We start from the raw sequence: 60,948 nt of genomic DNA on the forward strand, positions 1-60,948 counted from the left end.
ACACAGGTCTAATTCTTGTTGTACTTCCTTCTTTTATGACCGGACGATGAGGTAAATAATGTACATTTTGTGATGATAAAGAGTTATCAACATCTACTTTTTCTATTATTTCTTTCTCCAACCACTCATCAAAAACTAAGTCATATCCAGAATACAAACTCATGTGATGTAACTTACGTGTGGTTGTCTGTAGCCGTTTTTCTGCTGCTTGATGATTCGTTTCTAATGGTGGATGGTCATCTATCCATGGAAGCTTCACAACATAACGCCCATCCATTTCCCTGTTCACTGTTCTTTCGAAATGTTCCAATACTCTTGCATCCTTTTCTTCTTTATCAAGCTGTTGGATGGGGTCAGCGATACCTAATGGTTCAAGGTCCCAAAAGTTTCCTATGTCAGATGTTAAGGTGGATGCAAACATCGTTGAAACGAATGACGATTTTCTATTTGATGTGCCAACAACAGTCCAACCCAGCTGGGTCGTTATTGCTACCAACTGATCGCTTACTTTCAAGAACTCGTTCGTGATGATATTGGTCCAGGCATAAGCTCCAATCAACACATCGATGTTTGTGTGATCTGTATTTGTTGCTGTTGGAATGTCAGTTAAAATGATGTTTTGCTTCTTCAGTGCATCAATAAGATTTTGGTCTGTCAGTTGAGGAACTTGACTACAAATGATAGGCTGCTCCAATACATTAAGACTCATTCTGTAGTCTGAACTCAAGGATTCCAGAGCAAGGGTATAAAATGCATGTTGTCTTGGCTTCATTTTCCTTCCTCCAAGAACTTCTTGTTGGACCAAAACACTTCCTTTAGGTTTGAGACCTAGTTGTCTTGCACATTCTTCAGTTACAAAACTCTTCTGAGATCCTGAATCACACAGTATTCTTACTCTTTTCTTTGTGTTATTCGGACCTAAAATGTTAGCTGAAAGGGTCTGTAAATAAGTAACCTTATTTTCTGTTGTTGTTACAGAATAAGTGCTATTCTGTTCGGGCTCCTTTTTGTTGAATACTTCTGACTTTTCATCATTAGTCTGCACTTTCTTGCATAGGACAGTTAAGTGGTTACCTTTGCAGAAAATACACTTAACTTGTAACCTACATTTACTTGCTAAATGACCTTTTCTTAAACATCTTAGACATGCTCCTTTTTTCTTTACTATCTCAACCCGTTCATCTCTGTTCAAGTCGATCAATGAAAAGCATTCATGTGACAAATGAGATCCTTTTGAACAAAATATACAGTTGTATTTAACAACTAACTCCGGTTTGGAAGATGATACAAGAACAGCAGCAGAAGGTAAGCTTGTCTTTGGCTTAAGAGATTTAGTCGTTTTAGATTCTTGTTTACCAACAGTATCTTGATCAAACTTATTAACCCGCAACTTTATTCTTTCCTCTGCATCAACTTCAACTTTTAAGAAATTCAAAAGCTGAACGAGACAATGTTCTGGTTCTTTAGTTGATGCATTGTGTAGAACACGGTGTCTTTCCCAGACTTTAAACACGGGTTCTGGGATAGCTGATTCTACTAAAGGGAAAAGTATTGCGGCAAATTTGTCTTTGGTTACACCCAATGAATCTAAAGATCTAAGCTGTACCCCCAATTTATCATAAAGATATGTCACAGAAAGATTTTCCTCTCTTTTAAGAACTAGGATTAACAATTCCCTTACATAATATTCAATGAGGAACTCGTCTTTCCCATATCGGGACTTCAAAACATCTACAGCTTTTGCATAGTTTTCTTTGGATGCTGGAAAACCTTCAATGAGTTTTTGAGCAGGAGAATCAGGTTTCATTGATTGGTAAAGATACTCAAATTTGTCTTCATCTTTCAAATTATTGTCATCATGTATTTTAGCAAATTGAGACCAAACCCCAATCCAATTTTTTATTTCTCCATCAAATTTTTTAAGCTCAATTTTTGGGAGTCTTACTTTAGTACAATTTGAAGGGGCCGGTATACTAATATTTGAATGTGAATCAACTGCAACAGCTAGCTGAGTATTTTGAACTAACATAGTTACCTCATGATACTTCTCATTGTATTCAGAAGCTGTTGTCATCTCCTTTTCAATGTCCTCTTCATTAGCATTCTCATTTTCTATCAACTTGTTTAAAACCTTTTCATTTACTTTCTGTAATTTTTCATGAAACTCCATAAATGAATTATATTTTGGTAAAATAATCCTGAAATCAGCATTGTTGTCTACAAGTTCTTCAATAGCCTTGGCCTTTTTGGTAAAAACTGACCTAAGTCCTTTTCTTTCAGTTTCACTCATATTAATTTAAATTATACAATTTTACACTTAAATATCATATAATCCTGGTTCAGGGTCGCCAAATGTAAAAACTTGCCTATCAAATGAGTGATTTTATCAAAAAATAATTGTAATATTAAAACCACTTTTGTAACACAAGCTTTTTATTTTCTTATTTAAATTCAAAACTAACTCTTGTTTGTTTACAAGACTAACAACATTAAAATAACCATATGAATTATAACATGTGACATGATTGAGCCAGTAGAAAAGAAACAACTTTAAACATTTTCTAACAATACTGAAAGAACTCTGAAATGTAATTATTATATGCAGAAACTGGATAGTATTTGCTAGTGGGTTTTTATATGTAAATGACTTCTTGATCAGCATTGTACGTGTTATTAAATTTACGGAAAGTAAATAAAAGATAAGTCTTATAACACTTATAACATATATTTTTGCTTATACTGTTACTCACAAGACGGTAAATACTGTATACAAAAAAGTCGTCATTCGCCTATTGGGTCTGATGATGATTGGAGTGTCCAATCGAAATCGATCACCACTTACCATCTTGTTTGTATATTTTTATCTGTATTATTTAGTTACTTGTGAGTAACAGTATGAGTGTAAATATGTGTTATAAGTGTTAAAGTGTTATAAGACGTTTCTTTTATTTACTTTAATATGTGAGCATACAGGAAACAGTGAGTTTATTGTTTTACAACCAATATTATTGTGGTCGTCACAATAAATTATCACATCGATAGATTTTGTGAAATAACAATAACGCATTTGGTTTCAAACAACTAGTATCTATGTAACTACTTTTGAAGAGTTCATACATTTTTACTTTTTTTCGTTAACGATTTTGGCTTGAAAGTTTTATATCACACATGTCACTGCGTAAAATTAAGCATTTTTGTTTTACAATATTGTTAAACGTGTATGTCTTACTTCTGGGCCTTATGTAAGTTTAAAAGCTGGCTAATTTGTTACATAACCAAAGTAACTTCCTTGAAACAACCTGACTATTTTAGTAATTAATCATTTAGCCAAACACTACCAAAGCCTAGCACTGCAAAGCATTGAATTCACTCATACTACGTTTTATTTTAGCGAATTTCCCATATAGGGAATAAGCTATTACCGTAGGTCTCATGGTAAGACCTAGACCCGGGACCGATTTACTTTTTCGTTTTGAGGTCCCCAGAGGCCAAAAACACCATCCGTTCAAATTCATATATATATATATATATATATATATATATATATATATATATATATATATATTTATATTTATATATGTGTCCGTTAGCACGATAACTCGAGCAAAATTGATCCGATTTTGATGAAATTTGGTACAAACGTGTAAACCTACATTTATTCGAACGAGTTCGCGAACCAGCATAATCGGACCATGGGATCAGGGGTTTATGGGGGGTTTTATGGGGTAAAAATGGGTTTTTCTCATTTTTGACCCTAAAAACTTTAAATTTCTCAATTTCTCTCTAGACCATTTTGAAGAGCTTAAAAAAACAAATAATTTAGTATATTGAAGTTTTTTTGAATGTTCATTGACTACGGAGAAAATTTAAAAAATTGTAAATTTAAAATTCCCATGTTATTCTTATGGAGAATAAATAAACTGTTCTAGTTTGCTTGTTTATGGATATATTTTAATAAAATTTGGCAATTTGGTTTATTTCATACTAAGCTATCAATATTTCAATTGAAAAAACACACCTCAACATCTTCCCCGTAGCAGCAAACCTATCTACTCACTAAAATTAATGTTATTTAAATAGGAAATAAATCTGAAAATTTATAGGGAATATTTTAGTAGAAATCAAGCCGGGTAAATGGAAATTCGCTTAGTATGCAGGTTTGCTGTGACGGGGGTATTTATTATAAACACTTCAATCTAATTAGCGATAAAACATCCTAAGTTCTTAAAACTTGCTATAGACTAATATTTATTGAGTGTAAGCTTTGACTATCCAGTATCCAATAGTCAATGGTATAAGACAATATAAAATGAATTAAAAATACAAGTTAAGTTTCATTAATGTATGCATGTTAAATATATAGACATGAATGGGTTTGTTGGATACCACAGTCTGTGGTGGACCGTTCACACATCAGACATCGCAGCTGCTAAATGTGAAATGATTGAGAATCGACAGCCATTTATATCCATGCGATATCAATTTTGGTTTGGCGAGTCAAATGTAAAATGTATTTCTCTGAAATTTAAATAGTACCCGCTATGGCGATTAGCCTTTTTTCAGTGCAAGCACATTCCGTTTAAATGGTCCCTAAAAAGAATTTGTGAAAATAAATAATGAGTCTATGGAAAAGTGAGTTAATGGTATCCTCCTTACTGTAAGACCAAACTCAGGACGTCATAGCGACTAACCAGCAAGAGAGTTATATGACCTTCAAAATGTTAAATTAGAATATGTCATTGACAATTAATTGGTACTTAAACATATTAATGACGACCATTCAATGTTAGTTATTTTCAAGATGTATTCCATGAAAGAAGTTGTGGATCTCAAACCTGTTTATCGAAAGAGTTAATGGATTTTCTCTGCGGTAGATTACTACAGTTGGTAAAAAATTCAGTAAAGAAAGCAATAAATCCTCTCCCATGCCATCGGCATCGTCTTACCCACCCCCACCTCCCCCACAGACTCTTGGCTCCTCGCCATCTCTAACAACCCCCCCCCCCTTCTTGAACACCTCACTGATTGATATGTGTTGTAGGCCAGACGATATCCAATTATATGTTTTGAAATTGGCGATGATTTCGTATTTTTCAAATTTAATTTCAATCTCATAATAATTCTAGGAAATCAATAAACACGCACTATATAATAAATAATAAGACATTTTGATTTATACACTTAATGTTAATATAAAAATACATGATAATGTATTCAATTATAAATACTGTAATATACTAGTGCTACTGGGCTCAATAATGTAACTACTTGGCCTATCCCATACATTTTTGCGAATTTCCCTATAATGAGGTAGCTATTACCGTAAGTGGCATGGTAAGACCTACGCCCGGGACCGATTTTCTTTTTCATTTTGATGTCCCAGAGGCCAAAAACACCATTCGTTCAAATTTGTATATATATGTGTGTCCGTTAACACGATAACTTGAGTAATCTTTGTCCGATTTTGATGAAATTTTGTTTGAAGGTGTAAGGCAGGAGGCGGGATAAACTTGAATGAGTTCGCGAACCAGCATGATCAGACCATGGGAACGGAGTTTTATGGGGTGAAAATTGGTTTTTCTAATTTTTGACCCTCTAAACACAAATTTTCCCATTAATTTCTCTCCAGGCCTTTTTAAAGAGCTTAAAAAAAAACCAAATAATTCAGTGTATCAAAGTGTTTTTGTACAATTATTGGTTACGGAGAAAATTCACAGTTTAGTAGACTGTAAGAAATAAAATGGTATATGTACACAAACTACAAACATTAAATCACGTAAAAATAAATGTTAAACGTTACAAAAATTTATAATACATTAAAATAGCATAAATAAAACCTTTAAAGTATATGCTCAAACCTATATAAAAAAATTACAAATATTGCCCCTAATTAAAATACAATAAAATACTGAACATCTTTTTTCAAAAGACTGAATATACGAATGCTTCGCAATATAATGTCACCCGATCGTCTTAGTCCATATTTTATATCTAATGATAAAAGGAATTTCTTTTAGATCTATGAGGCGTAGCCCTAACACAGACCTGTAATTGAAATTTACCTTTTTTAGTGTCATAAAATGTTATGATAATCGTATTTAGGCCTAATCCTAATCAAACTGTAAAATTGGTGTAAATCCGTTGGCAAATATATAAATAAGTAAATAAATACACATAGTCTGGTAAAATTATGATTTGACCTGGGCAAAATTGCTTCATAAGCCATTGAAGTGGTATTCAACTCAACAAATGTTACTTTACAACATATCCAAAATCCGACAAAATCCCACCATGGGAAAGTGTCTAAAAATACATTTTAAAATGGTGGCAATTTTTCTTAAGAGCCATTTATTTTAAAACACCAATATTCAGATAAATATGGGATATGGCCTTAATAATGCAAGAAACATTGTATGGTTTTATTTGGTATAGTGTTGGGTGTGCAGGGTGACGTACTAAAAGTTGCCAAAAATCTGTCTACAGGAAACCCCCTGAAATGACGAAAATAAATGGTGGTTATCCCCAACATTGGACACATATAAAAAATATATCACATACATTTTTATGCATATTTTTGAGATATTCAATTGAGATTACCACCGATATTTGTTGTGTGGTTAGTCCTTTATTTTGATAGGGAACGCATTTTGGCCGCCATCTTGGATCTGCCATATTGGATCTGCCATATTGGATCCGCCATATTGGATCCACCATATTGGATCCACCATATTGGATCCACCATATTGGATCCACCATATTGGATATAAATATATTTTTTAAACGTAATAATAGTGTTGTGACACATCATTTTATATTACATTTTCACGCTGATTTCAATGCTAAAATCCGTTTTTAAAAATATTTTTTTCTTTTTGAAGATATATTCAAACGTAAATTCTCCCTCATACATTTCTTATAGACGTTACGTAGTTTGAAGTTTTTTAAAGATAATTTTTCTTATATCTCCAGTTTTTACAAACGGTTGCAGTTTGTTCCAGCCTTGATATATTCTGTGATAAAAGTGTTTTCACTTGAGCTATTGATCATTAAAGTCGGACGTGTTAAAGAAGAGCTACAAACCCTAACACAATATTAAATTTAACTTTTTAGAAATAAGTTTTATTAAAAGATGTATATCTCGGGTTGCAAATATGTCACCAAGTTCTTTCTTGTCTCAAATTACTCAGTGGATGTTTGGCTTTAATTTTTATGTATCACTTAATAAAATCTGACAAATTTAAAATGAGTCATGAATCTTTATTTAACAGTAAATTATTTGTTTTACAAAATTTGTCTTTAGTTTAGGGCATTTATTCCCAATTCTAATAACTCCCAATTAGTAATCCCATAGCTAAAACAAAAGTCAATAATGTTACTATTTATTTAAGACGGTAAAGATTTTTGGAGCTATTTAGAATTGAGGATATATGTCTAAAACTAAAGACAAATTTTGAAAAGCAAATAATCTATTGTTAAATAAAGATTCATGACTCAATTCAAATTAATCTGATTTTATTAAATGATTAATAAAATTAAAGCCAAAGACTCACTGAGTAATTTGAGCCCAGAATGAACTTGGTGACATAATAACAACCCGAGATACAACAGGCTCTGGCTGTTTTTTCTAGATTTTGCCTTATCCTGTGCCTCTATGACGAAATTTCGGGTTGAGAGACAAAATTGAGATTTTATAGTACGTGGTTGTCGTCTCACCTGAAATTCTGTCACACCTTAAATTTGTCCAGATAGCTTAGCCTACAATGAGATAGTCCAGGGCCCTAACGTGTTCGTTAATTAATTATCGTTTCGAGTTTATTGACTCAGAATATTAATTACAACTATAATGCTTACAATGTTAAGCTTACCTTTAGCAAGTGCTCATCATAGCCACTCGAAAAATATGTGAAGCTAAATTTTGAATTTTGAATAAATTATCGTGAAGGCGGATAACCTAAATAATTAGAAACTTAACTAAAACGAGACTCGGTCGTTATACTTGGTAATCACCAAAGTAAACGTGTCGGGAAAATTAGACTCGGTCGATCACCAGAGTCGATACGGGGTTTCTTAAACCAAATTTACGTAGAACGGTCCGGGGTAACGGAATAAGCACTACGGATATCGTTCTGGCAACTTAAATGATTTCCGTAGCTGGTTAGAGACAAAAGGCAGTGTGCTCGTACGTGAAAAAGCGTGCGGGGTGCGCGCGACTGCGGCACAACAAAATAAAAATAATAAACCTTCTCTAAAAATTTGATTAAACGAAAATAAAATCGGTAGCACACTAACCTGATGCCTTAGGATTCTACCAGGAACGGGGGAAATCTTTAATTGACCAGAATTTAGGTTATAGTCTGTTGGATTGTCTCCAAACAGCAAGCGTACTGACGGTTCGGTAGCGGGTGGACGACTGACCGTGAACCGTGAGGTCTGCTCTTCTGGTCCTTCTTCGCCATCGCCCCTGGCGGCGGGGTAGGTAACTAGCGTCATCCCCTCTACGATGACGTAGGACCCTTGCCCCTACGATGCCGCTGACAACGCGGGCGCGGCTTACCCCGAACGTAGAAAATTATAATATTTAAAATGAAACTTTTAAAAATCGGGTTTTTACCCCTTGACGGGTTTTGGGTCGTTACACCTCTAATATATAAATAGGATTTCGGATGGGCACTTGGGGTTTTATCTTAGCTCGAATATTATAGACCTAAAACGGGACATCGCAATTTCAAGATAATCCATGAGTCAGAAGCCGGCTTGGCTACGACGCAGTGCTGGTCCGGAGGGTGGATTTGGTTCCTGGAAGACCTTAATCACAGACAATATAATACTTTAATGTTTATTAAGGTTTATTCCATTGTCTGTGACCTTAATCGTATATACCACGTATGTCAGAAAATGCTTTTGTTCCACTGGACCTTGTTTTCATACTGGGAAATAGTTTGTATCAAACCGTGTATTGCAGCAGCTATCTTTACACAACTAAGTCCGTAATTAACGTACTAGGTATGACCAAAAGAGTCATTTATTCTAACGGAACTTGTTTTATATTGATGAATAGTTTGTATCAAACCGGGTGTTGTAGAACTACTTTTATCTCTGATGACAGTAATATTTTAATGCATGCGGTAAATACACAGTCCGAAAATATTATAGATTCTTAGATTCCTGTGATTTAAATATCATCATTTCCTCGGCATTATAATACATCAGGGATGTAACGACATAACGTTATTTATTTATTTAAACAAATCTGTGGCCAGTTTAAATGAATCGTATTTGGCGCGGTTTGAAAACGTGCTCTGCAGTCCACAATCGACTGTGCTGCCATCGGCCGGGACATCGTCGAACTAGTACTCAGTCAGCAAGCAAGGCTTTTTTGCAAGCTTTTACAAAAAAATACAAAACTGAATGTTAACCATCGAAAAATAAATATCTGTCACACTCAATACACTAATGAATATATGCTCTTCAATATGGCGTTTGAACCAGAATTGTTTATAGTGCCAGTCATTTTATATTTTAGCAGAAAGTATTGCAATTTCTTATGGGAAATGTAAGAAACGATTTATTTTATATCCGGCTTATAATTAAACATTATGATTTTTATATTGTACAGTCTTAATCCTACATACATTTACAACGTTTTGAGTGTGGGAAATAATTTTTGGAACACGGATAGACCAGAAAACGAGGAATTATTATATGCGATCCATGTTAAAGTGACGGCCAGTGTCGGCAGCCGAGAATCTCTGTCCGACCGCCTCTTAACGTAGTTTGATTTATTAAAACAATGTCAGTTGCAATAAGTCGTGTCGTCGTATCACTGTATTGCGGGCCGTCCCCTTGAGGGGGCAACGCATAGCTGAATATTTTTTAAATGTTTTTTTTTATGGCCAGTAAGTTTGATACAAGTTTGGTAGCTCTATTTTTACTTTATTTTTTTTATTTGACTGTGCCGGGACTTTTTCCATCCTGTATCAATCAGTCAGTCAATTAACCATTACCTGAGGTAACATTGTGAAGTTTGCTGTGGATACAGAATATCCGCATTCATATAATTATACATATTATTGTTGCTTCATTAGCCTATATGGTAAATAAGTTATTGCAAGTTACGATAAAAATATAAGTTACGATATATCAAAGCTCAATTCATTTTCTGTGAACGCCACAGATCCCTCACAATTGTCGCGTAATACTATTTACAAAAATTTTCTTATGATGGTTTTACCACCTCATATGAAAAACCATGTTTTTTATCAAACAGCATAGTTTCTACAGAACTGTGATTCATTTTCCGCATTCACCACGTTATTGTTTGGCCTCGCCAGCCACTTCTGGTGATATTGGTTATTGCGCGTAGACACGCGAGTTGTGCAGTTTACTGCAACCATTTGGTATCATTAACTGTATTCAATAACTTAAGTGTTTGCAAAATACAGCATAATCAAAGTTTTGAAGAAATCAGTGACTCTCAACCGTCCTCTTGACTTCCAATGATAACCAGTGATTATCCTGTATGGCTACTTAAACTTAATCATTTGCAATATTTGCGAAACAAAAATGGTTATTTTTAATCATTGGAATTAAAAGATTTATAGGATACCGACTTATTTTACTATGCAATTTTTTTACAATAGTTAACATTTACATATTAATGGATAAGACTTTCTTACTGTTCTACACTGAACCCAACTCAGTTAGTCATAAACACATTGCTGTGTAGTGTATATATCGACTATTTGTTTGTTAGAGTGACATTGTATGTAAGAGTTACAGAAAGTTTTCAAACACAAAACAGACGGAAGTTTATCATGATAAGTTTAACTTGTATAAGTCCAATATTTATTCTATGTATGGTAGCTGTCCCCGGTCCCGCCTTAGTGTGAATCGAATATCATAAAGATGGAGAAATAATTTAAACCTAAATTATTATCAACCAACTGATAAAGCTACAGTAGGTCTATAGACTTAGACTTTACAGCCGATATCTTAACTGTGTCTCAACTAATTAATCTACTGAAAATTTTATAATAATTATTGTGCAATACTCTAATTAAGTGTATAACTTTTATCTTTTAGATGTGAAATAAAATGTTTAAATGTACAGAAAATCTGATCGTATTGTCAAAACTGACAACTTTTGGGTTTTTAGTTGATATTTCAGTGTATATAAATAACGTATGAACCTTTTCATGATGCAGAGACCTAACTGAATCTTTCAACAACATTTCTTAGTATAAAGCTACGATTTGTAAGTTAGCTGTGTTTAAGATTGCATTGTAATGTATCCAATATTTTCAAAGGAATCTTTACTAAAAAAATACCGCTTCGCATTTATACTGGAATTCATAAAAATTTCGATAGAAAATTAAATATGGCTAAAAGCTGTTCACAATATGCCAACTCAGTAATTGTAATTGTTCTACATAGTTGAAATGAAATGCTGCTTTAAAAGCGTTCGTGGAAGGACTGGAGCATTTAAATGGGAACAAAGCTCTCATTAAAGGAATAAAACAACCGTAAGTGGTTATGCTGGTCGAGTGTGGAACTGTGCTCGTTCTGTAATACTGTATGCTCTCTACCTCACGTGTGATTTGCTTTACAATTACACTCAACCGAACTTATCGGTTAGTCACGTCCGATTTCTACAACCTCAGATTCCCAATAAACTTCAGTAAATAATAGTTGTATTTTTTGCAACTTAAAATGTTTCTCAATATTAGTAAATTTTCCTTTTACTTGTAAATGCAAGATTATTCAAAACGTATGAAAAAATTTTGATAAAACATACTTTGTCGCTATTGTAGTTGAAAAATATACCACTACATGTATTTTTACCTGATCTTGGAGCAGTGTAAGCCACTCCTCTGTACAGTAAATGTGTACTCTAGGTACGTCGCTGTCTAAGGAACGATATGAGGACGTTCATGTTTATTACAACACTGGCGACGTGCTCTGGAGGGTATCTATAATTTAGCATAATGTTTCATTTAAATAAAGTACAAAAATATAAAACTGGTACCTTAACCTTAGTAGCCAATGGGAGCCGAGCCAGGGCACTTTTCCTTATATTCCAGGCTATTCACTTGACAGTGTTCCCAGCCATCGATGTATATATTATAACTACGTAGTTAGACCATAGACTAACCAACACAGGTAGACATTTTGAAGCTTGTAGAAAGCTTGCGTTTCTAGTTCATGTCCGGTGACACTGATCGGTAGTGTCAACGACATTTTGATTCTATTATTATAGATTTTTCATTATTTTTTTTTACTGTTTGGTTATATAACTAGGGGACGAGTTATTTTTAGGATTAGATCATATTATTTGGTTAAACGAGGTTTTGACTGAAATAACAAAAAAGCACATTTTAAACAACACACGACCTCTACAGTGCACTGGACAGAACTAATAATAAAATTGGCTTCAGCTGTTCCATAAGGATGAGAAATGTACTAAGGGAGTATGTTTTATCCATGGTTAGACCATATACATCGATGCATACAAGCATAGATAAAACATACTCCCTTAATATATAACTAGACATTCCATTCTAGTATGCATCACGTAATTGAAATTAGTCATTGACAAGTGTGTTTCTGTCAATTATTACTGATTTCTGTTGGGTACTCTTAACTATTTCTTTTTAACCAAGCCAAACAAATAAAATATTAAGAGCAAAAATATAATTTTAACAGTAGATTCCGTGAATGGCTCATGCAACTACGTTCTTAAATATAAACGGCTACAGCTGGTTCATATAGATACAGTATTGAAACGTAAATGATTCCAGATTCCATGCAGTAAGCTACAAAGCAAGCACGTCACACGGTGGGTCTGGCGTCTGGCGCAGTACCTCCGTGCTAGGCTGTTGCGACCAGTTGCGACATCCCCACAGTTATGTGTTGGTATTGGTAACACAATTCGGTCAGCGACCACACCCATCAGCAACAACGTGTTGACCTTCTTTGCTGACCAAAGCCCTGCTTTCTCTACCAGGTAGCGCTGAGGAGGCATTTCAGCTTGTGGTCGAGCCATCTTCAAGTTTACAAATATTGGGGTGAACAATTTCAGCATACAGGATTTATTAACAACTTAAACTGTTATTTGTGTGCTATAAAATAGTATAAATCCTTGTGTAAGACAGTTTGTGGGAACTATAATTTATTTTTGTAAAAAATACAACCGACTTCAAACGCTCTAAAAAGAATGAAATAATTTCAATAAGGTAAACTTTTGTATTAGGCAAGCTCACGTATTTTTAGTCGGCGCGGCTCTATGATGATTTTTTATACAAAATTGAAAGAGGGTGTCCATATTGCAGGTGACTATCTATAACTAAAGTTGTTAATCTGCATGTCTTTTTCATAGTTATGCGTTAAGTGTTATTTTATTACCGTAATCAGAGATCGGCATATTATATTGGTATTAACGAGCATCTTTAAAAAGATTATAACGCATTTAAATGTTTCTAACATGGAAAAGTAACGTTTTAATACCAAACTAGCTTCTTTTCCCTATCATAATATCAAACTAAATTATTTTCCTATTCATATAGAACATTTGTGTGTGTTATTTTCATAATGCATTTATTCTGAAGTAAACATAAAACACAAGAAAATATTTCCTTTAATATATAAACAAAACAGTTCAGTATGTTTTTATATATTTATGTTATTCAGCTACAATTTATTGATTTTCAAAATACACACACAATATTTAATTTCAATCATACTGCAGTTTGAGCCGCGCCGACTTGAAATACGTGAGCTTGCCTAATACAAAAGTTTACCTTATTGAAATTATTTCATTCTTTTTAGAGCGTTTGAAGTCGGTTGTATTTTTTACAAAAATAAATTATTTCATGATTTTTAGTGACTATGATTTTTTTATATATTGATTACTTGAGGTTTTTTGATAAGCAAAACTGTTTGAAACAATCAAAAGTTCCACAGAACAATCATTATTTTAAAACTGCTTGAGTCACCTGTTCAGGTTACATAATCAATGGGTATGAAAATAAACATTTTTAGATATTCCTTAAGAAAGAAAGAGTTGTCCATTACATTAGGCCTAATGAAAAACTAATTGTCTTTTCTTGATACATTGAAATGTCAGACATCATCGTTTCCTGCAATCGGTGTACTTCTACATTATAAAAAGAAATACAGTAACGTCTCAAGCCTTTTGGAACAATATGAAAGTTATTCCTCAGCTACCAGCACTAAAAAATCTCTCAAAAGTGGAAAATTGGTCGATAACACGTATATTACCTTTGGAAAATATTATATGAAAGATTGGTTCAGCTAAAAGTGGTGTAAGTCATGTAGGGGGTTTTGTTTGCTCAAGATATAGCCTAGTCAAAATTGCAAATCATCTTCCTCTAGGACTTTCCGAAGCAGGCATAATAGTATTGATATGTTATAGTAACTGGGTAGAGAATATTAATAAACATTCCACATCTGCAAATGGAATATGTATATGAAAGATTGGTTCAGCTAAAAGTGGTGCAAGCCATGTAGGTGGTTTTGTTTGATCAAGATATAGCCTAGTCGAAATTGCAAATCATCTTCCTCTAGGACTTTCCGAAGCAGGCATAATAGTATTGATTTGTAACTGGGTAGAGAATATCAATAAACATTCCACATCTGCAAATGCATGTTTAGTAATTAAAATATTTAACACTTTTAAGACAATTGACGATTATGCACTGTCACACTTCTTAGGTCGAGTAAGGAATAATTGCATTTAATTTATATTTAGACCTGTTTTACGAATGCTTTGGTTTTCACAATACACCTTTATTTGTCAATATCATACAGCTATTCACTGAAACATATATGTTTTTTTTAAGTCAGAATATTCAATACTAAAAACAGAATTACTGTATACACAAATCAGATCAAACGTTAAAATACATTTTTTATTGTAACAAAAACAAAATGCAGGGCAAGAAATAGTTTATTGATCAATATGAAGCAACTGTTTCATGAAGAATTGTCTCTAGCTTCATTTAAATGGTTTCAACTAACAGCTGTAGAAATGTTATCATTATTTATTGTCTTCTCTGCACAAATGTAAACAATCTGCACAAATGTAAACAAAATAAATGTTGAATATTTAAGGTTTTCAGAATTTTTCACCGAAACAAATATTATACTTAAACATAATATATAAGGTACCAAATAGAAACTCTCCTGGTTATTTTGGTGGTGGAACCACACTGATCGGTAAAAGAATCGCAGAGAAATTGGTGAACATACATAGAAAAAAAAAACATCGCCACAAACAAATTGAGAACCTCCTCCTTTTGTTGGTAGTGGGGAAGTCGGTTAAAAAGGACCCTATCCTGCAATCAAATTACGTCTTGACGTGATTTTGTTAAAACAGCTGGAATTGTTTTATTGACAGTGCGCTGTGCGTGTTCCCATGCGCAATGCGTGTTTCGCACGTCACTCGCCAACCACAAACTCCGAGGTGTTGGTTGTCAAGGAAGTGAGATTAGTGTGTAAGACGTCAATAAATGAACAGCCCTTTGTGTGTGGAGACTGCCGAGCGACAAAGCCCACAACATGTGATCGATCACGTTTTTGCTCTAATTGTTGCCCATTGTCGCCCGATCACTCACGTATCGGCTTATAAATATAGTTCATACGAGGCAACAAATTGGGTACTAATTTTTGTGGCAGGCTTTGGGACATATTCGTGTAATTTGGTAATATTCTTAAACGGTTTTATGATCAAACAAAATTTCTGGAGGCGCCGGGTATCGATCCCGGTACCTCTCACATGCTAAGCGAGCGCTCTACCATCTGAGCTACGCCCCCAGTTGATTCAAGTAAAAGTATAGATTTGTATTAAATATAGCAATGTGAATAAAACGTGATAACTCCCATGCATTACCAGAACTAAATTATATTAAATAGTTTCACTATGGATATTGGATTAGGAAATGTAAAAATATTTAAATTATAAGAAAGAAAAACACTATAGGCTACATAGTGATTGGTACTCAGTGTGACAAAAACTTTTTGGTGTAAGTACAAAGTAAATGCAGTATGATGATGCATATAAAATGTCCCAAGTCTAAAAATTAGCTTCTCAAAGAACTATTTTATGTTTTTCAAAAATAACTATATTTTTAAACTTAATACAGCTATTTCTCAATTACCTGTAAATGGATTTGAGTAGATAATGTCATGTTCGTGTTCTACATTAAATTTTGAATAAGAATAATACAAAATGACAGAGGATCAGTTGTAAAAACTCCATTGTAAATAGATTCAAAGATAAAAATTAAGATGTTTGATAAAAATTAAAAAAAAAACATTGGTCAATTGCATTTGTTCACACCCTGTATACAAGAAAGTGTCGGAATATGTTAAAAACTGCGCCATTTTATAAGCTTTCCAACCATATGCTACCATTGAGCTTTATGTCTGCTTATGTATGCTTTCGTGGTTTGAAGACTACTAAGCATGGTGTCTTTAACATTTAAAACATAGAAAGTCGGCATGTATTAAGAAAAAGATGTATTTTTGTTTCAGCTTGAACAGTAAAACAGTAAAAAAGTTCCCTGTTTTCTGGCATTCAAACCACTAAAACAAACAAAAAAATATGTAAACCTCAATAGTGTAGCATATGGTTGGAAAGCTTATAAAATGGCGCAGTTTTTAACCTATTCCGACACTTTATTGTATACAGGTTGTGAAAAATGCAATAGACCATAGTTTTTTAAATTTGTATCAAACATCCTAATTTTTATCTTTGAATCTATTTCCAATGGAGTTTTTACAACTGATCCTCTGTCATTTTGTATTATTCTTATTCAAAATTTAATGTTGAACACGAAAATGACATTATCTACTCAAATCCATATACAGGTAATTGAGAAATCGGTGTATTAAGTTTAAAAGCATGGTTATTTTTGAAAAACATAAAATAATTTTTTGGGAAGCTAATTTTTAGACATGGAACATGCATCATCACACTTTATTTACTTTGTACTTACACCAAAAAATTTTTGTCACACTGAGTACCAATCACCCTGTATATTGAAAAGTAAACAAATAACATATGATAAATAATTAATTAAATGATGTGAATAAGAAAAAAGTCTTCAACAATGGATTTTTAAATTTCGTAGACAGGTTTAATTGGATTTTTTTTATTTAATTATTATTTAAAATTCTCAGATGTAACCAAGTGTTTTCTCCTTTTCTATAAGAAACAGCAACATGCAATTAGGTGATTCGTCAGGAGTAGTTCTATAAAGTTAATATAGGTAATCAGTTTGTATGCTTTAAACATATCATAGGTTTTTAACATATGTTGTATGAGGTTAGTTTATTTTATCATATTAGTTTATATCGGTCGTTGTGTATCCGACATTTAATTTAATATCCATTCGTGAGGTGTTTCAATGGAAAGGAATAGACTTACTTGTGAGGGGTGGATTTGTTGAGTGGTCCAACCCTCCTTAGCTCAGGTTGAATGGGTCGTTTTCTGTCTCCCCTAGGAGTGCCAAGTAGGGTAGATAAGGGTTAAAATAGTATTACAGTATTTCCCATTCAAAGTTAATCGGAGTAATGGACGTTAGGGAGCGTCCTGGGACATGTGAACGGTTATTAATACAAGGCGGTATAAACCAGTCTATAGGCTAATGGAATAAACTATTTTCTATATATTTATAAATTCATGCAAATAGTTGAGTGAGGGACGATGTTTAGAGGCCTAAATTTGAATTTATTGACCGTGGAAATGACAACAGGTAACTGTGCGAATGCCGGTTTATTATCTGAACTATGCGCGTATGACAGTATGTCACATGTTCGAATAACGAACGTTATTCTTGAATGAATATTCGTCTGAATATAAAGAAAAATTATGCCCACCGTAATCCTACTGTCAAGTCAATAATTATATGTTATGACGATTTTTTAATTTTAGTGTAGGCCGATATGTAATTTCGTGTTTTTGTTTTTAAGGCAAAAACTGAATATATTTTGAAAGATGATAGTAACCCAAAAAACATTTGGATGTAATTTTTCTCAATCCAAGATGGCGTCTGAAATGACCGTTGTTAGGCACTATTTTTAGGGGTTTCCTAAATATCTCGAAAACAATGAACTTTTGCATCCTATACTAAATTAGAAAATTAAGAATATTATATCTCCTACAAGAAAAGGATATTATGTACCTATTTTCGTTCAACCATTTACAAGATGTAATTAAGATCTTATCCAATTAGTCCTTCCATAAGAAATACATGTTAATATGTATCTTAAATAAATGCTAAACATGGCAAAGCCTATTCGCCTAAGGTCAATATAACCGATGTTCTTGAAATCTTGAAAAATTGTCCAGCTGTTTGACATTTTAATCAAAAAAATTGTTCCAAGATTAAGGTGAGAGTGAGCACACAAAACAGTTATAAAGGATATTATGTACCTATTTTCGTTCAACCATTTACAAGATGTAATTAAGATCTTATCCAATTAGTCCTTCCATAAGAAATACATGTTAATATGTATCTTAAATAAATGCTAAACATGGCAAAGCCTATTCGCCTAAGGTCAATATAACCGATGTTCTTGAAATCTTGAAAAATTGTCCAGCTGTTTGACATTTTAATCAAAAAAATTGTTCCAAGATTAAGGTGAGAGTGAGCACACAAAACAGTTATAGGCCTAATTTAAGAAACTGTAACAAATAATGCGGTTTTTGTGACCTTGCCAACGCCTTAATTTTGGAAAATTTTTTGTGATTAGATTTTCCAATTGCTGGAAATTTTGTCAAAATTCAAAAGTTAAGCATTACTGTACATTTTATTTTTCGCTTTCAACAAAATAATTCGACGAATTTTTATTTCGTTACAAACGAGCCTACACAGGTTCACCCTTAATTTAATTTAATTTTGTTTCATGAGTAATTTTTAAATCTTGACAAAATTTCCATATTGTATCTTTAGTTTACATATTCTTGACAATGGCTGTGTGATTCTCCTCAGTATGAAGTGTATAGTAGTTTACATATTCTTGACAATGGCTGTGTGATTCTACTCAGTATGAAGTGTATAGTAGTTTACATATTCTTGACAATGGCTGTGTGATTCTACTCAGTATGAAGTGTATAGTAGTTTACATATTCTTGACAATGGCTGTGTGATTTTACTCAGTATGAAGTGTATAGTAGTTTACATATTCTTGACAATGGCTGTGTGATTCTACTCAGTATGAAGTTTATGCTGTGTGATTCTACTCAGTATGATTTGTATAGTAGTTTACATATTCTTGACAATGGCTGTGTGATTCTACTCAGTATGAAGTTTGTAGTAGTTTGACATGTTCTTGACAGTGGCTGCGTGATTCCACTCAGTATGAAGTGTATAGTAGTTTACATATTCTTGACAATGGCTGTGTGTTTCTACTCAGTATGAAGTGTATAGTAGTGTACATGTTCTTGACAATGGCTGTGTGGTTCTACTCAGTATGAAGTGTATAGTAGTTTTTATTGATAGTTGTTGCTGTGTGATTCTTCTCAGTATGAAGTGTATAATATGTATGAATTGTATAGTAGTTTGCCATATTTTTAACAGTGGCTGTGTGATTCTACTTAGTATTAAGTGTATGATTAATTATTGCCGTTATGTTCCAGGTATGAGGCTAAAGGTTGGAAAGGAGATTTCAGTGAGTGTTTAGTCCTCAGTATACTTATTTCATTGCCAACCGCCGATTATCAATACGAGTAGTAGGCCTACGTTCCAACGACGTCAAATGTTTACATAAAAACGTAGGTGTATTTGTTAAACAATGATTAGTAAGTTATAATAAGCTGATCCCGGTTGTAAGTCGGTATCTGCTGCCCTAGTGTTTATGATTACATTGTGTTGAACATAAGGAATCCAATAAAACGAATTAGGGACTGATTTTAAGTATTTCGTATAATCCCCTATCTAATTACTTCGTCTGCATTGCATTTTCCCACAGAAATACATATACTTGAGCCTTAAACCTTTAAAGGTAGTTGAACCCTTTTCGAGTTTAACCTGTTCATAAAAAGTATTTTGGCTCTACGATAAACACAATAAAGCAAATAATGCTAAAATTACTTTTAACTATTCATTTGTGAAACACTATGCAACTTGACAATACCATGAAATATAAGGTAAAGTTTGATATGGGTTTACACAATTTTGTATTCAGGAACAGATAGTATATTAATTAAATAAACTTTATTTTAAGTTGGAAATACGACAAATTTTCATGATATTGTAAAATTATTAAACACCGTACTTAACATGTATTCATTAAGCAACCTTTCAAGCCAACTGTTAACATATACAAACTAAGGCAAGTACATAAAATTCCAATTCTCAAATTATCTCGTGATTGTGGTTAAAAATCTTTCAATGAGGCCCTGCATAGTCATGTGGCCTACAGCACTGCCATGGGTGATGAAGTCTCCGTCGCCGCGCCCGTGGTCCCATAAGCATGTAATTGGTAATTCTTAGTACGTACAACCTATATGATATTAAAAAGTAAAACAAATAATAGCAAAATATTATTAGTACTACAATTACGTAAAATATCTGGAGGCGCCGGGTATCGATCCCGGTACCTCTCACATGCTAAGCGAGCGCTCTACCATCTGAGCTACGCCCCCAGTTAACGTGTCAGAAGGTATATTGATTTAAAATATTGAAGGACCTTGCTCTACAAGAATGGATAAATATTCGAATAAGTCAATAAGTAATAATTTAACCAGATTCACAATAATACAATAGCTCCGTAAGACACTCATTAAATTTGTTTCGAATCTTACTTTTCTTTAATTATTTACATTGAAAGGACTTCCTCTCTATCAATGTGAGAGAAAAGGATATAAAAAATGCACGTAGGACGGGCCAACAGCTAGTTTAATTGAAAACCAACCTTGATCAAAGATATGTATATACTATGTTTCAATGAACCAAACAAATTAAATTTTATCGGAAGTATAGCTATTACGTAGGCCTCATGGTAAGTCTTGAGCCCGGGACCGATTTACTTTTTCATTTTGATGCCCCCAGAGGCCAAAAACACTATTCGTTAAAATTTATATATATATGTGTGTGTCCGTGAACGTGATAACTTGAGTAATTGTTGTTCGATTTTGATGTAATTTGTTTTGAAGGTATAAACTTAAATGAGTTCCTGAACCAGCATTGATGGGACGATGGGAACGGGGTGTTACGAAGGGGTTTATGATGTAAAAATTTGTTTATCTCATTTTTGACCATCAAAACACAAAATTTCCCAATTTAAGAACTAGGCTATATTGAAGTGCTTATGTGCGGTATTGGTTAAGGAGAAAATTGCAAATTTAAAATTCCCATTTTTTTATGGGGAATATTGTAAAATCCCCCATTTAGATTGCTTGTTTATGGATATATTTTGATCAAATTTATTTATATTTATACTAAGCTATTAATATTTTACTAAAAACACACACATTAGCCTCCCTGTAGCAACAAACTTAGGTACAAATTTAACCTGATGTCACTTAAATAGTTTTAATTGTACATCAATTCAGGCAAATGGAAATTCGCTTAGTTTGCAGGTTTGCTGCGGCGTGGGTATTTACTTTTTAAAATAGATGGCAGCCTGTTCTGGAAGTTTAACCAAAAGAGGCCATGGTGTTTTTTTTTTGGTTTGTCATTCAAGTTTGGACAACATATTCACCACATATGCGACAAAGCCTCAGGCATGCTCAAAATGATCGGCTGCTCCGCAAGACACTGTTAGAGCATCCACGCCTGCTCGATTTTGTGTGCCAGCCAGTACCTTCGCCTTACTACTATCAGCTCAGCCTTAAAATTCACTACCTTCGTTTCGTCCACGTACGGGAAGAATGAGTGTTCACCTGGTATTGTAGAAATGCATGTTTGGAGTATGTCAATAACGTGAAAACTACTTGCCCAATAGAGCTGATTTTTTCATGCGTAGAGCCAATAAACCACAGGCTGAAAGTAAATAGTCAGCTTTTATTTTAATAATGTACTAGGGCTCTGTCCTGACAGTTAATTAAGTCCAATGTTGTTCTTTAAATTAACTATAAAAATCCTTCCGAAATGCCACTCAAACCGGTACGGCAATCAATAGTTTTAATTATTAATACAGTACTTATGAACTCAAACTGGGCGAAGCCCGCGGGTTCCAGCTAGCTGGACTAGAGGTCGTCCAGTGGTCGAAAACTCGACCAAAAATATGTAATGTACAGACTTCTCTATTTTTTCCCCACGCTGTAAATAAAACATGTGATTGGAATATTTCTTCCATTTGTTTTGATTTTCTGTTTATATTTCGATGTTATTTCGTCCCCAGAATGACGACCTATTTAAGGCCCATGTTAAATTTTTTTTAATTAATTATTTGTGCTTATTTTTGAGCCTATTTTAATTTATAAAGGGATTCTGCACATTTTTAGGAAAACACATTTCTAACAGTATGCGTAGATCTTCCCTGCGATGCACACGAGCTGAGAAAAAGGTTTTATAAAAACATGCATGCATATTAATATATAGATTGAGTGGACTTAATTGATACAAATATGTTTATGTACATATTACAACTGTAATAACGTCCGCACGGGTGAGTACTACGACTATCCGCAGTACTATCCTGATAATTAGACCAATTCATAATTACCAAGGCAAAAATGTGGTTCGGATTCCACTATAAACTTAAGGTCCCTTAGTTGCCATTAGCTGTATGGGCTATTAATTAACAGCTGTGTATAAGGAATGTCGGCCTTAGTCACTAACAAGACTACAAGATCGCGCCACTCATCCTACACTCATCTCCATTCATACTTGGCTTAAAATACCTACTTTGTATGGTCGCCATTTCATAGAACAGTATTAGAGGTAAATACCTAGTAAATGTTTAATTCGCAGTCTGTCTGGCCACAAGGGTGGTCGTTGGCTCAAGTTGAAATGTTTATCAACTTTCTAAAGTAAACAACTTTGTTTGTCAGATACACTAATGTAGGTGACGTGTATTGCTAAGCCTCCTGTACGGAGCGTGACATGTGCTTTTACAACCCTCGCCTCTAACAATAATTATGTGTTCATTACAACAGTAATATAACTTTAAAAATATATTTATCACTAGGGCATAAAGTAACCTTTTTTACCAGCGATCGTTTCACATAAAAAATATACTGTTAAAAATACACTGTTTGTGTGTGATAAACTATATTTTCCGTCTAATTTCAAAAATATTTTTCACCACACTCTGATGTTTTTAGCTTTTTTACATACGTAAATTGGTGGCTGAAAGTTAAGTTTTGCTGGCCATGCCAGCTGTGAATCCATTAGTAGTGAATAGTGGTAATAGGGTATAGTGTGGTGAACAATAGCGTTCGTACCACGGACCGAAATGGTTTTGCAGCTCTCGATCGTTTTAATTTCTCGACTTCGTCTCGAACTTAATCTATCTCGAGCCAGCGAAACTTCATTTTCGGCCCTAGGTACGAAATATACTATTACAAACTAAGTTAGAAAACTAAAATATGATTCATATCAAAATAACCTCTCAAAACAACTTCCAGCCTGTTTTAAATTTGCTAATTCAAATAAGCAGCTGTTTAGTAAATGATTCAATTTCGTCTGTATAGCACGACTACTTGAACAGAACCGGTATGAATCGTAAACATTTAAACAAACTACGTTGCTGGCCCGAATCCTATACTTAACAGGATTAACATAATATGGTTTAGTCAGTTCCATTTTAGCAATGTTAAATAATGTTTACTTTCGGGCTAGTAACATTATTTGTTTAGTTTTACCTATGATCCATACCGTGTTTGTTGATGTTATAGTATTTGTGCATTATACCATTGACTATTGGTTACTGAAGTAGACATCCCATCTATATGGAATTTCAAATCCCATAACACCACTATACTGTTGTTAATCATCTTCTGGTAGACATTTTGGTATTACAGTACCTTTGAATATGGATACTACTTCAGTATCCAATAGTCAATCTACTTGGTATTACTGTATTACGATATTGTGTAACGTTTAACACTATACCACATATCGAAGATAAATAAGTATTCTATAAAGCTAAGTGTTGCATTACTATGTGGATGTACTATGTGGTTACAGTATATAGGATGGACACTGTAGATTTGATAGGTTTTGAGACATAACTGGGACAGAGAAGATTGTTCTCAAACTGGTTAATTAATGCCCAGATAGTGCAAAATGTTATATTGTGTAAAAAGTCAATAGTGTAAAATCTAAGTTAATAGTTGTGTAAGCCAGTCACGGAATGCGCTAGGGTCTAAAATTCAATTTTCAACTTTATTTATTGCTGCTGACCAAGTTGATGGGTCATAACAGTTGTTATAGCTCACCATAAGTCATTCCATTAGTTTGAATTTCTGAAATAGTCTGTGTATTCGACAGAAATTTAGTGATTTAGATCAGCGCTATCTATCGGGGGAACACAACAACTAAGATGATTTTTATTTTGAAAACTGGCGACAACTATAACATAGGGATGGAATGTTAGACTGATAAAACTATTGTTATATTGAATTATTGACACAAGAATGCAACTATAAGCTACAACCGATACATAGTTTCGTTTTGCTATTGATTACAATTAAAGTTAGTTAACAACCGAGTTTACAGCAGCTGACTTTTACTTCCTAGGGACTAAAAAGGTGTTTTTATTCCCTTGTGAGTAAAAGAGCTACATAGACTTTTTAGATTGTATCGTTATCAGTTTCTTTTTCATTTACTGTATTATATTTTCAAATTTAATTTTTCACAACAATGGAATCGTCATTTACATTTGATTGACCTTAGATATATTTTAAGATTTTTAATTCATGATGTGTTAGCTAATACGTATCGCTCTTAAGTAACTTACGGAAATAACTGTTTAGCTGTTCATATACAGTACAATGGAAAAACATAACGGGATTAATTTTATGATAACTAACTAAAGGTAAACAATTCTTGAAATTATCTGTTTTGTAATTTAGTTAACAAATAATGGTAGTATGACGAAATAGTATATCTCATTGCTACTGTTGTACCGAAAGTGGTATATACCGGTGCACGCCCAAGTTTCATGTGTGTGACAAAGCCAAATTATTCACGCGCGAGGCAAAGCCAAGCTTGTGAGAGTAATTTTATAATTTGAGTTAAGTCATTGACTATATAACACTACTATACTGTTGTGTAGTGTTGTTGGTGTTGTATAGTCAATGGTTAAGTGCTGGAAAATCACCTTCGGTACAAGCTACAAACGATACTTTTCATTACGTCGAAAAAATACATACAGAATTACTGACCTCAGTAAAATTAAAACCATTATATTTCCTGATTAACTATATTTCAATGTAAAAGCAAAAGCAAAAAGGTTAGCCTATAGTAAACCTATATAACAACGTAAAAATTAGTCCAGGTTTAAGGGGATATGGCAGTGAAAATGCTAACTTCCTTAACATTATCACTAGGTCTTTCAAACTTATACCATATGTTTTATAGGCATAAAAATAGGTATAAACATAGTTAAAAGTAAACTTTTTCGTTAAGTACACCCTTAATATTTTTTTTTTTTTTTTAGGTAATTAACGAAATTTGATATAACTTCAGTTCTAATTATTGGATTTTAATCATTAAACCATCAGTTTGCAGGGAATAATGCCCTCTAAATATTTAGGTAGAATTATAACAGTATCTTTATTTATTAATTTTTTATGGGTCATTTTGTAATTAAAAATAAATAAATTGGTTTTCTGAGAAAATAAAAAAATCTTTTTTCACTTTAGAATAGACATACATTTACAATTCTACCTAATTATTTAGATAATAACATTCTAAACACTTGGTATAAATTTGAATCATGTAGCATAAACCGTTTTATATCTTCATTAAATTTAGTAGTTAAAAACGTTAAAAAACTGATTAGCGGGAATCGCACGCTAAAGTTGCACTTGACTGTGTAATGGTGATACTTATTGTTGAGTTATGGATCAATTTTTTGTTTATGCGAGCATTTTATTATTATTTATTATATTATTATGTAATTATTACTTAATTATTTTATTATTAATATTAATAATAATGATAATTATTATTATTATTACCAAAATAAGTCAATGACCGGACTTTTTAAAAATATTTTCCGTATTTTTCTTAATATAGCCTAAGCACAAAAAAATATATTTTTTTTATTTTTGATCAATTTTTCTTATTTTTAGCTTTATAAAATAAATAATAGACAAATTTAAAAAATAACTTTTTTGAAAAAAAAATCATTATTTCACTGCCATATCCCCTTAAGGTTATGCCCATTGTTCAGTAAACTCACACACTAAAAGCTTAAAACACAGCAAACCAGCACACTAGCACACTAGGCAATGCATATTTCTGTTCACATGTTTATAAATACAGTAAAAACAGCTGGTTTCAATAATAGAAATAAATTGTTAACAAACACTAGCGTGCGTGGTGGGCAAATGGAGATCTGATTGAGAGCTAGGGAAAATCAGCTGATCGTAATTTCCTTGCTCTAAATTAGAGTTTGGTAAACAGTTACTTTCTTTGATGTCAGCTGTCATTGAAAACGGCTAATTTCTGTACGACGCGACTTGATAAAAATATTTAATAAACTGAACTCCTTTAGGAAAGAATTACGTTAATCTTACTACATGCTAAATACCATCCGTTTTAGGTACTTCAATAGGTTGAGAGGGGTACGGCGTTTCTGCCCATATCATAATCGTACCTTTCAACGATAAACTTCTACAAGCAGGCCCTAATAATGCAGAAACCTGGTACGCCAAGAGCCATGATATTGCCATTTTCACCTTTCACTGTTATTTCAGTAAAGCTTTAAAAATAATTAGGCATTGTGTTTACTACAAGTTATAGCTAGTTACCCCGTCAGTGACAGTGTAATGGTATAAGGGTTAGATGTATGTACGGGATTGCCGTTTCACCAAATTGGACTGTGTAACCCCATAAAGCGTTGACTCTATCTCTATAAGCCTTATTCATGATTTTCTACTGCCGCTGGCGACGTCGCCAGGCTACCTCGTGTAATAGGGGCCTATTCTTTGAATCCATTGATAACTATTATGGAAGTGTTTATTTCTTTGAACACTTATATCTGTTTTAAAATTTATTTACGTTTGACGAATCATGCCAACCTTATTCTGCCTCATGATAAGTTTCAATTGTACCTGACATAAGTTCGCCCTAACTGTTATACACATACGTAGAATCCAAAACTACACTTGCCACACCGAAAATCGTATGCATTTTAACCTGGCAATCTTAGCATGCTTTTGAAAGAGAACCTTTCTACTTTTGCACGAAACTATATTTGTCTTCTCCTAGACCTTAAAACTTTTAACCGCTGAAAGAATCCAACATCCGATCAACTTCTCCCAAAGTTTCACAATAAAAGCTGTTAATCCATCATGCGACTCTCTACCAAAGTTTACCAGTATTTACTTTGCTACGAAGATTTATAGTAGTTTACGGCTTATGAAATCTGATTAAATCTTATGCTCAACTTCTTACTTTACACTATATGTTAAGCTGCAAAGTAAAATAAAACTACAGGGTGGTTGTGACACCTTTGGTTTACTGTACTATTAATCATGAGGTTTTTCATTCAACTTTCAACGAAACCTTACCTTTCCTCAACTATTCGTGTTGTATTTTATCTAAGTTTTTAAGTATATTTTTAGTGATATTAGTTGTAATTCTTCGTAAGGTGTGCAGGCGGCTAACTTAATTAAACATCCTAACTTGTTTTATAAAATCTTCATTTTTCGCGCACACAAAGATGCAAGTATAACTTTCGGATATTTGAGATTGGAATTTGTTTACCGTAAGATGTAACCTGAACAAATTTCTTGCGTTATACTGTAGTTTAGAATACAATTCCACTAAATAACCGATAACGAAATATTTTTTAATACATTGTAAAACTCGTAACATATAGCGGTTAAAGAAGTTTTAAGCCATTTTAATTTGTTAATCCATGCAGTCATATAAATGTATCGAACATTTTTAATTGTTTGCATCGGTTTTCGTCCTCCAAGATTTAGAAGTAACCTGATTCATAACTAGCCGTTATTTCTTGTTACATTGCAAAAATACATTTACAAGTTTCAAATTCATATCATAACATAACACTAACGCCATAAATTAATTCTAAATAAGTTAAATAGTTTAGAAAAGTGTGTGTCACGTCCTAGGGTAAGAGCTAGAGTTATTGGCACTACCATAGTTATTTTCACCTTTTTTTCAAAGCCTCGTACACATAAATGCAAAAGTCGGTGGAAGAGGGGAGTTAGTTGCTGAGATGCCCACATGAGTTCACTGTACTTCAGTGTGTGTTTGGTTATTCCAGAGGCCATGCCAACCTGCACAGATTTTTTTTTCAAATGCTTAGCCGATTTTTATTGATTCTTCACATTTCCTTAAGAATCTGACAAGGACTTACATACCTGTTTATTGTTTCCTATTAAAACTGAACGTTAAAAATTACGTTTTCATTATTTCATTAGTATTAGGAAGGACTGATTTGTCTATTCCCCCCACCCATTTACCCATATACTTAAAATTACCTAATATATGAGGGTGCCAACAACTGTGTCTAAAATATGTAGTGATTTAGTTATTGGCACAACCTTGGCACTGCCAATAACTGTGGTAACTGGCATGCCAATAACTGTGGTAAATACACTAATGCCGATTGGCACTGGTAATTATTGTGGTTATTGGCATGCCAATGACTGTAGTCACTTGTAACAGGTGACACTGCCAGTAACAGCATTTACTGTCATGGAAGTCTCTAAGTTATCGTAACATGGTTACACGAGTATATGCTATAAAAAATAATTTATTTAGGCCAATATACTTAATTTATATATATAAAGATACAAAGCTTCACATAACTAATTTTTACCATATTAAAAAAGGGTAAACCAAAAACCGATTTATATTATGTTTAAAACCACGAATCCTAGAAAAATACCGGTATGGATCATAAACAAAAACAAATGACGTTGTTGGCCCGAATCCTATACTAATAGCATTAACATATGTTTTGGGAGTTCCATTTATTCAATGTTAAATAATGTTTATTTTCGGGCCAAAAACGTCATTTCTTTATGTTTATGATCCATGCCGGGTGGAAAACCATTAAAATTCCGTCGAAAAGCCCCAATCAGGACCAAATACGTAACAAAGAGAATAAAAAATAGGCCTACAAAAGATGAAATGTGAACTTTGTAATGAAATATTTCACAGGAAATATTTTGATGGTATTGATTACGACGAACCAATACCAATTAATATGTATAAAGACGGTATTAAGTTCGGTAAAGGTGTTGCCAAAGAACTGAAACTAGGCCTACCATGAGCAATTTTAAGGATTTTAATTTTACTTACTGTATAATTTTCATTGTTTCTTCTATATACTATAATATGATTAGGCATAAGTTACATCACGTAAGACAACAGAGACCACCTTAGTACGCTTAAAATGTAATATTTGTAGACTTTTTTTATAGGTGCCAATAACTGTGCCAAGATGTGACAATAGCTATGGTTGATGGTGCCAATAACTATGGTTTTTGTATTTTTTAACATTTAAATTTTTTAATAAACTTAAGTAATGATATATATATTTTCTTTATACATCCCAGTATTCTCAGTACATTCTGCTACATGATTAAAAAAACGTAGATATTAAAAAAACTATTGCAAAAAGGAGCTGTGGTAGATTTTTCCGAAGCCTACCGTTAAGGTGCCAATAACTGTAGCATTTACCCTATCTAGGAAGGAGCAGTTTTTGTTAGGGATTTTCACTCTAGGATGCTGATTGTCATATTATAAGTTGACAACTACCGTTTTATCCAGACAAATTACAAACTTAGCATTTGCCGAATCTTCATCCACTAATTTTTTTACTGATATAACAATTATTTTAATTGGTATAAATTATAATCTTGTTACACTTCTGCTATTTTTCATAACACCACTATTTAGTATTATCTAAATGAAATTACAGTTTTATGCTTTAAATGAATGAATCAAATATACCTTTAATTTTAATTGTTTAAAGTTACAGCGATGGAGTTACAACATTGCCCCAACTTCAGTTGTATACTTCTTTGTGGTTAAACAAAAACATATTCCTAGCTAAGATAGAAATGATGCTCTATTTACCTGATCTGTTACCAATGTCAACCTATTGTCCAAACTTGCTGAAGTAATTATTTATTTATGTGACTTCACGAAGAATTTTAGGCAATCTGACTGGTTCACACAGTAACATAATTTACAAATACAACTAACTGTTTCCTCTTACTCTCTAATCACAGTGAAAATGTATGAAAATTTTGAATTATTCGTACTTATGGAATATTATATGATTAATTTGAGCTTAAAGGAATTATGTCTTTGCTTACAGACCTAGTTATAGCATCACTACAGTACTACTTGTAGACTACTGTTATCCCACAGAAAATCACTAGAAATAAGTGTTTGCCCTTGCACTCGCCAGGTTTGGGAAGTCAAGACCTAGCCATTCCAGCCACGCCACGAAGGCCAATTCTCTCGCCAGGTCTTCGTTCGAAGCAGGTTTTTTAGTTCGAATACTCAAGGTTTTCACAGTACATGAGGCGAAGAATCCGACTTTCCCTGAACACTTGATGTTTACTACTGGTTCTGGCCATTTTCTGAACTCGCAGATCTTCCTTAAGGTCTCTTCTGCTGTTCGTTCTGACGCCGTTTGTTGGAATATTACTTCAACTGCAAACAATAAAAAATACTGAGCATATGATGCATTTACCTTTCCTCTAGATAAAGTGTTGAAATTAGGATTGCGTTTAACAATTTTTCTAAGCGTTCACAGACTTAATAAGAGAGATATGATACCGATATGACAAAATAATAGTTAAAGCGCTCGCCTTCAAATCAGAAAGAAGGCTGGTATCATGAATTGTGAATTATGATATCAAATTAGATTGATTTTGACCCTAATAGTGTTTATATGTTAGGATATGTCAAAACATTGGAACTTTACTTATCATAAAAACTCGGGGTTAAACCATTTTTCAACAATTTATCTTTCTGGTTTTCCAATTAACATTCCCTGCATTTTTCATCTAAACATTCGTAGTACCCTACACGCACATACGTCATATTCATCTTTGTGCCGACCGTTATCATATCAGTAAGATTTATAAATAAGAAATATTTTTGAGTAAACCGAAAATGAAGGTATACCTTGAGCTGGAGGGATGTAGAAGTCAATGAGAGCAGGATCTCTCAGTAGGTCGCAAACTCTCTTTTCATACAATGTTTGGCCTTCTGTCTCTACCTCTTCCTTTTTATGTACAACAAATTCTCTGAGCAACCGCTCATAGTTCAAGCAAGATTTGTTCCCACCAGACTTATCGTCCGATCGACTAGGCGCGTCTAAATCTAGCAAGGTCGGTGTACCTAGTTGTCGTGGTCCTTCCTTGTGTGTGTTACTCCCCTTTCGTCCCTTACGCCTCGTCACACATAGGCCGAGATGTTTCACGACAGCCACCACTAGATTCTTGCGATTTACGAGTCGTGGTTTTTTAGCTGGCGTCTCGTATTCAATACTCTCTCCGTGAAGCCCCTTGTTTTGACGCTTTCGTCCATATGTGTTATTATCCAGTCGTTCAACTTTTGGTTTCCTGTTTAGCTGATTCCTTCCAGGCTTTTCTATATCACATCCTTTTACCTTCAGTTGCATGGTTGGATATTCACATTTAAATGTATTACAAGTGAGACCGCGTCTCTTCAGTCGCCGATTGAATGTTTTACTCTCAGATTCATCGCAAAGAAACCTCTCTTTCTCCAACCGTCTGCTCGGGTGTTTGCGTTTGCGTTCATCTGAGGAGGTTTCAACTTCATCATCAGAAGAGACTTGGGATGTGTGCTCAGTTTTTACAACAGTAGTCTCAGTTTTTACAACTGTATTCTCAGTTTTTACAACTGTATTCTCAGTTTTTACAACTGTATTCTCAGTTTTTACAACAATGCTACTATCGGTTTTTATAACCATCTTCTGGGTTGTATCGTTGTTCAAAGTAGCAGAAGACTCATTTGGGTGATCACGTTTTCTAAAACATTTAAACTGCATACGCTTGACGAATTCTAGGTAGCTCTGTTTTTGAAAACTGCAGCTTGTTATACTTGGGTTCTTTTTGGTCTCGTCTGACGGTTCGATTTTCACATTTGTAATTTCAGTCTTAATGTTACTTATTAATAATCCACTCATTTTCTGAAATAAATTCGTAACATGGAATAAGATGTAATATGTGATGTGTTAAGTTATATCTTAGTTATTTTAATATAGGTACTAAACGAAATATTAATGCGAGACACTCTTGTATTGTAACCAGTAAATTGGTACCTAAATAATCCCCGGCCTCGAGGTATACTGTCTAGAGTGGTCAACACTAGTAACTGCGCAGTAATAATATGATAATGCTTTGTCCTTTTAACAAAGTACGCGAATTGGCCACTTTGCTTTCCCAAATCAGTGGTAGAACATGTACATTGTAAGAAAAATAATTTTTGGGCTACAAATATAAACATATATTAATAACAACTAGCTTGGTATTGTGCCATGTCTCCATCATGGTCTATCGTGACGAAACAACTTTCATTATGCCACCCCAACATGGCAGACTACTTAGTGGAGTGAAATGGCTCATTACCCCCCCCCCCCCCAGAGTGGTTAGGATCCGTCTTCGTAATATTTTGTTAGAATGCGTGACAAATATTATTGTCCTTACTGGCAAGTTAACGAATATATTAAAGATTTTGCGCATTTTTATTTAGCAAAACAGACTAACATGGCGATCCGCCATTCATTTTTCCACAGCTAGTAAAATAGCCTATGTGATCTGATTGAGCAAACTCTATATTACCGGATAACCTAACCTACTAGTGACTGTTTCAATGTCAATCTTTCAATGTCGAAACAGTCAAAATTCACAAGAGAAATAAGATTTGTGAGAATAATGAAGACTCTGTTAGTTACTGTTGAGTTGGCCTATGATAACAAGCAACATTATTTTTTGAAGCTGAGAGGAAATCTTCTGCCTACTAGGCGTTGAACGTAAAGGAGAGCCCCAACTTGGTGCATTTCTGTAAATGGATTCTAGAGGAATTACCAATGTTCTTAACCACAAGTAAGATTGTAAGTTTCATAGAGAGTACTATATTAATGATATAATTTAACAGTGTAAAATAATATTGACTCTTTCGTGAGAAACGTCAAAGAGATATTGGGGTTAGTTACATCTCTGAATCACGTCTATAAAACGGTTCTTAGCCTTTTGCATATGTGGAGTGTCAGTGTAATATACCAAAAATATAGGTAAAGTCATACATGAACTCAGAAACTATTGGATCTTTTATTAAAAAATCTTTAAGAAAAACAACTTGAAACAATTGCTTATTAGCAAAGGTGGATCCAAAATTACCAAGGAAGTGGGATGTGAATAGGTTAATTTATATTTCTTAACCAAAACTAATACATAAACAAAATTTGTAAATGTTCCAATGAGTGTAGTATGCTGTTTGTTAAGGTTCATGCTCTACCATAGACTGATTGTAGACTCACTTACCTTAATTTAAAATTCACAATTTTGAATCAAGTGTTTTCTTTATAATACAGTCCAAGGAAACTTTATAATTAAGTAATAAATGATTTTGTGTAACAAATGAGACTCACAAAAATAGTGTCACAAATGAAATTTGTGTTTTTCTTAAAGAAACAAACAGCTGTGTTTAAATTTAAGAGTGGCATTTTTAAGAACAGTATAAAGTAACAAAAATAAAACCAACACATTGAATGGAAGATTATTACACAAATATTTTACTCGTGGCTTTCAATTATAACAATTATATTTCATAATTCTTAACATATTAAATACTAAAACTTATTTATTGGTATTTAACTATTTAACTACTACTTAATTACTACTTAATCAATGAATTGATCACTTTTTACTTTCTTCCCGTATGCATTATTGTATGAAGGTTATTTTAAATATCGCTATGTACCGTAGCTAATAAAAACCCCTCTTTCAAACATCAGCTTACATCTATTTCATAAATAAAATATATAAATATTGATAAAAAAATTGATGTTAGGTGATGTTGTTACCCTAAGTGCAAAAATAATTAAGTATCTATACACAGGAGAAGCAGGACTTTTCATTGATATTTTTTATTTGGTATTTCCGGGTTTTTCGGTTTTGTTGGTAGAGGTGGGAATGGTGAAAAAGCTTAATTTGGGTTAGTAATATTTTACGATCACTATTGCTTTTGGTGGCTTTTAAAGGTGTCCGTTGTCATGTCTTTTGTTGACTTTTTATACAGTTCAAACTGTATTGACATAGACGAACATCATAATATTAGCACCTTTGTTGTATCAACTGGGGGCGTAGCTCAGATGGTAGAGCGCTCGCTTAGCATGTGAGAGGTACCGGGATCGATACCCGGCGCCTCCAGATATATTGTTTTGCGATATTACATATTTATAATCACCCAGTCTAAAACTTTGGTGCTGGTAGTGATCAAAAGTTTTGTTTAATATGTAACTGAAATGTCGTTAATTCTTTATGTAAGACTAATGTGGTGGTCGGGGGGAATATTCAAGACCCCCAACGTTTGATAGCAAGCTAATTCTGTATCCGTTCAATCTTTATATGGCTTCGTAATTCCTCCAATCCCTGAAGTGGCGTCAAGTTGATCATGTTTTACGTTGTCTGCTGTCATAATCACAAGCCATGTTGGATTCTAACACAAATTAATTCAAAGTTAGATTTTTGGTTCTCTTCAATATAAGGTATTGATAATAGAATATTTGATTATTTTTTTTGAAAGAAACTTGAGCGTTCTTACTTTCTACTAAACTAGTATTGTATTTCATTATTGTGACAATGGCGTATACTTTTACTAGCCATATGATTCGATTTAACAGTTTTCAAAGATATCCGTCACGAAACTTGCATCTTGGTGTCCACCGACATCCCGGAGTGCCTGTATTTGTTAAGCTGCAGTCCGCTCAACTCTCGTGTAGCTCGATTGCTAGTCGTGTGCCGTAGTCTCATTTTTTATTTGCAAATTTAATTTTGTACGCAATCTTTTTTGAACCGGTTGTTTTGTGATAATTAAAACCATAAAAATATGTCAGAAAGTAAATAAACTTTGTAAATATTTTCTCACTCCTGTTTTATTTTTTATTTTTATAATTCTAGTATAGATTAAAGGAGTATAGGTACTGTAGTAGAATTGTCTACCCCTTTAATCTATGATGCTAGGTTCAATAAATTGGATAGCAAAAATTTCTGACTTCTTTTAGATTTAAATAGTCCTAATGGTTAATCTGAATACATTTTTATGGTTATACATGGTTTATGTACAATACATAGTTTCTATTTCAACAAGTCGAAATATATTGAACTTATCCAAATAATTCGATTTGTTTACATAGTATAACATAAACAAAACTTGTATATGTTTTAGTATTATAACCAAACAGTAAATCACACGCAGACAATTCTACTCTACTCATAATTAAGTCGGAGAGCACACTCATGCGCAGCCGGGCATGCGAGGCACATCACAACGGGTATTCCAAGTGGTCTCAGTTCCCACAAGTTTACTAATTTCACAGCATGGGAAACTAAATGTATTTATGTTGATTTTTGGCTACACAAACCACTGAACAGTATGTTACCATTCGATATCAATCATTAAAAAAGTGTTTTCGCAACAACTTATTTTCCTACTTATTTTTAAACTCAGTAAATTTGAGGAGAAGTTTAGTACATAACACTAATAATACATTAGTTTAGTAAAAGTTAGTTATAATAATAAGTGTAATAAGAAATTCATTCTACTGGAAAATTCTCTTTCAGTTAGTTTAACTAATTTACCTAGGGTGTATGTGTAGGAAGTGGGGTAAGTGGAACCAGGTTTTAGCATTGTTCAACTTTGACCTTACATTGCTTAGGTAATATTATACTTGTAATTGTGAAATTGTTTGTACCATAACAAATTCTTAAAAATAAAAATAAGTAAAAAAAATTGTTTTGTGGTTTCAGTTGCCTGGGGGCAAGCCATATCCGAATTATATAGCCTATATATATACAGGGTGACAAACAAGTCTGGAAACGGTTCAATATCTTTTTAACTAAATTCGTTAGAAAATTCAAACCTTTCACATCAACTTATATGTATGAAAACTACTTTTTGCAGTCATTGCCATTATTTGACCTTCACCAGGGGACGGCCCACGAGGAGTAGGTACATAATCTTTAATGTAAGCATAGGTTGATATGCACATCATTTTAAAGGCCTGGTTAAGTGGAGTTCATTACCGGAAACCGCGTCAAAAAAGGTTCATCCGTTACAAAATGGCGGCAGTTCAAAGTTCTTGCGGAATATACCTGCAGAGGCCTTAGTATTGGTAAATACTCATAGTCAACATTAGCAGGGAAATCTAAAACCCGGTTAAATTTGTTTTGATGATTGAATATTATTAGTCTATGAGCTAGTTGACTTTAAAATACAGTCTAAGCTCTCAAGCTAATGTTTAATACGAGTATTTGCCCATACTAAGGCCTGTGCAGGTATATTTCACAAGAACTTTGGACAGCTGCCATTTTGTAACGGATGAACCTTTTTGGACGCGGTTTCCGGCAATGAACTCCACTTGACTAACCCTTTAAAATGGTGTGCATATCAACCTATGCTTATATTAAAGATTATGTACCTACTCCTCATGGGTCGTCCCCTGGTAGAGGTAAAAAAATTACAATGCTTGGAAAAAGTAGTTTTCATACATGTAAGTTGATGTGAAAGGTTTGAATTTTCTAACGGATTCAGGTAAAAAAGGTATTAAACCGTTTCCAGACTTTTTTGTCACCCTGTATATATTGCAATATATCGCATTGATAGGATAGTAATGAGGGGCAAGTGGGTCAATTGGGAAACTTTCTGAAATTCTGGGACTTTTTTAATTATAAAAAAATAATGAGTTATAAACACTTTTTTGTAGACCTTTGCGGAAAACTTTGTAAAATGTAAAGAAACGTAAAATTGAAAGATATTTTAAAGTAGGAAATTGTAGAAAAATAGTACAATTCATTGTGTGTGGTTGTAGTATAACTCTCTGGGCACATGATTCATTTGAAACAATGTATTTTAATATTTAGTTTTAAAATCTAGCACATATTGTCATGGCAAGTTAGTAAAAAAAAACCCGTTTTCTCAGCTTCTAGAACTGTTACTAATATTCCACTTGCCCGAACAGCAAAATTTTGGGGGCAAGTGTAACCACGGTTGGAAAATCGAAGTTGTGATAAATGTAATAAATTTGAAGTGATATTCTGAATCTACATGCAAACAATAGTTAGTACACAAAATATTGTTACATTTACTTTTAAAATGTAAATACAACAAATTTTCAAAGTTTAATCTTTGAATTTACATATAAAGGTCGCATGGAACCTTTTTTAACATTCAAAAAGTACATTTTTTCATAATATGTTATTTAGCTTTTTAAGGTTAAGAACCTTAGAACAAGGTCCAGACAATGATGGCAATTAAGCTGAAACTTCTCTTATCAGTTGATTGATAAGCTGCGGTTACACTTGCCCCCTGGTTCCACCCCACTCCACCCTAATTAATTTATTATCGAATACACTACTTTATCCTAGTTTTTTTTTTAAATACATTACCTTTACAAAAGCAAGTTATGAATGTGCTTATTGTGTCATTTCGTACATAGTTGTGTGTATATATAAGTACTCAATAAATGATTAGTCGGCAACGGTGTTGCAAGGCAAGTTGCCAAGGATTGCATGTTTATACATCTACATTGTTGTTGGTAGTATTGCAGCTTATCCATAATGGATGTCCCTATAACCACTACAGCCTGGCATGCCGTAGCCTCTACAACATACGAACTGTACTTCGTACTTAAAGTCTTTTATACTAATTGGTCGTGATAAATAATTCCATAATAATTTACGGATATGTTAACTTAATAATTAATTTTTTTTTGTAGTTAAAACTTTTTCAAGTGAGTTTGTTTGGATTGGAAGAATATAAGGTATGTCTTACCCTTCAGATATCCAAGAATTTGTCATATTTTGCAAAGTATCGCTGGTTGGGTAGATTCTTCCAGCCCGATAGTCGTGAGCGACTTTGTATCTTGCACCCTAGCTAATCTCCAGCAAACTATACTACGGGAATCGATTTAGCCATTTATTTTGGCTCATTTGTTCATCTAATTGTATAGCAAAAATTGCATTAATTGAACATTTATACAGTAATGAATTTTTTATTGTGTTGTGTATACCTACTTTACGTTATTTCCAAATTTTGAATTAGCATTCCTAGCAATGATGCGACATGTTATTGGAGAACTAAAAATAAAACAACCTGTAACTTATTTTATAATGATTTTGCAAACTGTTAATACCAACTGGGGGCGTAGCTCAGATGGTAGAGCGCTCGCTTAGCATGTGAGAGGTACCGGGATCGATACCCGGCGCCTCCAGATATTTTGGTGTTACTCATGAATTGTAATAATAAAATGAACAAAAATCGATTGTTTTTAACATATTATATTTTATAAAAAAACTAGCTGTAACCCGCGGGCTTTGCCCCGTTTAACTTCTTAATTTTCAAGATTATCTCGTTCACATGGCTCAATCACGTCCTGGTTGAAGTTTGTTCGCTACGCTCACTCACCTTTAGGTTGGAGCTCGTTCGCTGCGCTCACTTGCCTTCAGGTTAGCTCGTTCGCTACGCTAACTCGCCTCCAGGTTGAAGTTCGTTCGCTACGCTCACTCACCTTTTGGTTGCAAATTAGCTGTTGTCATAAATGTAAAAGAAATAATAGTGCTGCACCCTGTTGGTAATCCTTGTAACTTTAATGCTATTGAACATCATAGAACATAACCAACTTGTTTAATTGAAACAGCTGTTAAGATTCAATAATTCCATTTCTCATAAGGTTAACATGGGAAACTCCAGAGCCACTGGGGCGGAGCCCGAAAGGATTTTTGAAATAAGAATATGCCTATATGTTAATCGGGAATGTGAGCTATCATCATGCCAAATTTCAGCCCAATCCGACCAGTATTTTTCGAGTTTACTTTTCCCATACACACATACAGCAACCACCTCTTTTTTATAATAGTATAGATAGATGTAGCTGAAATAAGATCTGTAAAAACTTTTGTTATACCCCTGTAACCATATGACCGCTCTACAGTAGATGCGAGGTACTATATCCACTATATCCCGTTCACAAAATTTAAGCGTTTTGAGAGGAAGTTCCCCCACTACTTTTTTACTAACTTATAAGACGCAGCTGATTTATAATTCGGCAAACCTCAGCTGTTGAGAAGTTTTTTAAAGGCAGGTTTAAGTGGTGGTGTTTTCTTCCCCTAAACCACCCAAATGTTGCGATCGGAGTACAGTATATAATTTAAATACCCCGCCGCAGCAAACCTGCAGACTTAGCGAATTTCCATTTGCCTGATTGGATTTAAACTAAAATGTCTCCTTAAAAATATCACACTTATTCCCTATTTAAACAGAATTAGTTTAGTGAGTACTTAGGTTTGCTGCAACAGGGAGGGTAAAAATTTTTTTAAATGTAAAATGTTAAAAAGTACTGTGGTTTAGTACAAAATGTATTTTCCAAATTTGATCAAAATATGTTCATAAACAAGCAAACTACAACAGTTGACTTATTCTCCATAAGAATAACATGGGAATTTAAAATTACAATTTTTTTGAATTTTCTCCGTAACAGTTAGGCGCATTATAACGCTTCAATATACTAAATTATTTGTTTTTTTAAGCTCTACATAATGGTTTAGTAAGAAATTGTGAAATTTTGTGTTTTACGTATATAAAAAATTTCCTACAAGTCACATAAGCCTATTTTACGAATTTCATGATAAAACTAAAATATCTGGAGGCGCCGGGTATCGATCCCGGTACCTCTCACATGCTAAGCGAGCGCTCTACCATCTGAGCTACGCCCCCAGTTGGTACCGGGGTGGTGCAAGTTTCTACGTAACGTAGGTACCTGACATTTGACATTTCGTCTCCAGGCTACGTCTGGTCCAGTTCTAGAGCAACCTCGCCCTTTGTATGTCTAGATACGAACTGTCTCTACCAGATAGCAGTAGTGTAGAGATACTGTTATCATTCATATCTGCGCAATTCTAATAAAAAATATAATGTTATTTAAAGGTTACACTCTTCTTATCATTCTGTAGAATCATTTTTTGTTGATATTTTAAGTTAAATTCTAGTGGTTCCTTTATTACAAATGTTCGTATCATATGAATTGGCCTTACTTCGTTTATTTTATTAAGACGTGGTTTATCTCCATTATTGTTGTTCTTTTAAATATCTTTAACTTGTATTAATAGATTTTTTTCAGGTGAGATGTAAACAATTACATAACAATTAAAAAAATTACCACGTTAAAGATTTTACTTGTTTTCCAATCTTTCTAAAATTGTAAATGAATGCGATGGATTTCCTTCTTTGTTTAACCTTTTTAAGTTTTCCAATGTTGAGTAAATATCCGGCTCTAGGTAATTACTTTCTGGCATGTTTGTATCATTAGCCATGGATACACTAGTGTTATGCAAGTAGACATTCCTTTGCAATGTTTTTAGTTGCAGCATAGTTTGAACACACCTTTATGTAAATCTATCCTCCTAATGGCACTCTTCGAGAGAATGTTTTGATATGTTTCTATAGAGAGCGTTATTGTTTAGCTTATCTACATATTTAACTGATATTAAACTACTGTATCTGTAAACTATGTCCTGACCTCTGATGTTATAACCAGTGTTAAAATTCAAATTGTAAAACCTTCTCTAAAATTCATCAGTGCACTCAAAAGGCAACGGACAGTGCAAAATAAACCATACCCTCATCAAACTGGCTTATAATTGAATAATTTATAGAGGAGCGTACTTACATTTTCAAGCCAATTGTTTAATATTTTTTAGAATTAAGTCATAATTTATTTTAATCGAGCTATCGTCAATGACAAAATAATTTTTCTCTTACTGGGGCGTAAAAAAGCTTTGATAACAATACTGTAGTATCTTCATTCCCCGTTCAACCGCCGTACTACACTAGTGTAGTGTACCGTATATGTAAAATTGAAAAAAAAAACAAATATAATTCCAATATTAACGCACTCAATGAGAAGTTTATTTAACGATGTTTGCTACTGAACGGATTAGATGAGTTGATTATACCGTGGTTGGTTTACATTAAAAGTATTATTTTCAATTGCAGTACCTGAAAGCCAAACTGCGTAAGATTGTTAGAATCCAATAAACCAGACAGTGTATGTAGCCTGTAGCCTGTAGAGCGAAGAGATTGTACCAGCTGTATATGCTCATCAGACAGTGTATGTAGCCTGTAGCATGTAGAGCGAAGAGATTGTACCAGCTGTATGATCATCAGGTAGTGTATGTAGCCTGTAGCCTGTAGAGCGAAGAGATTGTACCAGCTGTATATGATCATCAGGTAGTGTATGTAGCCTGTAGCCTGTAGAGCGAAGAGATTGTGCCAGCTGTATATGATCATCAGGTAGTGTATGTAGCCTGTAGCCTGTAGAGCGAAGAGATTGTACCAGCTGTATATGATCATCAGGTAGTGTATGTAGCCTGTAGCCTGTAGAGCGAAGAGATTGTGCCAGCTGTATATGATCATCAGGTAGTGTATGTAGCCTGTAGCCTGTAGAGCGAAGAGATTGTGCCAGCTGTATATGATCATCAGGTAGTGTATGTAGCCTGTAGCCTGTAGAGCGAAGAGATTGTACCAGCTGTATATGCTCATCAGACAGTGTATGTAGCCTGTAGCCTGTAGAGCGAAGAGATTGTGCCAGCTATATGTGCTCATCAGACAGTGTATGTAGCCTGTAGCCTGTAGAGCGAAGAGATTGTGCCAGATGTATATGATCATCAGGTAGTGTATGTAGCCTGTAGCCTGTAGAGCGAAGAGATTGTACCAGCTGTATATGCTCATCAGACAGTGTATGTAGCCTGTAGCCCGTAGAGCGAAGAGATTGTGCCAGCTGTATATGATCATCAGGTAGTGTATGTAGCCTGTAGCCTGTAGAGCGAAGAGATTGTGCCAGCTATGTGTTCATCAGACAGTGTATGTAGCCTGTAGCCTGTAGAGCGAAGAGATTGTACCAGCTGTATATGATCATCAGGTAGTGTATGTAGCCTGTAGCCTGTAGAGCGAAGAGATTGTGCCAGCTGTATATGATCATCAGGTAGTGTATGTAGCCTGTAGCTTGTAGAGCGAAGAGATTGTGCCAGCTATGTGTTCATCAGACAGTGTATGTAGCCTGTAGCCTGTAGAGCGAAGAGATTGTGCCAGCTATGTGTTCATCAGACAGTGTATGTAGCCTGTAGCATGTAGAGCGAAGAGATTGTGCCAGCTGTATATGCTCATCAGACAGTGTATGTAGCCTGTAGCCTGTAGAGCGAAGAGATTGTACCAGTTGTAGATGCTCATCAGACAGTGCATGTAGCCTGTAGCATGTAGAGGAAAGATATTGTGCCAGTTCACCAGCACATCAGACAATCAGCTCATCAGACAGTGTATGTAGTCTGTGGAGAGTAGAGATTGTGCCAGCTGTAAGACGCTCATCAGACAGTCTCTGCTGTGGCTGTGGTTAATTGAGTTGAGTTCCTAATCGATCTCAGTTAACAAACAAGTCTGGTAGAACCACTTGGGTGTATCTCTGCAATAAACAACTGGAAGATAATGTATTTCTTCTTGGCGTTTTATTTGTAGCTAGTTTAGTACTATTTTTTTCTCAGGACTTAATAATGTTATTACACCCCTTACAATAATTGTTTACATTTAAGTCTTCATGTTGTGCTCACAATAATAATTTCTTAAGCTTATTAGTTGTTATTAAATTTTATTATGTAGAGTTCTCAGCGCAGTTGTAGATGGTTTGGTTGTTTTTTTTTTCAGTTTCGTTTGAACAAGCAAGCCTCAAGCATACATATATTTTTCAAAATATAGTTAAGATATGTTTACTATCCCTTTAATGGCTATATTTTTTATTAGTTTTGTTGTTTTACCTCTTGTTGCCAGTTACTAAGTGTATTAGTTGAATTGTCGTCCAACCCTCTATTGTAAATGAACACTCTGTATTTATTTAGCTTATACTTGTCTTTATTTTTCCATGGTAAAACTGCTTGTGTTCGGCATGTAGGTTATTTATGAATTAACTGTAAGTTTATCAATACACTTTAGTTTAGCGGAGTAACATATAACTCTTTTCGATACAAATTCGTATATCTTGACTCGTCAAGTTTTTATCTTCAAAGATAACTTAAACACAAACAAAGCTTACTAGCTGAACCACAGATTATAGCGTTTGTTGAACACGATTGTTTATAGATGAGTTAGATGTGCGCAAATCACTGCTCTAAAGTAGTAAACAAAAACATTCCACACAAACACAATGGTTTACCCGCTGTTTGTTTGGTGGTCTGTGAACCGTCTGTTATTGTATTGGGCGCGACCGACATCTCTACAACAGCTGAACGATGTTAAAACATGCCCACGTGACGTCACTGACCTAGCACTAGTAGTGGGTAGAGATGTTTAATCCTCCTAGACCCGGGATGATCTTAATCCAAACAGCTGTTCGTTATTTCATAACACATTAATTTAACTTAACACATTGGATTTATTGCCAAAATGTTGTACCCTTAACGGATGAGTAAGAAAACCTCTATGAGGTGGCTGTAATTAGCATAAAACTTACGTCGAAGAAGATTATTTATTTTAGTTTTAACGTAAATGTTACTGTATTGCAGACTAGTTTAACATTAGTTGGTGTTACTGATTACAAGATTGAAATTTCAACGTATTAAGAGGTAGGAAGACGACATGAATTTGTTGGAACTGTTGACTTGTGAGTAGATTGCTTTCATTTGCAAACGTTTCAAATGTCGACCTTGACATTGCTGATAAACATGTATTAGGGAATGATCAACAAACACTCCGTGGTAGTGGTGGTCTGTAACCAGATATATCTGGACATCACTGCCGCCCTATACTGTATACCTCCCCTGCCGCTGCTGCTAGACAAAGTCCAACTTCGGGAATATAATTTCAACTCTTCAATAATATAGGATACTGAAACTTTAAATAGGTAGAAGACAATAGATGTATTGAAGAAGACGATGCAGAATATCTAATAAAGAGGTGATAAAAGGCAAAGCCCTCACTGACTCACTCACTCACTAATTCTCCCACTTCCCATTTACCTAGGACGTTGAAATTCGGTACAACGATTCTTTGGGCATTAAATAGGAAAACTAAGTAGTTTTTATTCTGATCGGGCATTCGGGCTCCACCCCAGTGGCTCTGGAGTTTCCCATGTTAACCGAGTGCTCATATTTAAATGGAATTAAGAATCTTAACAGCTGGTTCAAGTTGACTAAACAAGTTGATTCTGTGATGTGAAGTGAAGAGTTAATTGATTTACCAACATGGTGCAGCACTATTATTTTTTACATTTATGACAACAGCTTCCAACCAAAAGGTGAGTGAGCTTAGCGAACGAATCGTTCGCTAAGCTCACTCACCTTTTGGAACGAACTTCGACCTGGAGGCGAGTGTAGCGAACGAGCTCCAACCTAAAGGTGTGGGGGTGTGTGGGGTACGGCAATCAGTAGTTTTATTAATACTTATTAAGTTAAACGGGGCAAAGCCCGCGGGTACAGCTAGTATCTAATAAAGAGGTGATTCACAATGAAGACAATTGTTGATATTGGTTCATCTCTATGCTCGTCTCTTTCAGGTTCGTTATAGGGGTTAAAAAGACATTTACAACATTTAATTACTTAGAATTAATCGCCTAATCAAGCCTGATGTTTTATGTGTTTATTAAGCAGGCTATTCTCCTTAATTCAGAATCTGAACCAATCATCAGATCAATAGTTCTTGGGATTGTGTTTAGCATAAATTATACAACTCTACTTGAAATATGTATAATCAATGGTTTTAGTCTTTATCAAGGTATACAGGGTGGCTGAAAAGTAACTTGCACCCCCACTTAACTTTACAACCATTTGAGATATTTGAAATCGGTTTGCGGCAACCTTCTTAGATATGAGGGGTCACAATAACTATGGTCAATTTTGAAAATTTTTCCCTTAGGGGTAGTGGGGGTAGGGGGTAGCTCAAAATTTTCAAATAACAAGTATAGTCGAGTTTAGTATCATTTTACAGGTCTTGACGAAACATAAACATTGACATAAAGAAAACCAAAATCGGCTCACTAATGACAAAATGGCGCCCTAAAACGTTTCAAATCCAAATAACCATGAGGGTGGAAAAAAAATTAACTTGCACCCTCTTTAACTTTTTAACTATTTGAGATATTTGAAATCGGTTTGCGGCAACTTGTTTGGATATAAAGGGCTACAATAATTATGGTCAGTTTTGAAAATTTTGCCCTTAGGGGTAGTTGGGGTTGGGGGTAGCTCAAAATTTTCGAATAGCAAGAATAGTCGAGTTTGGTATCATTTTGTAGGTCTTGACGAATCATAACAATTAACATAAAGAAAATAGAAATTGGACCATTAATAACAAAATGGCAGCTCAAAAATACTTTAAATAACCATTGTCTCAATCATTTTTAGCTGCCATTTATTTATTAATGTTGTGATTTCTATTTTCTTTATGTTAATTGTTATGTTTCGTCAAGACCTACAAAATGATACCAAACTCGACTATACTTGCTATTTGAAAATGTTGAGCTACCCCCAACCCCCGCTACCCCTAAGGGCAAAATTTTCAAAACTGACCATAATTATTGTAGCCCTTTATAGCCAAACAAGTTGCCGCAAACCGATTTCAAATATCTCAAATAGTTAAAAAGTTAAAGAGGGTGCAAGTTAATTTTTTTGCCACCCTCATGGTTATTTGGATTTGAAACGTTTTAGGGCGCCATTTTGTTATTAGTGAGCCGATTTTGGTTTTCTTTATGTCAATGTTTATGTTTCGTCAAGACCTGTAAAATGATACTAAACTCGACTATACTTGTCATTTGAAAATTTTGAGCTACCCCCTACCCCCGCTACCTCTAAGGGCAAAATTTTCAAAATTGACCATAGTTATTGTGGCCCCTCATATCTAAGAAGGTTGCCGCAAACCGATTTCAAATATCTCAAATGGTTGAAAAGTTAAGGGGGGGTGCAAGTTACTTTTCAGCCACCCTGTATAATCATATCGTTCATGACACACTTACCTTTACCTTAAAGTACGTTCCCTAGTGCCCTACCAGTGTATCAGTGCCGTAGTTTTTAACTATCTATATCTCTATAACCATCTATATGTCAGTCAAATTATGAGAAAAAAAGAGTCCAATTAATAGCAATGGAATTCACTGAGAGTAGCCAAACGGAATTCGCTCAGAGACGATTTCTTTGTATTCGCTCAATAACAATTTCTGTATGTGTAGGCCTAGAACGACTGATTTGATTAGTCTTGTAATGAAACATCGATTCAAGATGTTCGAATACTTTGGTGTGTTGTCAACTTTTCCGTGAATCTACAACGTGCTGTCTACGTTCCGAGTCTGCTTTCTGCCCACTCTACACTCGTCTTAATACTTCTACCAAAGGTGTTATCCGCCGCATACCTTTCAACAGGACTTTGGCTTACCAATAACAACGTAACAATGTTGTTTACCAAATCGTGTTAAGGAAGTCTTGCCTACAACTTTATTGCGAAGTATCCTTGTAACGTGGAAGGTGGCACAGCGACTCCAGTAGAGTGAGGCAGTGGGGGAAGTAAACACAGTGAGATAACCGGTGCTATATTTAACTTGTTGTTGTTGTGTGTGTGTGTGTGTGAGTGTGAGATAAGTCAGTGGCAGTAGCGCGGCCGGTATCGCGGAGACTGGTTGTCTCTTGTGTCGTTGTTGTGTGTAGTGGCTGGTGTGTGCGTGTGTCTGTGTATGTCTACAGGAGGGCGACTGGTGGTCCGAGGCTCTGGTCATGGGCCTCAAACGGAGGAGAGTACGTACACAGTATACAAAGTAGTACCAGTACAATGCACAGTAGTATCAGTACAATACACAATCCACAAGTTGTGGACACAATTCATTACACTATTCTATTCCAAAAATATGTAACAAGGTTATTTTGATTTGTATACTGTAGTTAAACCCCATTAACTATCGGTTTACACGATGCTAATCCACTCACGATGCTAGTATACACAACACACAGTACTGTAGACACGTGCCACATTCCACAAGTATCGTACCGTATATAGTGGGTACATCGCTGCACCGATGTATTCTAAAAACTGACATTTTGAGAAACGTTATTTTTAAGGATTTTGTATATCAGTTTAAACAATGAACTTTTGGTATACACGATACTAGTATACACAACACAGTAGTACTATACACACGTGCTACCATCTACAAGTGGTTTATAGTGGACACAATTCGTTGCACTTCTGTATTGAAAAAACTGTAATTTTGGTAAATATTACATTTTAAACGTTTGTTTTTGTAGTTGAACCAAAATACTACCTACAATTGCAGGTACATCGCGCGCACACACTACTACACACGTGGACACATACCAATGTACTCCTCTATTCTAAATATAACAATTTCGTTAAGAATTATTAGATGGGTTTGTTTATATTACAACCAATTACCACTAGTGTTTACTGCATACAGTTTACACGTGTCTCGTGGTTGACGGTTTAGTTCAATATTATAAAACTGGCTGTACATTTTGTTTTCTTCTTACAGTCAATACTATGTATCACTGCAATACAGAGATTGTACAGTACTGCAGTCAAGTTTCTTGTAAACCCTTTGATCTTTGTCCAGTTGACATAGTTCAACATAGTATTTCAGACATAGTATTTCAAACAACGCTTTAATGTTTATAAAACTTGACTTAACTTATTTTTATCAACTTGAATATTTGATTTTTGTATCAGAACCTTTGTTCTACTGTATTCATAGATTGACGACAACAGCCACGTGTTACTCTGTCCTGCAGTTCGTTGAACTCCAGCATCATATCAAACTCTGAATGATAAATATTTGTTTGACTGTAGTAATCCTTATACCTGACACAATGTTATACATAACAGTAGAATACCTACAGTATACAGTGTGTAACTTTGCTGTATGGGTGACTCAGTTCATTGGACTTTGGTATTGTAAACAACGATGATTATGAGTAGATAAGGTCGTCTTCATAGGAGAACCTACTTTTACTTGTATTTAAATCGTTCCAATTAATTTTCATGTCTAAGGTTATAATTGCAATTAAGGTCAAACACAAGTTGATGTGTAATTGCAGCATTGTGATTCACAACTGGATAATGTTTCTGCAAATTGAACCAAAGTTTGCATTTTCATGTTTACAGTTACGAGTGTAATAGAGAAGCTCACTGTGTTGTTTCGCCAGATAAAAGGTTTGCCACTGAAGTAGCTATTACCGTAGGTCTCATAGTAAGACCTAAGCCCGGGGACCGATTTACTTTTTCATTTTGTTGCCCCCAGAGGCCAAAAACACCATTCGTTCAAATTTTTTGAAAGGTGGTTTGAAGGTGGTTTTTGAAGGTGTAAGGCGGGATAAACTTGGATGAGTTCGCGAACAAGCACGATCGGACTATGGGAACGGGGGTTTATGGGGGTTTTATGGGGTAAAAAAAGGTTTTTCCCATTTTAGACCCTTAAAACACAAAATTTCACAATTTCTTTTAAAACCATTTTGTAGAGCTTAAAAAAACAAATAAATTAGTATATTGAAGCATTATTATGCGCCTAATTGTTACGGAGAAAATTCAAAAAAATTGTAATTTTAAAATTCCCATGTTATTCTTATGGAGAATAAGTCAACTGTTGTAGTTTGCTTGTTTATGAACATATTTTGATAAAAGTTGGAAAATACATTAATTTCTTAGGAAACCACAGTACCTTTTAATATTCTACATAAAAAAAACTTTTTTACCCTCCCTGTTGCAGCAAACCTAAGCACTCATTAAACTAATTCTGTTTAAATAGGGAATAAATGTGATATTTTTAAGGAGACATTTTAGTTTAAATCCAATCAGGCAAATGGAAATTCGCTAAGTCTGCAGGTTTGCTGCGGCGGGGGTATTTTGCTGGTATTATTCGCCTTATACTATCAAGTTTAATCCCCAACACGCTGGCACTTCTAAAGAGTTCAATCTTGTTAACTGATCAGAACAAACTATTCCTTAACCACACTCATCTCTGGTTAATGAATAGGCCAATGATAACGAATTAAAACCAATTAGCCTATTACGGTTCTATTAATTGGACCCTAAATTGTAAGCTGCATACTAATGCACAAGCTCTTTTATAATTTTGCTTTAGTGCACTCCTTTTATAATACCTCTAATATATTATATGGTACCATTTGGTTATAACCGATTTTCTAGATTAAATTGATTTATGAAATAATAACTACATTCCAAACAACTCTGTTTGTGGAATGAATTAAATAGGCTCAACCAAAGCCAGTAACTCCCAATCATACTTGTGTACGTACAAGAAATCGTATTGTGTTTTATAAGGAAATCCATAAGATTTTTGTTTCAAATCCCATAACACCAGACACCACTATACTGTTGTAAATCATCTGCTGGTAGACATTTTGGTATTACCTTTGAATATGGATACTACTTCAGTATCCAATAGTCAATCTACTGGGTATTACTGTATTACGATATTGTGTAAAGTTTAACACTAAACCTTATATCGAAGATAAATAAGTATTCTAAAACAAAGTGTTGCATTACTGTGTGGAAGCACTAGTCTTGCAGTATATAGGATGGACACTGAAGATTTATAGGTTCTGAGGCATAAATGGGACAGCGAAGATTGTTCTCAAACTGGTTAATTAATGTCCAGATAGTGCAAAATGTTTTATTGTGTAAAAAGTCAATAGTGTAAAATCTATGTTAATAAAAACAATAAGTAAATTAAAACAATGAATTGAGTCGCCATTGTTGTTGCTTGAATTTCGTAACCTAAAATATAGTTTTTAAAGAAAAACTTACAATGGATTAGTAAAAAACTTAACATTTCGTTCTACTTTAACTCTGTAAACTAAGTACAGGTGGTTTTTGACAATTACCGTGAGACACTTGTTTAACGACAAAACCAAGTTATACAGGGTGATTTGTACTCAGTGTGACAAAATTGTTTTGATGTAAGTACAAAGTAAATGAAGTGTGATGATGCATATCAAATGTTCCAAGTTTCAAAATTAGCGTCCCAAAAAATTATTTTATGTTTTTCAAAAATAACCATGCTTTTAAACTTAATACAGCGATTTTTCAATCACCTGTATATGGATTTGAGTAGATAATGTCATTTTCGTGTTCTACATTAGATTTTGAACAAGAATATTGGAAAATGACGGAGGATCAGTTGTAAAAACTCCATTGTAAATAGATTCAAAGATAAAAATTAAGATATTTGATAAAAATTTTAAAAACAATGGTCTATTGCATTTTTCACACCCTGTATATAAGAAAGTGTCGGAATATGTTAAAAACTGCGCCATTTTATAAGCTTTCCAACCATATGCTACACTATTAAGGTTTAGATATTTTTTTGTTTGTTTTAGTGGTTTGAATACCAGAAAACAGGGAACTTTTTTTACCGTTTTTACTGTTTAAGCTGAAACAAAAATACAACTTTAGCTTAATACATGCCGACTTTCTGTGTTTTAAATGTTAAAGACACCATGCTTTGTAGTCTTCAAACCATTAAAGCGTACGTACATAAGCAGACATAAACCTCAATAGTGTAGTATATCGTTGGAAAGCTTATAAAATGGCGCAGTTTTTAACATATTCCGACACTTTCTTGTATACAGGGTGTGAAAAATGCAATAGACCATTGTTTTTTAAAATTTTTATCGAACATCTTAATTTTTATCTTTGAATCTATTTACAATGGAGTTTTAACAACTGATCCTCCGTCATTTTCTATTATTCTTGTTCAAAATTTAATGTAGAACACGAAAATTACATTATCTACTCAAATCCATATACAGGTAATTGAGAAATCGCTGTATTAAGTTTAAAAAACATGGTTATTTTTGAAAAACATAAAATAATTTTTTGGGAAGCTAATTTTTAGACTTGGAACATTTGATATGCATCATCACACTTCATTTACTTTGTACTTACACCAAAAAAATTTTGTCACACTGAGTACAAATCACCCTGTATGTTGGTATCCCTGTTTCTTTACTTCATTAGGCTACTGATAATTTATATGCATATTTGTATAGATAAAAGAGGGTTAGTGTTTTGAGAATTTATTGTAAATAAGACTCTACTTGGTATTATTAGAAGCTCAAATGTAGGTCCGACTACAGTAGTACAGTATGCATTCTAGGTCTACGGATTTTTGTTTTTTACAGATCCTATTTCCTTGAATGTTTGTCAATTATAGGAATAGTTAATTTTTAGGTACTGGAATCACGCATTGAAAAATAATTTCAAACCTACATTGCCATAAAACGAAACATATTTTTACTATCCAATACATACTCTTTGAGCTTGGGAAACCCCAATGTTGAGACTTAATCATAATGAATTCCCACTGACACTAATACTCATATATTACTATGCAACAATGCATAATAGCAGATTGGCAATGAAGTAAAGAAAACAGGGATGCCTGGCATCTAAGCCCCCAGTTTATCATGAAACATCCAGCTCCAAGGCTTGAGACGGGTGATGTGAACGTGGGAACAGGAGTGATTTTTCCTTGAGGGCAATTAAATATAATGGCTTATTTGGTTAAACAGGCAAATGTTGAATTAGTTCGATAAATAGTATAATAAATGTAGTTTATCGTCACTTATTGGGTTAATGAGTGTACCACAAGCCATCCCGATGATTTCCCTAGTTCCGCGAGAGTTAATCTATTCAACTTGCAATGCTCGTGTTACGAGTGTCAATGTTTCGAGGTTGTCGACAGTTTTGTATGTATATCTGGACAGGAGGTCGAAAGCTTGATAACACTGAAGCCCCGTAGTCCCGCACTTTGAACCTGATTACAGACAGAGTTCATGCGCCTCAGTCTGATTGATTGCCTTCAACTGCTAGGGTGTAATTCAACTGGCAATACCTATTGTTTAACTCTCATAATTCGCAAATAGTACATAGTTCAACAATAACGTAGTATAGTCAAGTATAGTATAAAGAAGAAATGGTTTCTGTAGGTCTTTCCGTGTGTTATTCCCAGTGGACGCTAAAACTACTGATCCAATTAGGTTGAAATTGTATTTAAAAGCATACAATGAGCCTGGCCAATATATTGACCTCTCAATCCTTTATTTCGTCACGGGCTACGTCTTGTGGACGTCCAAATGTTCAAAGTGGAGCATTTAAAATTCAATATTCATTGGTCTGCAAAGCAACAAAAATAAACCCCTAATGTTTACACTTTCAATGTATTTACAGAACTTAAATTGTTCTCTTCTGTACCCTCATCCCAGTGTGAAGAACGCGTAAACTAAAACTTGAGTTAACATTCGTGAAAGTGTATGAACTTTAATAAATCAAATGTGGTTAATCCTCAGTAGACAACTGAGTGTGGTTATCATCGGTTTTGAAGAGGTTGTCACTTTGTAAAACTTGCGAGCATTGTTTATTACTGAAGTCCTACCGTTGTGCAGGATTATGTAAATGGCACAATGGCACTAAAGTATTATTTGTTATCTTGCGAATCCGTAATCATCTAAGTTCCATAACTCGATTACTCAACCAATTGAGATTTTTAATTAATCAGTCGTCAGTGAACATTGTGCAAGGTTAAGGTTTAGACCTGAAGCTCTTGAAAAATCGTTATCTAGACTACACACGAGTATTTGAAATGATAAAAGTAAGTTGATTAATCCGCAAACTCGTTGACTCCTGATAAACAATTGCCGATGTAATAGACCAGGCACATACGCTCATGACCTACTGGTCATTACCGTTTGCCCTGGTAATGTATGAGTTCCAGAGCATATGCCATCACCATTGTCCACTTATCAATGGCCAAATGGGGCTCAGTTCTGAAAATCCAATTTGTGTTTAATTTGTCTGTAGTTTCGCGTGACGTGGCATGTTTGTGGCGTGTTACTGGTTGTTACGAGACCACTGGGTTGCTCTAGGACCTTGGTCATCAGTGCACTAAATGACGCTGTGTCTGAACACAATGATCTCTTCAAACTGTTTTTTACACCTCGTAAGAGTATGTTTGGTATCGCGTGAGCTGTAGAAATAAGTTTTTTTTATCAACAAAATTCAAAACTTCGTCGATAATTCCTGGACGACTTGGCAATCTAAATACAGCAGACGTAAATTGAATAAAGCCGGAGCGATGTAGACTAGATTACTTCCACTTCTCGCACTTCACCTGCGAGGTGTTGGACCGTGGCTACGTGTCTTAGCGTACTTTGATATCTGATCATAGACGGCGTCTGTTGCCAGCAATGTGTCACTTCGTTATGTGATCTACCTTGCGAGTTATCTCTACCATCACACTTAACCTGTGCGATATATCCGGTCATTTCAGTGCTGCTTTGATATAATTTCCTAAATATATACAGGCCTATATATATTTTAAGATATTTATTGAGATAAAAAAAACTGTTAAGAGATTCTTTTGTTCAAGGTTCTTTACAGCTGTCGGCGTTATTAAATGTATATTATCCTAGCTGTAACCCGCGGGCTTTGCCCCGTTTAACTTCTTAATTTTCAAGATGATCTCGTTCGCATGGCTCAATCACGTCCTGGTTGAAGTTCGTTCGCTACGCTCACTCACCTTTAGGTTGGAGCTCGTTCGCTGCGCTCACTTGCCTTCAGGTTAGCTCGTTCACTACGCTAACTCGCCTCCAGGTTGAAGTTCGTTCGCTATGCTCACTCACCTTTTGGTTGCAAATTAGCTGTTGTCATAAATGTAAAAGAAATAATATTGCTGCACCCTGTTGGTAATCCTTGTAACTTTAATTCTATTGAACATCATAGAACAGAACCAACTTGTTTAATTGAAACAGCTGTTAAGATTCATTAATTCCATTTTTCATAAGGTTAACATGGGAAACTCCAGAGCCACTGGGGCGGAGCCGTTTGGACGGATCACGAAATTGATGGTGTATAAACCAATTCCATGAAAATCTACACGTATGTACCAAGTTTCGTGGCAATCGGTTCAGCGGTGTCTGAGTTTATCGATGCCAAATATATATATATATACAAACTCCCTCTTTTATACTTACAGCATATTTTGCGTAGCATATGTAATCTTTGCTTATAGATTAATTTTATCACTACAATACTGTGGAATGACCCGTTTTTGTTACATGTTTATCAGCTGCGAAAATTCGTCATTACATTTATTACTGCGGAAAAAGAATGATTATTACAATGCGAAAGTAATGCTAACTCTTTTTTGAATTTTGCCGACGTAAACAAAGAAAGATGTGTCCTTCTTTTGTCAACTGTTTCAATTTTTAACAACCGAAACTGTACTACCAAAGTAAATATTGGAGGCACAGCCTAAAAATGCTATGAGTTTTGCAATGTTCCTAATTCTAATTTTGAAATAGTCAATGTATGATTGTAGTCTTTGGCCACAATCATAACGGTTCAATCATACATCGGTCCACTGTTGATGTAGTCTTTGTAGTGTAGCGAAAAGTAACGTTCAAAGCACGAGTGAAATTGGGATTATACATATTTCGACCATATTAAACATAATATGATCTCAAATATGCAATTTTTCACTTTCTACTCTTGTTATGAAATATACTATTTACTTGAATATTATTAATGCTCGTCACTGATAAGACCTATACAGTATTACAGTTTAATCAGAATTATTTTAACATGGCAAATTATTTCCTATTTTCCGTACCTTATTGACTTGATAGAAAATCTTCTTTCAGTCGTGTGTGTGGGTGAGATCTAAAGGTACAATATTTTACTTCAATCTTACATAAGATGTCCCGATTTTTTATATTTAATAAATTACAGAATTTTTGTCAAATGACATTATTTATGTAAACCTATTTAGCCATATTGCTGTGTGTGATATTAACAATTTCCATTTGATGCTTCACCGCCATAAATATTCAACCAAGGCAAAATAACTAATCCCTTAACTCATGCCTTGGCTACGTTTATTCTATTTAGCCCCCCCCCCCCAGTAATTTATTTGTTTAACTCTTGTCAATGTGATTTTTAAAATAGTTTCAATTATGTATTGAAACGTGTTACCCTATCATTACCAACACTTCTACGTCTGTCACAGAGTATCTTTTACCGCTTTGTTCTAACTACAATATATTAGTACAATTTGCCCAACAATAATTGTATAAAGTGATTGTTGTAAATTGACTCTACCTTTGTGACTCAGCTGGAATCAAGCCAATGTGAAGGTTGGTACTGGAGAAAAGAGGAAAATACATTCTTTGGTCTAGAATAAATTTATTTTCTTGTACTAGTTTAATCCGGCTTCGTTTAATTTTCCAGTAAATGTATCATGGTTAAGTGGACATTATATGACCCTATTGCGGTTTTATATCCTTCTACAAGATGCAATGATAATATCTGTGTTATACTGTACCATTTTGCTAAATAAATTGTTTTAAGTAAATTTTAACTTAGCTAAAATCTTTTGTTTTAATTGAAGACCAAACAACCCAGTAAAATGATTATGTGAAGTTTCAACATCAAACGTCCTTTTTACACTAGCATTTACGTATGATACGTGTGAAACTTACTAACGGAGCGGTTTACTTGCTTACTGGAGGTTTGCTAAACTCACTACCTCCCACCATTACTTAGAGGAAGTAACCCACAAACCCTCGCCCTGTAGTGCGACTTTTAAGAAAACGTGAACTTGACCTCCGCATCACGCAACGGGGTGAAATCATCCAACCAACCCAACTTTGCACGACCGTCAGAAAATATTAAAAGGAAATTGTTTAATGCGCCTAAAAAAAATTTGTAATGTATTTCACGTTCAGTTGTACAATTTTGCGCATTTCCTAATCCACTGTTAAATTAATATTTCACGAAGATTATGATATAAATATGGGTTTTTTTCTACGCCAGTGGCATTTCACAAGAGAAGTTACGAGGGATTAAATGTTTAGTGGATGTGCCCCCGGGGATTGAACCCGTCCCTCACATATCGAAGTCCTAGACGCTAACCACTAGGCTAGCAACCCAACCGAGGTTAAGGTTTAGGTTTTGATTTGTATATCTATGAAGTTTTTTCATCGATTAATTAACCGTACCGGTACTTGTTTATCTTAGGGACATTGATATGGCTTTCGCCACTAGGACTTGTACCGTCGTCACATCACTGTCTATCTTCGCTTTGGTCTGACAGTGAAGTATAAAGAAGCCGCTTCGTTTTTCTAATTGGTAAACAATTAAGTCGAATCCCCCGCTTTTACTTTGAGTTAACTTTACGGAGATTACAGAAGGGTATTCGTTTACTTCATTTTCAAGAATTATCATTGTTTAGATCAGTGGATTCAGGCTCATTGAAATAAACCATTAATCAAAAGCAACTTGATAAAAATTTCCTAAACTGGATGTATATACAAACATAACTATCGTCTCTTAGATTGACCAAATTTGTTGGGACATAAAATTTGTCTTATTTGCTGGAAAGACAGTTGAGTACGTTTTTCGCCCAGTTAAACTATTGCTATCAGATAAGTTGGGTTTCCTTCTTTGATTGGGTTTTCGTTGAGGTAGGATTATTTGCGATTAAAAGTAACTACACAAACCATGAATATACATTGTATCTACTTTGTTGGTGTACAGTGTGAGTGTGGGACAAAACAAAGTTTGACCTCCTTCCCCCGCCCGGTTGAGGGTTGTTCACAGTACAGTAGTTTAATTCTGGGGTTTTGCATAATATGTAACAACCCAACAGCCGTCTGCAGTACAGTAGTGGCTTACGGAGCTTTGTACCTTCGTATCAACATGCTCTCGGCGAGTTGCTCAGATTTGGTCTGAGACTGTCACTAGGCCTACATTCCCTCAGACTCGATATACAGTAATAATTTATACGAATTAAAAATCACAAATATGTAAACTATTTCTTAGTACGAACTACAATCGAAAATTTAAAGTGAATAACTCCTAATTATTACACAACAGGCTTGATTGTTTTATTAATGATCACAACTAATTTGATTTCCATATAAAAACAGTGTAATTTGTGTTTGCACTCGTGTTAGACATTATATTTTTCCTACAGTTACAATAAAGCATATAAATAATTAGCCTTTCAAACACTATACACGTTTTTAGGTTAGGTTAAATCCAAGCGTTGAACGAAATGGGAAACGCTGCACCAGCTGATCGTAGTCTTAGTATATTTAAATATTGCCAACTCATTTTCAAGTGTACACATATTACGTGCCTAATAAAAGCACATGGTTTTGTGTTGTTTGGTTGGAATACTGAAGTGTGGCAAAAAAGATTTAGTGCGGCAAAAGTAAGTAAACCAAGCTATTCGCTACTTGGCGTACTATGATCAGTGCAAGGAAGGTCACGTTGTCAGGTAAATAGGCCTATAGGAAAAATATGTTGAATCCGAAAAAAAAAAATATAATGACGAAACAAGTTTAGCCTAAATGCAATTTCTAGATCGTATATAATATACACGCACATACTGTAGTTTATACTCCGTGTTTCTCCTTGTATTAATATTAAAAGCAACTTCAATGTTTAAATAAACTAATGAAACACGTAGTTTAAAAAGAAATTCAATAACGAAAACAAACTTAAGTATTCGATAAAGAGTTTTGCTCGATGATTTACTAGGTCAAACCATAGATTAAGCATACTCCCTTTAATGTATCATCCGTTCGTATCAGTTTAAGTTAATCTTAATATACTTCTCTGCACAGTTTATGTAGAATGCGTTATTTTGTCGGCACCACTCATTTCTGATTATTTTCAGTACATATTTAACACTGCATAGTTCATAACTGACGCCTAATGATTAAAACTAAAAAAAACTATATAATTTGTAAAATGATCATTAGTGTAAAATAATAATTATCGAATTGTAAAGCATACGTTGCAAAATGTACTCTAAAACAGTACAGAAGCAAGTCGACATCAACGAATTCATACGCAAACGTAACCGGAAATGAAACGCTCGTCAAAACATTAGAATATGTTTACTCATATCCAAAGTGATCGGTATGACGTCACGTAGACGTGTAGAGTTGCAATAATCAGCTGATCATCGTAAACACAATACCAAAGATTCAATACATACAATGAATTGCAACTACAAAGCTGTTTTGTCCTTGTCGTTAGTGTTTTTTTATTTCTACCTTCATATTCCTACCTGAATAACAAAATACTTAATTATTTTTAACATCTGAAAATAATACGTTTATTAATAATTAATAATAATTAGTATTATCATTACCTACTTCAATTGTTTTACTTTGAGTTTTGACTTTTAAAAGTAGTGTGTACTGAGAAATGGTCGAGGAAGTGATAATTAATTTATATCTATTTTTCTATATTATTGAAATCCAAACCCTTTAAATATCGAGCCTTTACTGTACCTCTTCTAAATAAGGCACACACCTTCCATTGAGCAGTTCAGTAGCCTAAATATTATAAAATATTGATATTACTGTATATTATTGTTGGCTACAATGTATATTGTGATTGTACATGATAAATTTAACTCTTTTATTTTCAACGGTTGGTTATTCGTGATGCTAATTATTTAAATATCCTCTTTATAAAAAAATCTCTCTTTATAACCAACCTCAAGTCCTAATAGATGGACTTTGCTAGGGATTGATATTTAGTTTATACACAATTAGAATTACTGATATTTAAATATTTAAATTTTAATTCCGACAACGAGCCACAGTTAGATGTGTGACCTTTGTTTACTCAACCGTTCGGGTTATGAAATTTATAGGTTTACAGGAAATTTACTCTCTAAACGATTTCATGAAGTAAATGACAATTTTGAATCAGATTTTTTACTTAGCTTGGGATTTGTCACTTGTGGAGGAACAAACTAGTTGTTGAGTGTGTGTGTGTGTTGGCTGTGTCGCGAGCAGCGTCCACTGTCAAACCGGTTTGGTTTGGACTAAAAAATTTCACTTTTTGTTAAGAAAAGAACAAATTCCAACTCACAACGAAATATTTGGTCAGCGTTTATAATAGTTCCCTAAAAACTAACATTAAACTACAGTACTGCAAAAAAACTACAGTATTAAACATTTATTTATTTCGTTCTCAGCAAAATGTTCGAAAATGGTCACTCTCTTAAGACGAAACCAGTTATTTTGAAGACTTGCTTTTAAATAGATATTAACATCAGCATCGACATTTATTGAAATTGTGTATTTATTTCATATGCACATGAGTGAAATAGCCTACTTCTTATTCCGTAGAGAACTCTTGCACACTGACAGTTTTACAGTGTACATTTGTTCAGAGAATATCAAGGTACATAAAATTCTCGTTTTCTCTTTACCAGTCTCGTGTGTACTGCTTTACATTATATGATCTCATATCTCAAAATTACGTTCGAAGTTGTCTTACATTTCTCTTCCAACCCAGAAATAACGTACGCGTCTGAATTTTTATGCATACTGTACTGTATAATCTTGGTAAGGTTGATTCTTATTTATCAAATTAAGTTGGGATTTAATCGTTCGATCATGTTCAACACCAACATTACCTCTACACCACATAACTACCTATCAAAATTGAATTTTTAAGTTTTTTTTTCTAAATCGTTGTTTTGTTTTGTAACTAAATTATTACAATATTATTATTATTAAATTATAATTGTTAAATTATTTACACTTTTCCATTCCACTCCTCCTTCCGTTTGTCATTAATCTTTGTGTTCTTTGTTTGTTTTCTGGGTTAAGATTAATGCTGTGTTGTAAGCGAGTGTTGAGTTTAAATCCTGTGTTACGTCTCCCAATCAAAGCAACTGTGGGTAAGCCCCCCTGTATAACCAATGTGATCTGACGCTGACGCATCTCTACAAAGAGAAGGCATGTTGTGATCGAAATATCATTGCTATAAGCTCACCTCCAGATAAGCGGTAGATTGGTTCAGTTATCTGGCAGTTGTTATTGATCGGTTGCTGCTACCAACCTAAACACTTGAATGTCGTTATAAAGTGACAGTAGACAACCCCTGGACATGTGACTACTGTATTGTGTCTCTGAAACATCAACAAACCCATCTACTGACTATCGTTGTACGTTTAGAATTGTATCATGTGCATAAATGATAGGTATGGATTTAATAACATTTCTGATGCATGACTTTCGACTTTTAAAATCAGCACGTCCAGTGGTTCCCACAGACTAGTCTGTGTTTTCGTCACTTATTCCTTATCAATAAAAGGTTAAATTACCTGTGTCCGCCGGTCGATCCTGTAGAATCATATTGCAGGATATGCATTTCGGCGATGTTAAATCGCCATCATCAGTCCTTAATATAAGAGCTTGTACTTCCCCATTAGGTGCGTCTTAAAGTTTTGAAAACACGTACACAAATTTTACACATGACGAAACACATAAATACACGGTAGGCCTACTTTTTACTTTTACTGCGGACATACAATAGACGCGCGTCGGTCGTGTGTCGAGTCTCGACTGGAGTCAGACTTTACTTGCAGAGTTGACCTTTGTCCTGTCTCTGTCCTTTGTAGCTACAGGTGGCGTTTCAT

General features: G+C 34.2%; 1 protein-coding gene and 5 non-coding genes across 6 annotated transcripts; 2 read left to right on the top strand and 4 right to left on the bottom strand.

Annotated features, from left to right (window-relative positions):
• Nucleotides 1-15,758: 15,758 nt before the first annotated feature.
• Nucleotides 15,759-15,831, bottom strand: Trnaa-agc (transfer RNA alanine (anticodon AGC)). The gene has a single exon. It is a non-coding gene; the product is annotated as a tRNA-Ala (tRNA).
• A 4,764-nt stretch (nucleotides 15,832-20,595) lies between these two features.
• Nucleotides 20,596-20,668, bottom strand: Trnaa-agc (transfer RNA alanine (anticodon AGC)). Its single transcript has one exon. It is a non-coding gene; the product is annotated as a tRNA-Ala (tRNA).
• Nucleotides 20,669-30,072: 9,404 nt separating this feature from the next.
• On the bottom strand, nucleotides 30,073-33,816 carry LOC129005289 (uncharacterized). The gene is made up of 3 exons (XM_054434139.1): nucleotides 33,704-33,816; nucleotides 31,320-32,349; nucleotides 30,073-30,842 (listed from the first exon to the last, which is right to left on the bottom strand). Exons 2-3 carry the CDS (start codon nucleotides 32,344-32,346, stop codon nucleotides 30,562-30,564), a joined length of 1,308 nt encoding a protein of 435 aa, XP_054290114.1. The 5' UTR covers nucleotides 32,347-32,349; nucleotides 33,704-33,816; the 3' UTR covers nucleotides 30,073-30,561.
• Nucleotides 33,817-34,518: 702 nt separating this feature from the next.
• Nucleotides 34,519-34,591, top strand: Trnaa-agc (transfer RNA alanine (anticodon AGC)). The gene has a single exon. It is a non-coding gene; the product is annotated as a tRNA-Ala (tRNA).
• Nucleotides 34,592-38,579: 3,988 nt separating this feature from the next.
• Nucleotides 38,580-38,652, top strand: Trnaa-agc (transfer RNA alanine (anticodon AGC)). The gene has a single exon. It is a non-coding gene; the product is annotated as a tRNA-Ala (tRNA).
• Nucleotides 38,653-40,081: 1,429 nt separating this feature from the next.
• On the bottom strand, nucleotides 40,082-40,154 carry Trnaa-agc (transfer RNA alanine (anticodon AGC)). Its single transcript has one exon. It is a non-coding gene; the product is annotated as a tRNA-Ala (tRNA).
• Between the last annotated feature and the right edge of the window lie 20,794 nt (nucleotides 40,155-60,948).

This window comes from Macrosteles quadrilineatus, unplaced genomic scaffold (assembly GCF_028750875.1).
Source record: "Macrosteles quadrilineatus isolate MER2022 unplaced genomic scaffold, UCM_ALF_1.0 Scaffold_19__1_contigs__length_3004403, whole genome shotgun sequence".
Taxonomy (NCBI): domain Eukaryota; kingdom Metazoa; phylum Arthropoda; class Insecta; order Hemiptera; family Cicadellidae; genus Macrosteles; species Macrosteles quadrilineatus.

Excerpts from the sequence above, each read along its gene's own strand:
- LOC129005289 (XM_054434139.1), bottom strand. The coding sequence starts at position 32,346 with ATGAGTGGATTATTAATAAGTAACATTAAGACTGAAATTACAAATGTG. Across the intron at positions 30,843-31,319 it reads CTACATCCCTCCAGCTCAAG|TTGAAGTAATATTCCAACAA; the intron begins GTATACCTTCAT and ends TATTGTTTGCAG.